Source organism: Mustela putorius, unplaced genomic scaffold (genome assembly GCF_011764305.1).
Source record: "Mustela putorius furo isolate JIRA1106 unplaced genomic scaffold, ASM1176430v1.1 tig00003869_pilon_pilon_pilon, whole genome shotgun sequence".
Taxonomy (NCBI): Eukaryota; Metazoa; Chordata; class Mammalia; order Carnivora; family Mustelidae; genus Mustela; species Mustela putorius.
In genome coordinates, this window is record NW_025422021.1 from 33,270,012 (window position 1) to 33,323,393 (window position 53,382).

The following is a 53,382-nucleotide window of genomic DNA, read 5'->3' on the forward strand; positions in this document are numbered from 1 at the left end:
CAATGACCGGTTCTCTTTAGTTTCCTGTTCCTGTGACAACGGCTTGTGAGGGGCTTGCTGTTAAGACGTGAGCATCAAGGGTCTGCTGTCCCATGAAAGGTTACTCTCCTCGGTCAAAGCCGAAAGATCTTATTAATCTGCAGCAACTGGCACCAGCAGAAGAGAGCATCCGCCTAGAAGAGGCGTGAGGCAGCGTTTCCACCAAGCGCAACCCCACAGCAGCCCCCTACTGCCCGGACCCAACAAACCCGCGTCTGACTCTCCCACGAAGCCACAGAAACCGGACTTATTCCTCCTGGAATGTCACCATGTTTGTTAGCACGCATACACACACACTGCACACACCTCCCACACACCACATACCTACACCTCACACACCACACACAACATATACCTCACACACACCACACATACCTACATCTCACACGCTACACACCATACACACTATACACACCACACACACATCACATACCCTGTATGTACCACACCACCTACCTTACAACTCACACACCTCACACACACCTACACCTCACACACATCATACACCTTACACATACCACATACGCATATACATCACACACCTTATATATACCACACCACACATGCACACACCCACACCCACCACACATATGCCCACATACACCCACCACACGTACCTCACATGCACACACTCACATCACACATTATCAGACAACCCACAGCACACACACTACACACATACCACACACCTCACACACATTACACACCTCACATATACCAACCCCCTCACTCCCCACCTACACATACCATGCACCCCTCACACCACATCCTCCCACACCACATACATCGCACACATAATCCCCACACACCTCACATACACCCACGCACTCACATCACACATACCACACACATACCTCATGCCAGCAAAGCACTTAGGAAGAAGAGGGGGTGCCTGTCCTTGAAGATGCCACAGCACTAAAGCTGATTCTGGAAGGATTCCTCACTCAGCCCCGGTGAAGCAGTGGGGCTACATGGGGCGCTAATCACCTACAGGGGCCTGAGGATGATGGGGCTGCCCTGGAAGCTGGGGGCCTGGGTCCCTGTCACCAGGAGTATGATCTTGGACAAGAGGGACTCCTTGAAAGTTGCCTCTGGATCAGCACTGATGGGAGCAGGACCTGCAGGCTCGTAAGACCAGTGCCTTTAGTGGATACACACGTAACTAATGACAGGACAAATGACTAGCGAGGTCAGGCTGGGGGCTGTCCTCTTACCTCTGGTTCCTGTCTCCTTTGCTCTCGGTGACGGTGTTTATGAAGACCTCCTCCAGCCCATGATACCCCCTCCTCGCCACCTCCTGCTCGCCCGTAGCCAAGACCCATGGACACCTGGAGCCCCAAGCTCTTCATCCACCAGCTTCCTTGCCTATAGCCTGAACCATAACCCACTCATACCACGGCTTCCTCGGGGAGGAGGCAGAGATGAAGGGACACAAAGGCCCATTTCCTTCCAGCTCGTGTGACCCCAAGTGTACAACATGTGAAGACAGAGGGAGCTGGGGCCTAACACTGCAGCCTGACCAGCCCCTCCCCGAGGTCCTCATATGTGGACATGGAGTCCCTGTTGGTTCCTGAGGTGATTATCCTGCAGTTAGGACCACTTGGGCTCCTTTCCTAGAAGGCAAGACCATGCTGGGTACCCACAGTTCAGCGCAGAAGCTTGAGAATCTCCATGAGGGGAACCATCTGCAAACCAGAGGCTTGCCCGTGCTGGGACAGCAGGTGCCCAGGAAGAGGCTAAGGGAGTCCGGTTGGGCACTAGGCTGCTGAGTGGGGTGGTGGGTGACCCCACGTGGTTGTGGGCCATTGTGCTGGACATTCTAGAGGTAAGGGCGTTGGGCCCGTGTTTGGGTGGGCTGGCCTGCAGGGCAGAGGGAGACGCTGAGGCCGAGGTGTGTGTGTGTGACATCCCATCAGTCATCCTGAGAAGGGGCAGGTCCTGGGCCAGGAGGCCCTGGAGGGCAGGGCAGGCTGGGGGCTGCAGGAGCCTCAGAGGACAGGTCAGAGCTTAGAAGACATTGGCGAGGAACAGCATGGAATCTCCCTTGGCAGATTCAGAAACTTCTGGAAGGAAGCTGTAAGCACAGGTTAGAAAGAATTGTGAATGGGAGAGCAGCAGCTGCCTGAAAACAGCCGGCAAAGCCCTCGGGGACAGAATGGAGGTGGGTACCTGGACCTGAGTGCTGGTGAGGCATCTCCGAGGAGGGGCCTCAGCTCGGCAGTGAACCCCAGTCCTCAGGGCTAGTGGTTCCAGCTCCTGTGGTGAGGGTGAGGGAGCGTGGGGGCATCAGGGTCCCTCAGATGCCTCTTTGGGGCACACAGTTCCTCAGCTGCCCATCATACCCCCACAGGGCCCTGGGATGGTCTCTTCACACAGAGGCAGATGGAATCTGAAGGGGCTGGTGTTTCTCCAACCTTCTTCCCTCAGGGATCCATCCCCAGAAATAATAATGCTGCCCACATTTGAGGACATCCTTTTAATCACAAACTGCTTATCCAGAGTCTGGCTTGAGGTTGGGATACTGGGAGACAGAACTTGGGACCCTCCCCAGGTACAGTGATGGTAACACTCCTGCTCCCTCCTAGCACTGGGGATCCCCACCATGGTCGCTTTGACCTCCAGCCTTTCTGTGTTAATGCCTGTACTGCAACCACCCTGAAATTCTTATTACTCTTTCTGGAGAGAAGTGAGGGGGATCAGGGGCCTGCACTGACATTAGGGCCCCAGAAGCTCTCCCCAGGCCAGGCTGGGCCTCCCCACCTTCCCCGCCTGGCCCCCCGAGGCTGCGCGTCTACACGATGCCCTCCGGACGCTTGCTCCTCCAAACCACCAGCGCTGTCACCAGCAGGGTCACCAGGATGGGCACCACGATGAAGGGACAGAGGATGTTTCGGGGCGGGTCCCGCACAGCCCTGCCAGACACAGGGCAGTTTTTGAAGTAGTGCTGGTGGATGGCCACGAAGAACGTGTCCACAGCCGCGTTTGGCCAGAAGCAGTTCAGCTGGGCCGCCACATTCCTGGTGCAGTCTGTGAGTTCACTGTAGCTCCTGCAGATGGGAAAGCAGCTTATCAGCCCCTGAGTGGGCTGAGGGCCATGGGAGGACCCAGTCGCCCACCATGGTGAGCACTCGCGGAAGTCCAGGCCCAGAGGCAGCAGCCCTGGCTGTAGGAGAGGGGGGCCCCAGATGGGGGCTCCCCAGATGTCCTGCACGTGGCCAGGCCCTGGAAGGTGAGCGGGGTCTTAGGGCCATCCCTCCCTGCTTCCGGGGTGCCAGGGACTAGGATGCCACATGTAAGGGCAGCCTGAAAGGTAGGCCAGTCAGGCCCACTCAGACAGCAGCCTGGGTCAAAAGCCATCCGCACACAAATCCGCAGCTTCTCCAGCCTCTCCCCATGCCTGCCCCTTGGCTTGGAAGGCAGGGGCCTCGTCTCCCAGCCCCCATCTTCCCACTCTCACTGGCATCTCCCACAGGGTCCATCACCCTTCGTTGTATGGAGGGACATATGTATCATGTGTAAGCGCCGTGCGGACAGGGCCTGCCTGCTTTGCACACCTGTAACCCCAGAGCCTGGAAGAGCAATCAGCACACGCCAATCACCAGGCAGTTGTTACTTTCTTTCTTTCTTTTTTTATTGTGGTAAAATTTAAATAACACAATTTCATTTTACTATTTTAACCATTTGTTAAGTGCACAGTAAGGGGCTGTAAGTACATGCACGCTGTCATGTAGCCATCAGCACCATTTCCAGACCTTTCTCAGCTTCCCTAACAGAAACTCTGTCCCCATGAAACACTGACTTCCCGTTCCCACTTCCCACCCACCAAGCAGCTTTTTGTCTCTGACTGTGACCACTCTAGGGACCTTAGGTAAGTGGAATCATAAGGTATTTGTCTTTTTGTGATGGGTTTATTTCCCCAAGCAAAGCGTCCCTAAGGTTCATCATGTGGTAGCAGGTGTCAGACTCCTTCCTTTTCAAGGCTAAATCACGTTCTGCTTGCACCTACTTCATTTTGTTTATCCATTATCAATGGACAACCTGGGTTGCTTCCACGTTTAGTGACTGGGAGGAACACAGCGGGTACAAACACGGGTGGGCAAACATCTCTTGAACACCGTGCTTTCAATTCTTTTGGGTATACTCCCAAGTGTGTAACTGCTGGATACGGTGGGTCTACATTTAACACTTTGGGTAAATTACTTTTTAATGAGTGAAGAGTCAATATGGGGGGAAAGGAAGATGTAGTTTCCAGAAGGGAAACCACTTCTGCTTCTGCTTATCAGGTAGAAAGCTGCAAAGTGTGTTGCTCTTACTTGAATGATAACAAAACAAACAAACAAACAAAAAAAGCCAAAGAGACTAGGAAATGGTATGTTTTCTGGAATCTGTCAGAGGTCTGAGACTGCAAAGCAGTGAAGTAACTTATTTCAAGCCAGAACTGTCCCACCTGGGGCCACGCGTGGGAAAGAGACACAGCTGCCATACCACATGCGAGAAGAAATCCACTTGTAAAAAACTGTCAAAGGCCAACTGTGGACTAGAAGGTCAGTTTGGAATTTCTGGGGCCCCAGACACACTGACTCATCACGTCTTCCCATGAGGCGCCAAAGGGCGTTCCTGAGGACTGGGGCAGGCAGGAGACTGGTTGTCACACTTGGCCAGGCACACTACGTTTCTTGAATACTTCTCATGTAAGAATTGCCAGCCTTAGACCCCTGGAGGAACAGGAGGGAACAGACCCATAGCCCTTCTGACATTCCCAGGCCTTTCTCTCCCTGGGAGCAAAAGCCTGAAGCTGCTGAGGGAAGGATGGTACAGCCCGTCAGCCCAGGACACAAGAAAGATGCACAGTGGCTGAGGGAGGGAGGGGGAAAAGACTGTCTTCCCTTGGGAGAGCAGCAGGAACCCATCCTGGGCCTAGGATCCTGGGTGATACCAAACAGAGGTCTTCTGCCGCTGGGAGGGAGGCAGGACTCTCCCTGCCAAGGCCCCACAGATACAGGGCAGGGTTTGGCCACCATGGGAGAGGCCCAAAGGCAGGGGCCTGTCTGAACTGAGGCTCTGCTCCCTCATACGGGCATAACACAGACTAATAAGCAGTAACCATCTGCCACCCAGACAAGGTGGGGAGAGACCCACTGTGTGTGGCCCGGGCATGCAGGGTGGGATGTTGCACTGAGGACATGTCACCAGGCCCGACTCTGAGCCCAAGGCTGCAGCAGCCTGTTGCTAGAGGTGTAGAGGGCTGTGGTGTTCTGAAACTCTCTGCGGCAACCACAAGCCCTAAGCCCAGCCCAGTTCCTGACAAGACTGACTCAAAACCCCACCCGAACAGCCTGGCAGGAGCAGCTCACTCATTTCCAGGTAGAAACAGTAGTTGCCTCAGTCTCGGCTTTCCTATACATGAATGTTCAGTATTCAATACAGAATCACGAACTTTCATTCCAAAGAACAGAAACCAAGCAACCCCTTGTCAAGAGATACATCAATCCACAGAATCAGACTCTGAGATATCATAACTATCATGCAGTTTTCCTCAAAAGGAAAACTATGATAAAGGGTCTAAGTGGGGAAGGTAGACAACAGACACAAACAGAGAAGTTCAGCAGAGATGCAAGGTATAGAAAACAAACAAACAAACAGCATCAGAGAGAATTCCTTTGATGGACTCATCAACAGACCTGACATCTGAGGAGTGAACTGCTGAATCTGAAGGTAGGTCAGAAATTACTAAACAGAAACACAAAGAGAAAAAATAGAGCATGTCTGTGGCGAATTAATAACACTGCCAATGTTATCAACTCCAGTTTGTAATCTGAGTCCCAGAAGGAGGAGAAGAAATGGGGCAGAGGGGCCCCTGGGTGGCTCAGTTGGTTAAGCATCTATCTGCCTTTGGCTCAGGTCAGAGATCCCAGGGTCCTGGGATCAAGACCCACATTGGGCTCCCTGCTCAACAGAGAGCCTGCTCCTGCCTCTCCCTCTGCCCCTACCCCTGCTTGTGCTCTCTCTCTCTCTCAAATAAATAATACAATCTTAAAAAAAAAAAAGAAAAGAAATAGGATGGGAAAAGTTTTTAAGAGATAATGGCTGAAAAATTTCCAAAATTAGTGACATATCAAATTGCAAATCCAAGAAGTCAGAGAGCCCCAAATAGAGCAAAAACCAAAGTGACAGCAACAGCCAATAAACAGCCATATAGACACATCAAATTCAAACTAGCAGCAGAAAACCAAAGATAAAGGGAAAAAAATCCAAAAGAAAAAAATCCTAGAGCCTGTCAAGAAAAAATACACCTACGGAGGAGCAATGACAGGATGTCAGCAGACTTCTGAGACTGTGCAGGCCAGGGGACAATGGGGTGACAAAGTGTTGGGAGTGGCAGTGGGAACACACCTCTGTCTGCCCAGAATTCCACACCCAGCAAAAATAGCTTCCACATACGAAGTTGAACTGAAGACTCAGAGAATTCACTGCCGGCAGACTGGGTTAAAGAAACGTTTGAGATTTTCAGTCAGAGGAACATAGCAAGATGAAGAGCTCTGTGAAAAGTAAAAATGAGGATCTTTAAAAGATATATTTCTGATCTTCCTGATTTTTGATGTAGAAAGTGAGTAAAGGGAGCAGAGACCACAGAGAAACTACCCAAGGAGGCTTGAAAAGGCTGCATGGAAAAGGCCAGGGTGTCTCCAGCCTTGAGCACCCCACTATGTAGCTCCTTTTAGACTTGAAATCGCTAAGTCACTGTTTTCTCTGCCCTGGCTGCTCTCTGGGTCACTGCTGCGAGCGCACAGGGACCATGGGGCCCCCTCAGTCCATGTGGGAGGGCGGGGTGTGGAGGCCCCAGGAGGGGGAGAGTGGGCTGAGGCGGCAGCAGCAGACCTGCAGGGGTCTGCAGGTCTGCAGCCACCAGGGTGTGCGGTTTTTCCAAGTGAGCAAGGACTCATGTTTCAAGTAAAAACAGAAGTGGGAAGATTGGCAGGAAATCCTGACAGGCTGGGTCTCACTGGGTGAGGGAAGAAACCAGCATGCATCCAGTGGCTGGCCCCGGGCAACGCTGAATGTGTCACATATTGTAAAAGCCCCAAGTCCAGCCTTCTGGGCTGGCTGTTGGTCAGCCACAGGGTTACGTGTTATAAGTGCTGGTTTAAATGACTGCCTTCTCCCCTGCCTCAGGCCCAGCAGACCCATCCAGTCAGCGGGACCAGTGACAATCCATCCTAAACATCGTTCCCCATTTTCTGTGCCTAAAGGAAAGGAGATGGGATATCCCTACAAAGAGGGGTTGGGGTTGCCATGTCTGGGCTGGCCAACCAGGATGGGGAAGAGCTCCCGACCTAAGAGACAAGACTCGTCAGACCCCACACTGAGGCCATGCGGAGGGTGAGCCTCTGGTGGGCTATTCTGGGATCAGGCGCTTTCTCCTTGAAATGTTATCCCTCCAGTCTGCAAAGCCACCCCTGTCTAAAAATATCTCTAACATGCAGTTGGCCATCCACATCCTGTTTATTTATACAGAAGTGACAGCTGAAACTTTCAATAAATATTTCGAGCCCTGTCAGCAAGGGTGTGATAAGAGAATTCCCCTCAGAGCGCAGACATTCTTCTCTTCAGCAGAACATAGTACTGACTGAAGGGCCCAAAATAATCATGAAAAATATTCTTGCCTTAACCCTCTATTTTCAGTTCTCACGTAACTGAACAATTACATTTTGTGTGTGTGTGTGTCTGAGTCTTTCTATTCTGGGCCCTTAAGCAAACTTTGCTTGGCATGTTTCTGAACACTATGGTGGGAGCTTCCCATATACTTGGGTCCCAAGTCAAGGGTGCCATGACTCACGGGTGTTTACTTATGGACAAGAAGGCCGATGCCCACGGATGCCCCAGACAAGTGGTGTACTCTGGGGACACTTGTGGTTGGTGTTTTCCCCAGCTAGTCCTGACCAGCCCTGATGTGTGGGGTATCTGAGTTTGAGCCCTGACACCCCACAGACCTGGATTCAAATCCCATCTCCATGACTTATCATGCGTGATCTTGGGGATCTCATGACCCCTATCAGAGTGAGCCCTGGCCTCCTTCTATTCTTTTTTTTTTTTTTTAAGATTTTATTTATATATTTGACAGAGAGAGATCACAAGTAGGCATAGAGGCAGGCACAGAGAGAGAGGAGGAAGCAGGCTCCCTGCTGAGCAGAGAGCCTGATGCGGGACTCGATCCCAGGACCCCGAGATCATGACCTGAGCCGAAGGCAGCGGCTTAACTCACTGAGCCACCCAGGTGCCCCTCCTTCTATTCTAATGAGGAGACTACCTGTCAGGGTTACAAGGCAGATCAAGTTAAATGAGGTCAAGGGCCCAACATACAGCAGGTGCCCAATAAATGCATGTTACTTCATCGCTTCCTCCCAGACAATTGGCGTGTGACTCCTGAAGTACACGCTTCTTGTTCCATCAGCTTGAGCAAACGCTGACCAGACAACACGTGTCTCAGCCTCCAAAATCGGAGGAGGAAGTGCTTTTGGACTTAGGTTTAGCTCATCTGCCTCAGTATTTGCCTCCACCTGTCCAGGATCATGTATTGTGCAGGGTTTCCAGTGGCTCTGCAACCCCCACCCCCGTGGGGAGGGGAGGTGGTGGCCTGGCAGCCCGAGTGAGGTTGGCCTGAGAGCCTGTCAGAGTGCCAGATGACACGGGACAGGGAGTGGGAGAAGCCTGTGCGTGGGTGTGAGACACAGAGCCAGATACCCGTGACGCCCCTGGTGAGACAGTTCTTCTGGAAATCCAACAACTAATACGCATCTGTGAAGAATTTTAACCTCACTGTTTAGGGGAAAAAAAAAAAAAGTGAATTCCTAGATTTAAAAATAAGACTGCACTGACGACAGTGTAGTGGAATGAGGGGGACACATACATCATCACTGATCAATAAAATGACATTTATCTGGAAGGCAATTTGGCAGTACGTGTCAATGACCTCAGAACTGGTGATACCCTCTGACCCAAGAATTCTGATTCTGGGAATTATCCTAAAAGAATACCATAAAATGTAGACACATGTCATGTAACGAGATGTTCACTGCAACTTTCTGATTGTGAAAAACAGCCAACAGTTGGACAGGGGTGAAGGAGACTGCTTCTAAAAGCTTCCCCTGTGCTCCTTCTCCTGGGGGCTCCCAGCTCCACCAACGGTCTCCACGGCCAGCTCCAGCCGCAGCCTTTCAGGAAGGCCACCAGAGGGCGCTCCTCCTAGGCACTTCCTCTTCATGGCCTCTCCTGGGGATGCTTCTCCTGACAGCCACCTCCTCCCTTGAGCCTCTCCCCTCTGTCAGCAGCCTGACCTGTCCCCACCGAGAGGCTCCCCTGTCCTTGCTACCTACCCCGTGCTGGGAGGGGTGTCCATACTCTGCAGGCTCCTTGGCTCGTGGGCCAGCTGTGACGCTCCACACCTGCATGTGAAACTCACTTCTGTCCTCATCCAGCTGTCAACACAGCTGACTTCCAGGCTATCCCTGCCTCAGCCCCATCTCCCACCACCTGGGAAACCTTGCCCAGCTCCTGAGCCGTCATGGGCTTCTCCTTACCTCCTCCAGAGGTGTCCCCCCTCTTCCTGTGTGGCTCTATCTCTAGGCCCAGGAGTAGGCAGAAGTGACTTGTCTTCATGGGTTATTACCCACCCTCAACCATGTCCTGTCCTTCTCACTGGCTACATGCTAGCTTGGCTGGCTAACATTTCTGTCTCAGGATATTTGCACATGCTGCTTGAAAGGTCTTTGCTTTCTGCATGGAAGGCTCCTAATCCCATCTTCCCAAGGCCAACCTTTTCTCATCCCTCAATGGAAGAGCGACATTCCCACTGTGACAGTGTTCGGAGAGCTTCCTGGTGTACACACAGCCTATAGGAGGTGTCAGAAGCACAAGATGGAGTTGACCACACCTTTAAGTCGGAGACTTTAACTCCCTTTCAGGGCTGAGCAGATTAAAATCTATATAATGTGAACAAACCACATTCACTGAAGTATTGTGATGTGCCTGGTCGGCAGAGAATCAATCACCTTTTCAAAGGTCACAGATTCTACTGCAGCAGGAAAGAACAATAACAGAAGCCCACAGCAGAAACCGTACATCAGTAGTCTTTGACTACAATATTCAAAAGTAGAAATTAGTAAGAAAAGGATAAGTTAAAAAAAATCAACTGTCCAGAAATTAAAGATGACTCCTATAATCTTGAGGTCTGAGGAGAACTTGACAATTCATTTCGCACTATTAAGAAGACAATGGCAATACTATTTGTAAAAGTTAAGGGGATGAAAAAAAAAGTTAGGGGATGGCCCACAAACAATCCTGAGAAAAATCCGCTCTCCTAAACTTACTTACTAAACAAAAACATATGAAAATACACAAAGAAAGTCTCCAAATCAAGACAGTTTAAAAAAGAACGGCAAAGTAAATTATTCCAAAGGATAAATCATTTAAATGCACTACTAATTGTTAGAAACAAATAATTAGGGATATTTTAAAAAATAGTAAAATGAATCAGCAAATTAAAATGCTGATTCTTTAGAAAAATAGTTGCAGTGAAACCAGCCATATTTCTAAATCCTATGATGTAGAAGAAAAGTAGGGGTGGGGCACCTGGGGGGCTTAGCTGGTGAAGCATCTGCCTTCCGCTCAGGTCATGATCTCAGGGTCCTGGGATGGAGTCCCACATGCACTGGGCTCCCTGCTCAGCAGAGAACCTGCTTCTGCCTCTCCCTCAGCCGCTTCTCCTGCTTGTGCTTTCTCTGACAAATAAAAATAAATAAAATTAAAAAGAAATAAAGTAATTCTCTATTAACATTCCCATGTATCTCTCATATTTTTAAAAAGATTTTTAAAAATTATATTTATTCATTTGAGAGAGAGAACAAACAAGAGTACAAACAGGGGGAGGGTCAGAGGCAGAGGGAGAAGCAGGCTTCCTGCTGAGCAGGGAGTCCAATGCGGGGCTTGATCCCAGGACCCCAGGATCATGACCTGAGCCAAAGGCAGACGCTTAAATGACGGAGCCATCCAGGTGCCCCTCACTGATTTCTGATTTCTGATTAAAAAGAAACAACCTTATAAAACCACAAAGAGTTTCTTTTCTTAATGTGATAAAAACTTCTCCCACAGCAAGGGCACATCCCATTCATTACTGGAACCCTGGGGGCATTTTCATCACAGGCCAGGGGGACTTCATCTTCAAGTGGTCATGTCTTCTCCCTTGTGGTTTCCGCCTCTGGGGTCAGGGCTCCGACCCACAACTGGATCGTCACGCGCAGCCTTTCCTAGGCAGGACGGGGCTGGCCACCCCTGGGGCTACTTCCTCTGGTGATGCAAAACCACACAGCGTCAGGCCTGGAGTGAGCGTGCCAGGCTGGCTCATTGCTACAAAGGGCCTCGGACCCTAGGGAGACCGGGGGCCCCCCCAGGTGGCTAACTGAGCCCACGTGGTCTCTATCTCTGTGGGCCCCCACACAAGGGGACTCAGGAGCTGGCCCTCTTGCCCGGAGGTAGCACAGGATGGGACATCTTTTGTTTTTCTTGATGCTGGGGGATGTCAAAGGAAGTCTGTGACCAGGCCCAGGGACAGGAGGCCTTGAGCATCTCTGCAGCCCAGGGCTGAGCCACAGTGCTCAGACAAGAAGGCTTTGGCGTTACTGTGACCATTGCATGCAAACACGTACTGGAAAAATGCATCTTTCCAAGGTTCCTCCCATGGTGGATCTCCTTATTTTGTAGAACGGGGACCCTGGACATCCTGGCAGACCCGTGTGCCCAGGGAGCTTGGCCCACGACTCGCAGCATTCACGGGCACAGACTCAAGGTCTCTACCAACACTTGGGCCACAAAGAACCGAAACAGCTCGACAGGCTTCATACAAAACCCTGTGAGCAGCGGAGGTAACTTCACATCTTGTCAGCTCCCTGGTCAACCGTACCTCCCTGACCCCTGGGCCCTGGCCGAGGGAGGTGGGCAAGTGCCATTGCCTCAGAAAATGAAGAACATGAACAGAACAGAGAATAAACCACCTCGGGAGGGTCCCAGGGAAGAGGGAGGCCCATGGAGACCGGCTGGCATTTTCACGCTGGCTAGGAGGCGACAGTCCCGAGAACCACTTGCCCCCCACCCGGGGTGTGCGTCAGCTGATAAACAGCAGAAGGGGGTCAGGGAAGAGCTGGAAAGACCTCACCCTGCAAGGCCACTGTGGAACACAGATGTGGGACAGCCCTCTGTGGCCTCCTCGAGCCAGTGCTCCCCCTTCCCACCCTGCTGGGCCTTTGGCCTCCCATCTCCTGGCCCGAAGCCAGCCTGGGCTCCCATCCCCAGAGACATTCCACAGGGGGAAACCGCAAGGCAGCGGTCTAGGGTCACCCCACTTCAGTCCCTGGGTGTTGGCTCAGAAAGATGCTGCCTGGGGGAGGGCAGTACCCTTTCACCCAGTGCAGATGAGGTCCTGAGGGCCCTGTCCCTGGAAGTGACCCCCACACCTCCCATCCCAACGGCATGTGGGCGGTAGACACTGGGAGCCTGAACCTGGCCCCTCTCCCACGTTCTGCTTTCTGCCTGTTTCTTAAGACGCACGTACGCACGACCTGCTCCATGACCCCATCCCGTGAAGAAAGGATTTCACGGTTCCTTTCCTGCAGAGGACTGGCTTCCCCCAACCCGGCTTCCACCGCAGGGTGGCAGAACAGGCCTGTGGCTCTCCTCCTGAAGCCCCCCGAGCCCCCTGCCCGTGTTCTTCTATTTCCTCTCAAGACAGGACTCAGGCCTGATGCTTTTGGTATGCGTGCCCTGGCTGAGTGCCCTGGCCCTGTGGCGCCCCTCTCCCGCATCCCCCATACTATCCCCTGCAACCAATTGCAGCTGCCTGTCTGCTATCTGCCTCCCCACCGGACTGGGACGCTGGGAGATGGGGTGGCTCCTCTCAGGTCCTCGTGGAATCCTGGTTCCTGGGTGGGGGCACAGTAGGGCTCAGCGCACAAGGCTGATATGCTTGTGACTCTGGCCTCCCCCAAAGGAACCACCTGGAGCCCTTGCTCCCCAAACCTAGGCCAGGAGGGAGAGGCGGTAGAGGGCACTGTCCCTTCCCACCTGGGCTGTCCTGGAGCTCCTTGCCTGGATACAGGCCCTGTAGGCAGGCCCAAGGCCCCTAGACCCATGTCTCAGAAGCACAGACCCACAGTCCCTACTCACAGAACTATGTGGTCCTTTGCCAGCCCCAGAGCCCACCCTTGGGCCTGGAACCCGGAGCACACTTCGGGGGAGCAACAGGGGACTCCCTGGGAACATTTTTCAGCTCTGCAACCAGGCTGGTTGGCACCATCTGGAAGCAGTGGGTAGGGGTCACATGGGAGCCGTGTGGTGCATGGAGCCCTGTGTGGAATGAGGAAGAGCGCCCCCTCCTCCAGGCAGGCCATGTGGCTTCAGCCTCCACCTTGGCTAGCCGCCCTGTGAAGGATCCAACCCGCCAAGCTGCAATGTGTCCTTGGACAAGAGACTTGGTGTCTCTGGGCTGTGGTTTCTCCATCTGAGAAGACCATCACAGGGCTGAGCTGGAGACCAGAAAGCCAATGTACCCAGAGGCCCTCACACCCCCCAACCCATGGGGGAAGCTCCAGTCAAGGTGACCACTGTCTGTTGAGGGGATCCCAGTGTTTTCTGTGTTTCTGGAAGGTTTAATCAGAGTTTGGTGGACAATACAGCTTTGCTGTCATACCAGACAGCTCTAGGCCCAGCCCTGGTTTCCTGAGCTTGGTCCCCATTGGGCCAGAGTATGGCTTGAGCACCCTCCTCTCAGGGTCTGCAAATAGAGCAGCAGCCTGCAAACACTGGTGGGTCGGACAGGTGGGCCTAAAGGGACTGGGGCACCACAGGGTACTGTGCTGGGAGATCAGGCTGTGGGGACCCGAGGCCATAGAGACACAGAAGGTGGTAGAGCAGCTCTCCAGCCGCCCTGCTGGGGTTGGGCTGTGGGTTCCTGCTGGGAGCACGTGCTGCCTGGCCCTGGGGTCAGGCCAAGCCCAGTCTTTGTCCCCTGGGCGAGGGACACCTTAAACTAAGGAGGTCACAGGGAGCTGTGGGCATACAGAATGGGGACCCACTTAGGTTGGGGTGTCAACCACACACCTCCCCGCAGCTGAGGGCAACAGTCCCCACCCAGGACTGCAGATGCCCTGGCTCTCTGCCCTCCACAGGCTAGGAGATCCTAGGACACATTCCCACAGAATATGGGAAGTTACTCCTTGAACCAGCGTTCTGAGCCTCTTCTTACAAAGTGGGCTGCGGGGGTGGCCTGTGTGGGTGACCCTGGGTGGCAGTGAAGGGGGCGCCCAGGGGTCTAACCCATGTCTGCTTGGCTCCTCCATGCATGTAGCTTCCTCCCCTGCTTGGCCTTAGAAGCCCCTTTTGGGGAGGAGGCGCCCAGCTGGGACCCGGCCTCATTTGTCTCCCTCTGCAACTCCTGCCCCGTGGCTCTGCACCAGACAGCTTCTGGAGCCTCTGCTCACACTGGGAGGAAGCAGAGGTTTCTAAATCCATTCTTGGCCCTGTGCACAGTCTGTGCTGGCAGCAGACACAGCGCCCAGGATGCTGCCCAACCGGGCTCCCCACGGAGAGGGCCTGCTGGGCGGGCAAGGGCACAATGCCTTTTCTGAGAACAGGCTGGGGCAGGAACCAGGCTCCTGGGGTCTGGAGCTCAGGGCGATGAAACTGCACTTGTAAAATCCAGCAGGCATCTGAGAAGCTAGGGAACTGTGGCTGATCACCAAGCTGTGCCTGCTGTCACCCAGGCGTCGGTGTGAGCCCCCTCCCACCCTTGTCCTTGCTGGGACTCCTGTGGAAATCCGGGACCCCCGTGCAGACACCAGGTCTAGGAAGGTGAAGCCACCACTCCCACCCTTGCTGGGATGTGGGTGTGCATGAGTCTGTGTCCCAGGATTAGGTGGACAGTGGGGCGCTATGTTTGGACACTGACACCCCAGGACATTATCCTTGTGAAGCTACGCAGGTCATGGGAGGGAAGGGCTTTTCCCTGGAGCTCATCCTTGTCCCACTGCTCTCTGTCCCACTGCCCGTCCCGCCCTGGAGCCCCTTTGTCTCTGTGATGCCACTTTCAGCTGGGACCCCACTCCGCCCACCCCCGCAGGGACACCTGTTCTGCCCTCCCGCCATGTCCCACCACTTGTGGCCTACTCGTCCAAGTGGCCCCTGCCACCTGTCTTACTGTGGCTAAGACTGTCCCAGTCTTACTGTGTTCAGAGTTTGGGGCAACACCAAATACAGGGGGAAGGGCAGGGCCATGGAACATTCCACACCACGGTATCCAGCCTGGCGGTGAGACTGAGCGCTGAGCTGTTGTGCTTTCAGCTGTCAGGGGGACGTAGCAGCTCCCAGCTAACAGCAAGTTGGGGAAACCCGCTCTGAGCTGGACACTCCCTGCACACATGGCACCTGGCCACTGGGGACCCCATAGCTGTTGGGGAGCCTCCATCTCTGGCCTGGAATTCCTGTGAGGCCAGGCACCAACTGTCTCCCCAGAACCGGCCTGGAGGGAGTGTGCCTGAGGGAAGGAAGGAACAATCCTCTCCCTCCTGACTCTGCTGAGACCTGCCAGCACCGAGACCCTCACCTGTGGACCCTCTATCTACTCCTGGGGCTCACCCTGAGGGAGAAAGAGGGGCTTCCCAGCAGCCACCGTGTGGCAGGTGCTGAAGCCTAAACCCGTGGGGGGTGCAGCCCCAGGAGGGGATGAAGGTCCTGCCCCTGGGTCCCCACCAACCACAGCATGGACCCACCACTTTGGGGTCCACAGCAGAAGCTAGCACTTAAATATCTGGTTCTGAACTCCTTCATGGTACCCGAGTGCCCTCACCTAACTTTTTAAGGAGGAACCACAACTGGGACTGGGTAAGAGCAGCCGCCAGCGGCCCCTGGCCTGCCAACGCTCTGTCCCACCTCCTGGTGAGTGTGTGCTCTTCCAAGCCAGGAGGCTGAGGCTGCCCACAGTGAGACAGAAGCTTCCAGCCATCTGCCATGCTTCTCTGTGATTAGGAATCAGCCTGGGACAAGTGTGCACCTGGAGCAGCCCCAGCAGCCCAGGAGGACAAGAACACAGAGACATCAAGGTCACAAGGACCTGCAGGCCCACCTAGCTTTCTGGAGGGGGTCCTGAAGCCCCCCGGTGGCACCAGGACAAGCTGGTCCTGGTCCAAGGAGGGGAGTCAGGCGTTGGTCTGAGGATCAGTCCAGGGCCCGAGGGTCTATGTTGGACGCTGCCCAAAGGCTCCCCGAAGGCAGTCCCTAAAGTCATGGGGCTCAGGGCCTGCCTCCTGCCTACCCCATGCCTTCACAGTCCCTTCCCAGTCCTTGCCTCTAGCAACTTGCAAGCAACCCCTCTCCCCCAACCTTGGAAAGCAGAGGTTGTGCTTACAAGATAAGAAACCATCTCTTTGCCTTCTCTGATGACATGATAAAAACCCAGAGACAATGGAACGCCAGCTACACCAACTTTAGAAAACGGGGCTGTTCATCACACTGTATTACCTGCCAAGCTGTCACTCCTGGAGAAAGGCAGCTTTTAAAGCGCCCTAGAAAATTTTTGCTTTTGAGAACGTATTAATCATACAGTTTATTCCTAGGATTTACTTCGAATAATTGCCAGAATCTAAAAGGCACATGTGAAAGGGAACGATGAGTTAAAAATAGTAAGACATGCTTGAGTTAACAGCCTATTTGCAAAGATGAGTAGCCACGAGCCGGATCAGACCAAGGGTTATTACTGACAAAAGTCAGAACCATGCAGGGTGAAAAATAAAAACAAAATAGAGAAGAGAAAGACAAAGAAAATACTAGAACATTAACCCAAATCAATGAGGAGAGAGAGAGAGAGACAAAGCAAAAGTCCAGGAATCCAAAAACCCAGAGACTCTGGGGAGGCGGGGGAGTCTTCCACGGTTCGGTGGCTGGGGGGAAAGGCCAGGGTATGCGGTCTGACCCTGTAAGAAAATGAACACAGGAATCAGAGCATCTGTGTTTCACATTTCACAGCTGATTGAGTGAAAAGAAGTTTTCCAACAGTCAGCCTCATCAGAAAGATAAAAGAAAAGACATCATGTTTCAACAATGGGAAGAAAAAAATAAATCAGCGTAACATAAAAAATCAAGACAAAAAAAGGAGCACCTGAAAGCTGAACAGAAAGGACAAATACAAGGTCATTTCTCAGTTATGAGGCTCACGGCTCTCCCTGCGGAAGCACAAAAATCCAGCAATATGCCATTCGCAAGACACACCAGAAGAGGAAGAGGAGGTGTGAGTAAGCTTCAAGGGGCTGCAGAGTGGGGTTTCAGGGCTAATACCAGGCCGAGATTAACACAGGCAAAAACCATCCCACGTGGCAAGAGTCATAAACTTACGTCACGGTCGATGTCAGCAGCATAATCGTGCAGCATCTACATGCTATAGTAACAGAGCAGGATCTATGCATGCACACCTGCCGGGAGAACGATGCAGAAAAACCATGCCAGTTTGGCCAGGACTGAAGAATCCACTGCTCATTATCAAACACACAGAAAGTTCAGGAACACGGGAAGGAGCTGAGTAGCACAACAGTGCGGAGTCCGTTGCTGTTTCAGTGGGAATGAAACGAGCAGAATATGGTTCATTTTCAAGGACTGCCGGTGTGTATACAGAAGGTCGTCATGTGCAGGATCTCAAGGAAAATCTCAACAAAAATATGGAAGCAGAAACTATTTGCTCTCTGTTCTCTTATTCTGTCAAGAGAAGAAGAGAGTAAGAACCAAACAGAAATACAACATTTGAGAATGAAAATGTACTTGTCTACGGAAAACACTGTCCGGTACGACGAAAACACAGACATCTCAAAACCAGCAGAAAGTGGTAAAGAAGGTCCAGAAGGAGAAACCACATGGCCTCATTAGGTTCAAAGAAGGTGAGAAAAAAAATGATGATGCAATAAGCATCAAAATTCTATCTCGTGAAAGAAGCAAAAAAAAATTTTGGGGTGGGGGGGAAGCGAAAAAGAGGGAAAAGCTAATGATGAAAGTTAAAGCCAAAAAATTTTAAAAGACACTGCTATCTAAAATCTAGCCCATTTTCTAAAGACCTTTAAGAATGGGCACAATGGGGTGCCTGGGCGGCTCAGTGGGTTAAACCGCTGCCTTCGGCTCGGGTCATGATCTCAGCATCCTGGGATCGAGTCCGCATCAGGCTCTCTGCTCAGCAGGGAGCCTGCTTCCCCCTCTCTCTCTCTCTGCCTCCCTCTCTGTCTACTTGTGATTTCTCTCTGTCAAATAAATAAATAAAATCTTAAAAAAAAAAAAAGTATGGGCACAATGAATAAAAAAATGGGCCTTGTCATCTGCCTCTGCTGACCCAGGTGGCCTCTATACAGAGAACACAAAGGGCGGGAAAAACACAAAGATTAGACAAAATTTTGAATACAGAAGATCTGAAACATTTAAGGGGATGATATGTGTCATTATGTTTCAGGGAGGAATGTGAAGAATACTGACCCAATAAACACTGATGAAATAACAAGCATGAAACAAAAAACAGCCCAAATCGAGCAACAGTGAAACTAGAAAAAGAAATCCTCCCCACCCTGCAATGCGGATCTGATGGTTTTAGTGATGAATTCATTCACATTTGCAAGGGATGAATAATTATCACGTCAGATAAATTATTTCCCCCTCTTGACCCCAATAGTCAGCTGAGCACATATATTCCATGAGGCAACTATGACCCTAATCCTAGAACTTCCGGGAAACTTGTATGGAGGGAAATGAGGAGATGGTAAAGAAGTGAATATTTTTTTTTTTTAAGATTTTATTTATTTATTTGACAGACAGAGATCACAAGTAGGCAGAGAGGCAGGCAGAGAGAGAGAGAGAGAGAGAGAGAGAGAGAGAGAGATTGAGAGGGAAGCAGGCTTCCTGCGGAGCAGAGAGCCCGATGCGGGACTCGATCCCAGGACCCTGAGATCATGACCAGAGCCGAAGGCAGCAGCCCAAACCACTGAGCCACCCAGGCGCCCCAAGAAGTGAATACTTTTATACTCATTTCCCTGGGGAGGAAACAGAGGCCTATGGAGGGTAGGCAGGGACGGAATCAGCGGGGTTCCTGAACGGCAGGTCCCATTTGAGTTCTGTGCTCAGTCCACTGTGCGAGTTCTGTACTAACTGCTGAGACAACATCTGAAGGTAACAGCCAATGAGGCCAAGTAGGCCTGCCGCCATTCTTCAGGACTCGGGGGCCAAAGACGCTCGCTGTGGGAAGATCCCTGCTAGCAGATGGCTCTTCTCTAGTGGACTGCTTGGTGATGTCCATCTCAATTAGAATCTCAGTATGACCTCTGATGGAACTTGGCAGAATGGTTTTTTTTTTTTCCCCCCAAGATTATATTTATTTATTTGACAGACAGAGATCACAAGTAGGCAGAGAGGCAGGCAGAGAGAGAGGAGGGGGGAAGCAGACTCCCCACTGAGCAGAGAGCCCGATGTGGGGCTCGATCCCAGGACCTTGGGATCATGACCTGAGCTGAAGGCAGAGGCTTTAACCCACTGAGCCACCCAGGTTCCCCTGCAGAATGGTTTTTCACTCTTTTGGAAAACAGGCAGAACATATATCAAAGAAAACAAAACGTAATGTGAAATGCAATGAGAACGCACACACTAAAAGCAAATGAGATCGTCTAAACTGTAGAAAATATTACAGAGCACGGTGATGAGAAGTGAGGGTATGGCCCCAAGCCATAAATAAAAATCAACTGATGTGATCTTAATCCACACACAAATGTCTTATGTTTTAAGCTAAGCATTACCAAACAGAAGTAAGAAATACTATTTAACAAATGATGTTAGCATCATCGAAGTAGGAAGGAAATAAATTTTAATTCAGGTCTTAATGTAAACTACTCACTGTGTTAGGAAGGAGAAATGTTATTTCAAAACACGTGACAACTAAATAGAAATAGAACATAACATTGTGGCCATAGGACTCCCTCCAAATTTCGACAACTGGATTTCCAGAACAGATAGGACAGTGGCCAAGTCACAGACCTCTGAGGAGTGAGTCAGGGCACACGCGTAAGAGGAATAATTAATATATCACACACGGGACACAAACAGCACCGCAGTAAACACAAGGGACATGTGAAGAGAAAACGTTTAGAACAAAACAACAACTAGCTAACTTCTACCAGGTTCAGGAGTCTGTAAAATAAGGTTAATAAAAGTCCCAGGGACTCGGAAGATAAAGTAGCTAAAGTCATGCTCAAATACTTTGAGCTTGAGAAGAAACAAACTGCAGAGAACTTCAGAAGAACAGTTCTCCTTCCCGGCAGCCGAAGGCAGGCACAGCAGACGAGAGGCGGCTCATTTGAAACCTGCAAAACCAGGATCTCTACAAACTCAATTCTCAGGGACATGTGAGGAAATAAATAGTTTCGTGTGTTGCTGGTAATAAAAATTCGTAGAATTCTTTAAAAGGGCAGCTGGGAAGGCAGCTCTTTCTGTTCACGAGTCCCATGCTTTAATAAAACCACCTCTTTGCACCAAAAGAAATGAAATGAAATGAAATAAATAAAATAAAATGGCAACTGGGCCAAACTTATCAAGAACCACAGAATGGGGGCTCCTGGGTGGCTCAGTCCACTAAGCATCTGCCTCCGGCTCAGGTCATGATCCCAGGGTCCTGGGATTGAGTCCCACATCAGGTTCCTTGCTTAGTGGGGAGCCTGCTTCTCCCTCTGCCTCTGCTGCTCCCCCTGCTTGTGCTCCCTCTCTCTCAAATAAATAAATAAAATCTTTTTAAAAACCTACAGAATGTTCATGGCACAGGCTGTAGTAAGTCCATTTGCAAGGATTCTTAAAGAAATTAGTCAAAAAAAGAAGTAAGGCTGTATGTAGAGAAGCTCTCAGAGCTGCATCATTTACAACGCAAAAACCTGGAAATGGCCCAGCATAACAGGATTGCGAAAATCCGGATGTTAACTCGGCCTTCCTGCTACGGAGTTAGGCTGCGTCCAGCTGGCCCCGGGCAGCGAAGGTAAACCCCCCTCTTACTACTCGGAAGGAGTGTATTTTTAAGAAAATGGGTTCTCTGGTTTTTGTTTTTGTTTTTTTGGCTGAGAGAAATGGGAATGCAGACCTAAAAGGCACCTGAATGTGTCCCACAGGGCACCCTGTAAGACAGCGTCCAGGGCTGAAGTCCTGTGAGCCACTGGGGGAGAAAGCTGTCTTCATAATAAGCGCGGGGAAGGTGGTCGCCACCCTATGCCACAACTCCCCGGGGCCCTGACAGTCGATGGAATGTCGCTGGGTCCAACCGTGCTCAAAAGACGGCCACCAACAGAATGATGGATGGACAGAGGGGTCCTGGGAGACCCTGGGGGCAGGACCAGGGCTGGGCTGAAGGTTATCAGTGGTGGGAGGGGGCAGCTGCTGCAAACCGCCCCCCCCCCGCCACACCTACTAGTCCTCCCCACTTTGTGCTCCCTGCTCCTCCCAGGTGCGCACAGCCCTGGGGGGGGCTGCCCTAGAGCAGGCTCAGGGGAGATCTTTGTGAGCCAGCCTGCACCCCTCCCTGACAGCAAACTCCTGTGCTCACAACCTGGAAGTCTCTGAGGCCTTCCTGAGTGGGGGGGCGCGGAGTGCGGGGAGTCACAGCAGCATCTCCAAGGCGGGAGCAGAAGGCACATTGCCACAAGTCCCCATCACTAGGATCTGCCCCACCTGCCTGCTCCTGTGACCCCAGCCAGGATCTGCTCAGTGTTGCTCCATGGCTGACCTCCCACACTGTGACTTCATCCCCAGACCAAGGAGGTGGGGAAGAGGGCAGTGCATCCCGTAATGGAAACAGATGTCGAAGCAGGCTTGGTGCTACGGTGCTACGTGGTCACCGCCGTGTCTGGGGAAGCATCCGTGCCCGCTGTTGCCGCCAGTGGACAGGAAGGGGGGTCAAGGATGAGGTGGTGGCCCAGGGACATGGAGGAACGAGGGCCGGTGGTCCTCCTCCATGGCTCCCAGCGTCCCCCCGCCACATGGGACTGCTCGGCTTCTGGCCTCTGTAGACACACGTTTTGGGAGCTTTCTCAAGGAGGGAGTGGGGTTCTTCCTCCCCACTCCCTGAAAGCTTCCAGTCCAGCAGGTAGCCATCCATAGACCCTCTGTGATCACCTGAGAACCACCCCCCCAACCCCCCGCCGGAGCAGGCACACAGATGAGGCAACCGCAGCCCGACATGCTACTGCTGCCCCTGAGGGCTTCCCACCCCCAACATGCAGACAGCAGCTCTGCCTGCTGGGGCACAGCCAGAGGGCTACCTTGTGGGGGAGCAAAGACGCAGTGGGGGCAGGGTGGGGCCAGGAGCCACCGTCGGAGGCTCTCCCCAAGGGGGTCCTTAGACTCTTTCCCACATCTGTCTGCCCAGGGCTGACGCTAGGTGCACGCTGGGGGAAAGTGGATTTCCGGAACCTTCTGCCCCTCCCCCCGCCCCCCGCTTGCCTGTGAACACAGATCTGGGTGCACAAAGCCTGAGAAGACAGCCTTCCTCAGCCTGCCCTGCTCCCCCATGGTTGGTCCCATTGCCCCAGCCTCCATCTGCTACCACAGGTCGGCTGTGGCGGAGCTCCTGACACAGGGTGGATGGGCCTAACCGGCCGTGACCTTGCCGCCTGCATGGATACCCCACTCACGACAGCGCCCCCCCCTTGCTGCTGTGGGGTCCTGGTGGTGCGTGTGGTACACTTCTCCTCAAGATGCCACCTCGGTGCTGACTTTCTAGAAGCTGGATTCGAGAGGGTGGAGGAAAAGGGCCCCCCTTTTCTCTGCCTGCCCACCAAACTCTGATTCCCACAATGCCTCTCTGTCACAGCTTCGGCCTAACAAACTCCAAAGGTGGCTGCTGGGAGCTCCGGGTCCAGCTCAGGGGTCCTTCCTCTCTGCGGACCCCAGCAATGGAAGAACACCCACCCTCCATGGCTGCACACCTGGAGCACTGGAGGGGGAGCCTAGACGCGTGGAGAGCTGTGGAGGACCACCGCAGACACCCTCACCCAAGGGCACCCACCCTGGCGCTGGTAGGCGGTGTCCACACCTTTTCCCACAGGGCTGGAGCCCCGCAATGAGGCCCTGGGGCTGGGGCGCAGGAGGAAATGGCCTCAGCAGAAGGAGTCTGGCTCCAAAGGCAGGCTGGGTCACTTTCCTGGGACAGCCCCTCTCCTCCCTGAAGGCCTCCAGAGGTCAGGATCCCTGTGCGCCTGGGCTCTGCAGACACTAGAAGGACTCCCCCCAAGCCAGGTGGGCAGAGGGGCAGGGGGTGGACACCTGTGCTAGGGCCTGCCAACGAGCAGGGGGGCTGAGCCTTCGTGAGCATGGCTCAGGTTCCGGAGGCGGAGGCCTTACAGACTCACCATGGCGCTGAAGCCAGCCCTGGAGTCAGCCACGCTCGCAGCCTGCTGGGACGTCCCCATGGGGACAGGCGTCCCATTCCAGGTGGCCCACAGGCTCCAGAGAATGGCGTGGAGCACCCTGGATGTGTTCCAACCCGAGGTCTCGGCCACATAGCCGGGTGCAGCCAGAGTCCCTGGAGGACACAGCCACTGCCCTGGGGAAACCTCTGCACCTGGAGAAAGATGCCTCCCTTTCAGTTCCTGTTGGGATTCTTAAGAAGAGCAGCTGCTCCGGCCTGCTGCCCCGCCAGAACTCCCTGACTTGACTCTGAAGGGAGACACAGAAGAAGGAAGGCTCCTTGTGCAGCAAAGAGTAGATCCCGAGGGGGGCCAAGGTGCCCTGTTCTGGTCTGCAGTCCCTGGGGAACGGGAGCTTGGGGTCTATGCTCCTGGATGAGGACACAGCACGGCAGCCTGTCCCCTAGAGCCCCGCTCTCTGTCCTTCCCTTGACACACCAGGCTGCCCCCCACTCCCCAGGGTGGGAGAGCCCTCCTCGGAATGGTGCTCTTTGGTCCGGGCTGGAGGGCTCTCCACACCCTGCACAGGGTCCGCACACGGTAAGGGACTGCAGGGAGGCAGACCAGGCCGCCTGCTCTGGGATACCGTGTTAGGGAGCTGCCGGGCACTGAGCCGGACCCGGTCAGCAGTGACAAACCTAGAAGTTTCCAGACAGAGACAGGAGGGGTGCCTTGACTGGTGTGAAGGTGAAGTTGGGTTCTCTGGCGGCTGGTCATGGAAGGTGGTGACCCACTCCCTGGGGACCCCTCTGACATCTTCCCCTGTCCAAGGTGACACCTGGGAGCCAGTGACGGGACGGGAAGGCAGCAGCAGCAGCAGCACCTCCTGAAGCCCCCCAGCACTTTCCATGTTGGGGAGGAGATCCATATGCAGGTAAATCAAACTGCTTGAGTTCCTCACATTCGAGATTCTCCTCCTTATCTGTTCTGCTCTTTCTCTCCCTCCCCAAAACCCGCAGGAACATCTCTGGAGATGAGAATTTCTGATGACACATTTTCCCATGTTCTCTGTAGCTCCCTCAATTAGATTATACTCCCAGTTAATACATTAAATGACCTTTCATTTCCACTAGCATGCCAGGCCTGCTGTTTAACAAGCTAACCCCTGGGGAATCATGGGCTGGGCTTGGATCCTGGGGGGTGGGGTGGGGGAGGGGGCAGGGCAGTCTGTCCTGCTGAGCACATTTGCCCTGAGGAGACCTGGGACCAGGACAGGTCAGAAACCTGGGGAATCTGAGAAATCCAAGGCATCCCTAGACAAGAAAGGACTCAGGAGCAGCCCCCAAGTCACCCTCAGATGAAGAGAAGGGTCAGGGTCCAAGGCCATGGACTGATTGAAATGCAGAACCATGCTGGACAGCTAAGGTCCCAGGATAAGCTCCCTTACAACTCTTGAAATGCAAAAACAAAAAGACCCACAGTCCCAGGGCAGGTCATTGTCCTCTTGCTGGAACACGGCCCAAATGCTCTTGTTAGCCCTCTGCTTTCTCTCCAGATCTCTCTCTCTGAGCAGTGATGCACGCTGCTGCTGAGAAGTACTTTGGAAAGAACCCAATGTTTCCATCCAGTGTCCTAAGGGAAGCAGGGCAAATGAGCCCCCTCTCAGTCTGCCGTGACGCAGGCGGTGGCACTGCGAGCCTGGGAGCCAGAGGGCCAGAGGGCATGAGCAGGCCCCCATGTGCCCCACAGAGGATTTTGTCCCCATCTCCTCCAGAGCATGCATCCTAAGGAAGGCTGGCGGGCTCCCATTTGTCACTTGGAAGGAGGGGAAGTTCCCTCTGCCATGCGGCTGTTTTAAATCCTCTGACTTCAGAGTATGATCCAGAACGTCCCTCGGCCATGTTGAAGCCACCTGCAGGCCCAGCCCAGTTGCTAGGACAGCCATCACCCCGAGCAGCAGGCATCGGGGGTCCTCTGGCCTTGAACTCCCTTTGGATTTCTCCACCCGCAGCATTAGCCTGGGGGCTCGATCCCAGGCTCCAGTGAGTTCCCAGGTCTGCTCTCAAGGCACTGCCTGCACCCCAGCAACAGGCCCTGGCTGCACTTGGTTCAGGGAGGGGGTCTGTCCCAGTACCTGCACCCTTTGTCAGACCCCTGCCCTGTCTGCTATCCGCTGGCTCCACTGCCCCTACTGCTCCAGGAGACTCTGGAAAGTCTGCTTTTGGCCCGAGTACCAGGCTTGGTAGCCCACTGCAAGCGGGCCCCACCAGGCCCCCTGGACATTGGCAGAAGCCGAGATGGCCACTGAAGGCCATCAGCCACCTCCCTGGGGCGTCTCCACACTCCCCAGAGAATCAGGAGGGGGCCATCTTGTACCCCTGGGGAATGTCATGAGTTGAAACTCTGGACCCAAAGAGACCTTGTGAGCTGTGCCCCTGGGCAGATAAGGCAGGGATTATGACTGTCCTACCACCTTCTGAGGTTGCCGCTTACTTACTTGAGATGACAGAGTCTGAGGGATTGGCACAATGCTGAGCTCACAGTAGGTGCTTAATAAGTGCTAGCTATAATAACGAACTCTTTTCTTGAAATGGTGTGAGTGATAAGTAAGCCTTCAGTAGGCAGTGAAGACTGACTGTCCTGGAGGAGAATTCAGGCTGTAGATGGAGGTAATAGGAGAAGGCTTGAAACACGGAGTGTTGATGAAGGTGTGGGCAAAGCGTGGAGGGAGATGACAGGACAAAGGGCCAACACAACCCGCGGTGGGCAGAGATGGGTTCAGGAATGAACAGGACAACCGGGCAGCTCGTGGGGAAGAAGACAGAGCGTGCTTCCTGGCGTGCCTTCCATCAGAATGAAGCGCAGAGGCACCAGTGTCAGAGATGTGTCCCCCAAACCACACGGACTTGAGAGGAAAGCAGGGGTGGATCCTCTGGAACCCTGGCGTGGGGAGAGGCCATGCAGCTGTGACTCGGATCCGGGGGGATGACACGCTGATGTGCATGGTTACGTGAAAACGTAACCCTTTCTGCCATTCCTGTGGTAGCAGGAATGGCAAAAAGGGAGTCAAAAGACAGTGCTTGAGTTGGGAGAGCACTTCTCAGGCGCGGCAGACAAGGGTCTGAATTCACCTCTATGGGGGCACCCAGCTGGTGTGTTCAGTGGACAGGGCCGTGACTCTTGGTCTCGGGATTGTGAGTTCTAGCCCCATGTAGAGGGTAGAGATTACTTAAAAATAAAATCTTAGGGGGGAAAAAAAACCTCTTTAAAAAGGATCAGAAACCTGACAGAAAAGGGGGAAAGACACAAACATTCACAGAAAAGAGAACAGAAGAGGAACCTGTCACTGGAGAAACCCAAAACATACCAGGGAGACACTGTTTCTGACTGAGCAGGCAGCAAGGACTCAAGCCTGACAGTGGGGTGTGTGGGCGGGTGGTGGGAAATGGCTCCCTCATGCTGCGGGTGGGGCTGCCCACTCCTGGTCCTCCTGGAGGGCAAGAAGGTGTGCTCAGCATGGCATGCTCCCACCTCACACCTGGGAGCCCTGCACCCAGGGCATCACAGCAGGGACACAGATCCCACAACATGAGCATGACTATGCACATACACAGGTCATTCCCTTCAACATTCCCTGAAATTCGGAAATACTGGGAAAACCAAATCCGTCCTGCTGGGAAAGTGCTTGGAAAATTATGCACAGAGCAACGTTATTCAGCTGCAAAACTGCATGCTGCAGCTCTCTATGCACTGATTAGAATGGGTTTCCAGCATAGACCGGTAGGTGAAAACAAAATGCCAAAGAATATCTGTATAAAGGGATAGTATCCAAAACATACAAAGAACTTATGAAGCTCAATACCCAGAAAACAAATAGCCCAATCAAGAAATGGACAACAGACATGAAAAGACATTTCTCCAAAGACATACACATGGCCAACAGACCCATGAAAAAATGCTCAATATCACTGGGCATCAGGGAAATATAAATTAAAAGTACACTGAGATACCACCTCACACCCATCAGAATAGCTAAAATTAGCAACTTGGGAAGCCACAGATGTTGGTGAGGATGCGGAGAAAGGGAACCGTTACTGGGAATGCAAGGTGGTGCAGCCACTCTGGAAAAGAGTATGGAGTTTCCTCAAAAAGTTGAAAATAGAGCTACCCTATTACCTGGCAATTTATAAAAAAAAAAAAAATTATTTATTTATTTGACAGACAGAGATCACAAGTAGGCAGAGAGGCAGGCAGGGAGAGAGGAAGAAGCAGGCTCTCTGCTCAGCAGGGAGCCTGATGCGGGGCTTGATCCCAGGACCCTGGGATCATGACCTGAGCCGAAGGCAGAGGCTTAACCCACTGACCCACCCTTGCACCACTGACCCAGCAATTGTAATACTAGGTATTTAACCAAAGGGTACAAAAATGCTGATCTGAAGGGGTCCCTGCACCCCAATGTTTATAGCAGAATGTCCACAATAGCCAAATTACGGAAAGAGCCCAGACATCAATCGACAGATGAATGGATAAAGAAGAGGTAGTGTGCATATGCATGCACACACACACACTGGAATATTACTCAGCCTTCAAGAAGAATGAAATCTTGCCATTTACAATGACATGGATGGAGCTAGAGAGTATTATGCTGAGTGAAATAAATCAACTGGTGAAAGACAAATACTATATGGTCTCATTCATATGTGGAATTTAAGAAACAAAACAGAATGAATGTAGAGGAAGGGAAGGAAAAATAAGATAAGAGGAAAACAGAGAGGGAGGGAAACCACAAGAGCCTCTTAACTATAGGAAACAAACTGAGGGTAGCTGGAGGGGAGAGACGCTAGGGTGATGGGGTCACTGGGGGACGGGCATTCAGGAGGGCACGGGATGTGATGAGCACTGGCTGTTATATGCAACTGATGAGTCCCTGACCTCTACCTCTGAAGCTATTAATATGGAATATGTTAACTTAATTGAATTTAAAGATTTAAAAATTTAAAAAGGCTTAAAAATATCTATTGTATAGATTTAAAGATATCTATTGTATAGCACCAGAAATAATCTGTAGTATAAGATAAGGACATAGCATAACAAAGTTAAAGAATATCTTTATTTATTTATGATGGCCAGGTCTCTGTGTCAGCCTGCCGGCCAGCAATACCACCTATACATGCCTACCCTACAGATTTTGGACTTTCTAGAACCCCAAGCTGTATAAACCAATTCCTTGAAAGAAATACTGATGTGATACCAACAGCCTTCCCCTACACTGACCACAGGGACCAAGGGAACCAGCAGAGACACCCCTCTAAGTGGGGGCATCTGTCACGGAGACTCAGCCCTGTGGGCACTAGACCATCCCCCACCTACCTGCACTGGGATGGGCCACACGCGTCTCACAGGAACATGGCCCACACGGAACCTTCCAGCCACAGAGGCGTGGCTGGACACGGCCCGGCATCCCCCCTGCCCCCAGGCCATCATGGACATAGCCTCCTCTATCCACACTCACTTGCTCCTGGCATCCTCCTTCACCCTAAGACTCTCCCCGCCCGTGGCCATGTTCTGTCACCCCAGACCATGGAGTAGAACCCCTCACGGTGGCCTTGAGTGGACTCCTCACACCAGGCCTAGGGCCCCCACCCCAGCCATGCCCACCCCCAAACAGGGGACACACGAGACTCACCTGATGGTCTTGCCCCAGTCACACCACAGCGTCTTCCCGATGGCGTCCATGCTCACCTGGAACTGGCTGAGGCAGAGCTCCTGGAGGAGAGGGCCGTAGCTGGTGTCCTGGCAGGCTGTGGCCATAAGTAGGGGGTACACTGCAACGAGAGTGTCCAGGGACCATCAGCCGACCCCCACCCACCCTCCCTCCTCTACCTCCCCTGTGCACCCACGAGAGGCCTGGCCCAGAGCCCACTTCCCCCTGATCTGTGGAGAGGAAGCCTGGGGCTCACTGATCCAGCACAACTCAGCCAAAGCCCTGCTTGCTGCCTGTGGGCCAGACGGCGCCTCCCAGAGCTCCGAGTGCACAGGGCCAGGGGATCGCAACTCCCCTCGCAACCACTGACCGCCAGGCACAGGAAGCCCAGCAGCCCAGTAGGGTCTGACCCTCAGGCACCACTCCATCCTCACTCCAACCCCTGACACAGCCCCCAGCACCCCCTCCTTCACACGTGGGGAAACTAAGGACCCCTGGGATTGCAGTCTCCTCCCCCTGGATGCCACCAGGCCTCTGGCTGATTTGGGCCAGAACATGGGGTCCAGGCTCTGGCTCTCAGTCCCAGGGACAGCCCACCTGCCTTGAGGAGCCCCAGCTCATGATGCTGAGGTCTGGATACTTACTGGCTACAAAGCACACCCACAAACAGATGTGAAACCTGCTCTATCTCCCAAATTGATATATATGAGCTCAAAAAGGTAAGGAAGGCACTGCACAAACCAAAATTCACTCCCTTCCCCCCTAAGCCCACAACTGGCTCAGGTGGCTGCTGGCAGGTGAGGAAGGTTTCCCCCTGGGTCCCCACCCCTAGGCCTCCCTGCTCTTCCTTTTCAGGCTGGACATCAGCCTCCTCTGCCTGTCTATAGGACCAGGTAGGGCCAGGGGCAGTGGGGGTCCTTCACAATCCCTCCTCAAGGCCTGGCCCACCTACTGCCCCTCAGGCTATCTTGGCTCTCTGCCCACAGGACCCCTACCCTCATGGCCTTTCCAGATTCCTGGATGAGGCCTGGAGCTGGGAAGCCAGGGATACCCCAGGAATTCTTGGACTCCACGTCGGGCCTCATGGGCATGTGTGGACACCCAGCTGCTCCTTGCAGCTCTTGGGTCTGGGAAGCCCACAAGGCAGTAGGTGGGATGGCCCACCCAAGGGGAGGGTGGTGGCCCTCCAGGCACTCAGACTATGCTGGGAGCTCTGGGGTCTGACTCTGAAACACGGCCTAGAAGGTGGTGTGTATGTGAGTGGGCTTGTCCCACGACCCCTCAGACTCTTGCCCACCCCCCATGTGACTCCATCTTCCAGGAGCAAAATGCGGAGGAACTGGTACTCCAGCCCCTACAATACATGAGCCTACTCAAAGCTCTCTACATGTACTCAGATTGTGCAGGCAGGTCCTACTGTGATCATGAACTTACTAGATGGGGAAACAGAGGCTTTGGGGTGCAGAAGCGGGCCTAAGTTCCCAGCCCAGAAAAGGTATAGGCTTGACTGAATTTGTCTCACCGGCCTTAGGCCCCTCACTCAACCAATTCCCGGTCCCAAGAGGCTGAGGGCTAGACAAGGAGCTGGGCAGTGCAGTGGAGGGCCTGACCTATCTTTTGCTGCAGACCTGGGGAGAGGGCAGACGATGAAGGGGCAGGCTGTGAAGTGCCATTCTAGAATGCAACTCCTGGGGGCTCGATGGCTAGTTACTGGAGGGCAAGTGGGTAGGTGGATGGGTAGATAAGTAGGTGCACAGAAGGGAGGGTGCATGGGTGGGTGGGTGGATGAAAGAATGGAGGGATGGATGACTAGAGGGATGGATGACTGGATGGATGGATGGATGGATGGATGGATGGATGACTGGAGGGATGGATGGATGACTGGATGATGGATGGATGGATGACTGGAGGGATGGATGGATGGATGGATGATGGATGACTGGATGGATGGATGGATGGATGACTGGAGAGATGGATGGATGACTAGAGGGATGGATGACTGGATGGATGGATGGATGGATGGATGGATGGATGACTGGATGGATGACTAGATGGATGGATGGATGGATATATGGATGGATGGATGACTAGAGGAATGGATTACTGGATGGATGGATGGGTGGATGACTGGAGGGATGGATGGGTAGATGACTAGAGGGATGGATAAATGGATGACTGGATGGATGGGTAGATGGATGGATGGGTGGAAGGATGTATAGATGACCGGATGGATGGATGACTGGATGGAAGATCTGTTGGATGATTAGATGGATGGATGGAGGGAAGGAGAGAAGGAGGGGCGGATGGATAGATGGATAGATGGATGATTAGATGGATGGATGGATGACTAGATTAGATGGATGGATGGATGGGTGGATGGAAAGATAGGTAGGTAAATGGATGGGTGAGTGGGAGGATGAATGAATTCCACACATGGCAGACCAGGGCTCTGACCCAGCCCATAACCATGCCAGAATGGAGTGTTGAATGGGAAGCCAAAGCCCTTGATGGGGTGGAGGTGACGACTGGCTCACAAGGTAAGGTGCCAAATCAGGAGAGGAAGAGATAAAGTACAGTCTCGGTTACAGGTAACAGAACCGACTGGCAGGCTTCAACATAAGGGCAGCCTGACACTGAGGACCTGGAGGGCAGGCCAGCCAGAGGCCACCTGCGGGGGAGCACTGACCGCAAAGCTCTGAAGTTGCCCTCAGGTGTATCCTCCCTGTGCCCTCCCAGAGCCCCCAGAGAGGGAGGTGGTGCGGGACTGATGGAGGCTAGGCAGCAGGCCCATGTCTGACCCTGTGTTTCTGGAAGACAGGCCAAGATGTCACAAATGGGCAAGAGCTGTCCCCTCAGGAAAATGGCAGCTCTCAGGAAGGGGACAGGTGACCATCCCCAAGCATGCAACCACACGCTGTGCCTCACAGTCAGAGAAGGACTGCAGTCCGAGGGAACTGATAGCCTGGGGCTTCCAGAAAGAGATAGAGTGAGGGAAACCCAGCAGTGGCTGGGGGTTCTGTGGGCTTTCAGAGGATTTACATGAAGGCCCCGAGGCCCACCGATCCCACCCGGACATGAGATGAACTTGGGAGGGAAAACGAATTCCTTGAACTAAGGAAGGGACACAGTCCCAGCGGCACACACCTGCACAGGGCAGCTGAAGCCACCACAGTGAAATCTCATAGCAACGAAAGAAAAAGAGAAACCCAGACAAAACACACAGCAAACCCCATGACACACGGAGGTGTCAGCCTTCCCTGTGCCCACCGCACTGCAGGGTGTCCCTGGGGGATGGGTCCCACTGAGGCTGGCAGGGCACCTGGAAGGCTCCTGGGCTTTTGGCCTGAGAAGCTAGGGAGAAGGCGCAGGTGGGGAGGGCGGAGAAGAAAGGCTGGCATGTGGGGAAAGCTTCTTGGAGGGTCTCCTGAGGTGAGGACCCACAGGTGGGCGAGGTGACCCATCCCTCGACATCGTGGAGGGAGCACCCTCCTCCTCCATCCCAGAGAGTGCAGCAGAGGAGGCTGGCAGGGCAGAGCACATCCCTGGGGCCCTTCAGGATCTCTTGGGGGCCTGGGAGCCAGAAGGCTCCCCTGGCCTCAGGGGCCACATACCCACCCTCATTCTTACTACTTCCCGACAGCCCAGGTGTGTGTCCCATGGAGCCCACATGGGCACAGGGCGGGGGGGGGGTGCGCCCCAAGGACCAGCTGTGGCTGACCCCTAGTGTTGTCCGGGCAGGCTCAGGGAAGGAGTGACTCGAAAGCCTGTCTGCTGTGGACAGGCGCAGTGCTGGGGCTCACAGGGAGCTCGGGGGTGGGGGAGGGCTCAGACACCTACTCATGGGAGGAGTCCCAAGTTGCCCATCCCAACTTCCTTCTAAGGGTCACCCCTCTGTTTGTCCCCACTGCCTCTCTGCCCCAAGCACGTGCCTGTCTCCCTGCTAAGAACAGCCTTCCCCAGACAACCCCAGGCCTGAATGTGGCTTTTCTGTGGCCATCACCTCCTCCTCCTCCGAGGGGTCCCAGCCGCTTACCCCAGAGCCCCCCCCCCCCCCATCCACGTCCTCAGCCTCACTCAGGGGCTAGAGCGGTTTCCTCTTCTCAGAACAACGTTGGCCGCCTCTCCTCCACCAGCCTTTCCAACATGCGTGCGCACCCTCCCTGGCACGCAGCTGCTCTGCACGTTCCTATCATCCCATGTTGCATCACTGACCCCAGCAGAATGTCACAGACGTTCTGCGTGGGAGTGGAGCAAGGGCGCTTCCCACTGTTGGCTCCTCTCCTGCTCTGGAATGGTCAGACTCAGGGTGGATGAGGACGATCATGCCTATCAGTCAGGATGCTCTGGCAACAGAAAACCACGTGGGCTCATGTGAGCACCAAAAGACTCTAGGGGCTCACAGCAGGAGAAACAGAGACCATCCCAGGGGGTACAGGGTGCCACCTCCCCCGCGGGGCGTCCGCAGCAGAGAGTACAGTGCAGGGACGCGTCCTCAGCCTACAGACCCTCTTGTTGTGGTGTCCCCGCCTGGGTACATTCAGGCCCATCTCCTATTGTCCCCTGGGCTACAGAGAACAGCCCTCCAGCCCCACCTCCCCTGGCCGGCCCGGTCTGGTTGGTCCGGCAGTGATGCCAGACTCCAGTGGGCACTACCCCCACTGCACAAGCCTCCCCATGGCCTTGACCCTGGCTGGCCTCTGAGCTAGTCCCCTGGATGCTGCTGCTCCCCACCTCTCTGTGAGACACCTGCTGCCTCCCCAGGTTAGGATCCGGCTCTCTGGGCTCAAAGACCCCTCCCCACACACACCCTGCCCTTTGCTCCTGTCCTGGGGGAGCCCTGAGCCTTGGGTCATTCCACAGCGGGGACCAGCTGGGGTGCGCTGTCTGGGAGAATCTGGAAACTAGGTTCATTTTTTAGGTACTGGAGAACAGCGCTTAATGTTTTTCTTAAACCAGCCCGGTAGGATTTCTTTCATTGGAATGACAGTACCTAATGGTTTTAAAACTGACTAGAACTACCAAAAGTTTTAAAACCAGCTGTGGGGCCAGATGGGTCCCATTCCTGCCCGGCTGGCAGCGTCATCCCTCGAACGTAAGTTGGGTCTTTAAAAGGCCGCATGTGGGGGCCGTGAGCAGCCTGTGTTCCATCCTCGGCATGTTGGCGCAGGAACTTTCCTTGGCATGGGCGTTATTTAGGAATTAGGTGTCCTTTTAGGGAGAGTTCAAAGCAACAGCTCCCTCTCTCCACAGCAGAAAAACACCGGACAGGAGGCCGCACAGAAGCTGCAGACCTCTCAGGGCAAAGGGACCAGGGGCCACAAAGACGGGGCGGGCGGGTTCCTGGCAGGGAGCAGGACCATCCCGTGGAGTCCCTTGGTTTGGGTTTTCAAATGAGCAATGAGCGACCCAGAAGTGTGAACCCGATGGGTCCTGTTTTATGGGTCCTTGGTCTGTGCCTGCTCGCCTGGCAGGAAGGGTCTATCTGCAGACAGAGAAGCCTAGACCCTACACTGTCCTGAACCCTGGGGTCCGGGACAGTGGGGGTGATGGGGGGTTGCTGGGCTGTGGGAAGGGGAACAGCTGGGGGCCAAGTTGAGCTCCCCATGTCAAGTTGAGGTACCCATGAGCTGGGGGAGGGGTCTCCAGAGATCTCAGATAGAGACGGCCTGGCCTGGGGCGTGGACAGGCTCCCTCACCCCTCGGACTGTGAAGTGGGAACCTCCTGTTCCAGGTGGGCCACCGGGACTGTGTTCCATAGGATGTGCTGTTCCCAGAAGCCCTCCTGCCTCAGAACAAGCAGCCCACCTCTGCGGGCTACTTTCAACACGAGCCACACTTAGCAACTCATGGGACACTCGAGGCTGGACCCTGGTGGCCAGCATGGGTAATGGGGAGGGACATGGGGAGGGGCAGGAGGGGGAGATGACAAAGGCCAGGACACTTTCAGGGGTGAGGGGGATATATGCTCAGTCTTGGGTCCACGAAGGTGTTAACAAATGCCAGAACGGTCCAAACTGTGAATGTTAAATACAATCCGTTTATTCTGCGTCCGTCAGACTTCAGTGATGCTGCTTTAGGAAATGCCAGGATCTCTGAGCCGTGTGGTTCTAGAAGATCTTGGTTTTTTTCCCTCATGCTCCTTTATATTTTCCACAGGTTAAACAAGCATATAACTGATGAAATGTGATCTCTTTGCTCTCTGCAGATCTGCCAAGAGCTGTCAGAAAAGCTCTCGCTCAGCCGGTTCTCGGGGTGGCTATGAATCATTTCTTGCTCACAGGCCCAGTGGGGAGAGAGCCGCCCGCTTCCAGGACTCCCCTGATTCTATCCCCCAGGGAGCCACATCCCCAGGAAGAGACATGCCTGGGCTGTCACCGAGTGCCCCAGGACACGACGTACCCAGAATTTGGTTTGAACATGTTGCCCTCAACTGTCCTCAGCCTTTTTGGGAAAATAAAAACAAAACAACAACAAACTGAAAAGATTAGAATTCTTGTGTGCCTGGTAAAAAGTCCTACTCAGCCCTCAAGGCCCCAGGAGCTATCACATCCTTGGGCCTGCCCAGCACACAGCCCTGCTCTGACCCCATCATAACTGCCAGCAAGAGCCTGTCCTGAGCCGCCGACCGCAGGACCCTGGGGCCTGCATCTCACCCGGACGTAGCGCCTGCCCCCCAGGCTCCTGGCAGTATGGGGCCTGACGGCACCAGAAGTGAAGGAGTGTGGGGAGGCGTCTCGATCCTGCCCTGTAACAACCCCCTTCACTTCTCAGGACTCTTCTGCCTTCTGGAAAGCCCCACGTGGGTCGGGCCTCACCCTTTCCTCAGCCAGGGTCTCCTGAGATGGTTTTCCCTTCTCTCCTCTGAGATACTCTTCCTCCTGTCTCTCCCAGTGCTCCGTGATACCATGTCATGGGCAGGCATCTTGGGACACCTATGTCTCTGTCTGGAGGCCCCATCTGTGTTCTTTTTGGAAGCAAGCTGGGTGTCAACAGATAAAATGTAGATCTGGCTCTAGGTTGGTCCCCCCCAGCTCTGGAGGACTCCCTGCTTCCCCTCCCACCACTGCCTGCCGGGGATGTCCGCCCTAGGGTGACAACCCACCTCACGTGGCCTGAGTCTGTCCTAAGCCCTCCACAGGCATTTGCTGACTCAGTCCTCGCAAGCATCTGGTCAGGACCACATTATTATTCTCTTATTTTACAGAGTGGGTCAGAGGGGCCCAGAGAGGTTCAGTGACCTGCCCAGACACACACAGCCCAGGAGTGGAGGAGCCAGTACGCAGCTCTTGGCACGCTCATCTCAGAACACACGGGAGAGACAGTGAGGGTGACTCCCTCAGAGCCAGAGACTGCAGCCCCGAGGCCTGTGGATGACTGACATCCACTGAGACCCCCGACGGGAGGCACCTTGGGGCCATTTTCCCCACGGGGGGTCGAGAGGGGTTTTGCTTCAGAGGTGGGAGGCCCATGCGACGGATGGCCATGTGGCCAGGCGACACCAAAGCCTGGCAGTATACAGCTTCCCCAGGAATGCGGGTGAAGAACACCCCCCACCCTCACAGGGAGGACCCCTCCTGCAGAGGAGCAGTAGAGCAAGGTCAAGTGGAGACCAGCCCAGGGCCCTCCGAGTCCTGTGGGTGTGGCCATGCAAACGCAAGCCCATCGTCCTCACCAAGACCACAGGCGTCCTGCAGGGGCGTGTGAAGCTGCCACAGGAGGGCAAAAGGTTTCTGTGATTTTATGAACTTGTTTTCACAGCTCACCAGTTGAAGAAGCTGATCTGGACTAGGTCTGATAATATGCTGGGCAGCGGCACAGGCCAAGATCCCTATGCGGGGGCTCACTGACGGGTCAGGACCAGGAGGCCCTGGACACGACTCTTTCAGAGGATTGGGTGCCCAGGCCCCCCGGCGCGGGGATGGGGGGGTTCCCGCTGGTCAGAGCAGCTGCTCCTGCCTCCCTCATGCCAGCTCTGGTTCTCCTGTGCCTGGCCCCGCGTGGCTGCTGTGCTCCCCTCTGAAGCACACCGACCCCCCTCCAGCAGTCTTTCTGCCCCTGAGACGCTCCCTATCCCCCGCAGGAGGAATTCCCGCTCCCGACCCCACTCAGAGCAGCCAATCAAGGGAAAGAGGAAGTTCCCTTGCAGGTCCATGGACCCTTTCATTTCCTGTTCAAACAGCAGCTCACGCCGGTGGAGCCTTCATCAGGCAGATTTGCCTGGGACCCTCCTGACACACCCCTGCCATGGCCTAAAGAACCTGTTCCCTCATTGGGGAGGGTATGTGCTTTGGTGAGTGCTGTGAAGTGTGTAAACCCGGTGATTCACAGACCTGTACCCCTGGGGATAAAAATATATGTTTATAAAATATAAAAAATTAAAAAAAAAAAAAAGAACCTGTTCCCCTCTGCCCCTCCCCTCCTTGAAGTGCCGCTCTGTTCTGTGCTGCACATGGGGCACCGTTCCCATGTCCCCCGAATCCATGAGAAAACGGGATGCTCGATCAAGCTAAAACGCTAAGTGACGCAGAACAATGTTCGGAGGGAGTGAGACACCACACTGGCATCCCCCACAAAGTCAGGTTCCACCTGCGAAGCACCGATGGGCACCTCAAACGTGTTGGGATGGCCACCGTCAGGACCCGGACAAGAACGAGCATCAAGGGAGGGTGCCGAGAGCCCCCGTGCGTTGCTGGTGGGAATGCAGTTGTGGCCAGAAACCGTGAACAGAGTGACCCTGTGACCCAGTCTGCAACAGGGACGTGCGCACCTGGGCCCTGCATGGCATTAGTCACAGCGGCCGGGAGTGCGAGCAACCTGACGGCCAGCAACACCTGAACGGAAGAATGAAATGGTCCAGCCTCGGATGGGAAGGACCACCATCACATGCTACATGGGGACGAATCTTGCAGTCACAAAGACACAGATCCTGCCGGGTTCTACTCACCTCAAGTACCTTTCGCAGCCACTTCACAGACAGAGAGTGGAAGGGTGGGAGTCGGGGCTGGAGGCACCAAGGTTCACCAGGGTGGGAGTCTGGTGGGAGTTACAGGCCGGGGAGATGGGAAAGTTCTGGAGATGATGGCCGTGGTGCATTTACAGCGATGTGAATGGCCTCCAGGCCCCAGACAGCAGGGAGGATACGTTTTATGTTATATCTATTTTAGCACAATTAAAAATACAACAGTGAAATGGAAGGAGAAAGGAGGGGGCTGTGGAGGACGTGGCCTGCCGGGCTGGGTGCAGGAGTACCCCATGGTCTTCACCGGCCCAGAGAGCACAGCCTCTCCACCAGGGAGCCCTCCCGGGTCCCCAGAGATTCCCCACAGCTCTTGGCCCCAGACAGCGCAGGGAGACTGCAGTCAACAGGGACACCTCGGTAACAGAGTTCACTGTGAAGACTGGAGGGGACACCCAAGACCTCCTGCTCTTCTTCTGGGCTTCTGGGCCATTTACAGAAGGAAAATCTTGTAAGGTCAAGAAGGAACCCTGATGCACACAGGGGTGGTCTGTGACCCACTCCCCAAGCTCAACACAATAGAAGCAGCGATCCCCGGGGAAAATCCAAAGAGCCTGAGCTGCTGGGATTTTAAAAAACTTGCTTCCGAATAATTCATATGGTAGAGAGGAAATTAAAACCACAAACACAGAAACTCTAGAAAATATTACTGATGGCCAAAGGACAGAAAATCCCAGGAGACAGCCCAGAGGCCAAGCAGAGGAGTGACAGGACTAATTTCATGGCTAAGCAGGAAGAACGAAAGCGAACACATCTGGCACCGAAGGAAAAAGATCTGGTTCTTTGGGGTGGGGCTTGAGGATGCCTAACAGAGCTACGCAGCCATCCTCTTGGACCAACGAACACAAAGTCACCTATCCATAGCGCTGGGCTGAAAAGGGTGAATGTCCATGAAGGACAGTTAGGACAATAAGATAATTATCTCTATAATTATGTTAGATAAAATGGACAAGTTCACAGAAAATGTGAAACAACCTTACCACTCTAAGAAATAGGAAACCCATGAAAGATGCCCGCCCCCCATTATCTTCACAGCCAGAAAGTGTCCCACCCAGACGCCTCTGCAGGTGGACACGAAGACCCCTCGGCTCCTGGGGGACCTCTCACTGGCACCGAGCGAACCGCCCCAACCCAGAACGGAGGTTCACGCGTGTCTTTGGGGACGAGAACCCAGGCCCTATCCTGGAATGCGCCGAAGGCTCCTGACTCCATGATCACAAGCACAACTCAAAATGAGCAGCGGTTCTCAGACTCCCAGGCCCCAGGAGACTCCATTTGTCCCAGAAACGCAGGGAGACTCCTGACTCAGACCTCTCCACCTATGTCCCTAGCCCACCTGTGTCCCCATGCCGCCAGTCGCCAAGGGGCTGCACATAGGCCACTGTTCAAGGATTCTTCCTTCCCATCATAAAAACAGACCTCGTGCATGGGAAGAAGGCTCATCCTCACTCCCTCCTCCCCTCCCACCTGGCAGAGACAGAATTAAGTAAGAAGCATCTGGTCCAAAGCAGAGAGAACGAAGGTTGGAGGCATGGCTGCCGTCAGCAGGGGGCAAAGGGAGGCAGCTGCTGTCACCCACCCCACCCACCCCAGCAGCAGGGTCTCCGGCCCAGTGGGAGCAGAAAACAAAATGAATGGTCCCAACTGGGAGGAGGTGACCAGAACAGCCTTCCTGAGATGAGCTATGGATCTGCTGCAGAAGTCAAGGTTGGGGGGCGGTGAGGGGTGGAGGGAGAATGAAAACAAAGCCAGAAGGCAGTATTGCTGGGACACAGAGTGGAGGAACACGTTCACGGACACAGCCAGCCACACCTCAAATGCACAAAACAGATCTTCTTCATACCCCAGCAGCGGCTGGGTAGAAATAAATTGTGGCAAGTAACCCATCTGTTGGTGTTTTTTTTCCAAGTGGGCTCCATGCCTGATGTGGAGCCCAACACAGGGCCTGAACTCACAACCCTGAGATCAACAGCTGAGCTGTGATCAAGAATTGGACGCTCGACCGACTGAGCCACTCAGGGTCCCCAAAGTCTTCCCTCTGTAGTGACTGCTAGGCCTCTGCAGGAGAAACGAGTTCCTGCCAGAGGGTAGAGGCACTGACTGCTGCTTGGTAACCAGGCGGTCCTGGTGTTAATCCCATCTGGCGGTAAATCAGGGCAACTGCTCTTCAAATGGCGACAGGTACTTTGCGGGTGCAGACGCATCGTCAGATGAACCAGAAGTCTGCATATTTAACACCAGGGCACACAGGGAAGCCTGAGGAGGATAGGTGCTCCGGCTGACCTTTGCACCCCTTCCAGGGAGAGCTAGCTGGTCACACCCACACAGCACCCCACCTCGGCCACCCTCCCCACCAGCCCATGGACATGGGCCCTGTCAAAGTGCCCTGTGGCACCCAGCAGCCCTGTCTCTATCCACCCATCGCCTTGGCTTCTGATCCCCAGCCTGCACCCCTTCTGCATCCCTTCTGTCTGTGGCTCTCACACCTTCCCGACTCTGAGGCTACCCCAGATGTGTCTCCTGGCCAGAGCTTTCGGCTGTGCCCTGGGCTCGCGTGGACACCTGCCTGCCCTTGTCCCCTGAGTGTCCAAGGGGACACCTAACCCAATGCGACTGCTGGGGTGCGGGCTGCCGGGTTTAGCAAACACAGGACGTCCAGTCCCGCGTGAGCGTCAGATAAACAAGTATGTAAGTACTGCCCACGACATATTTACACCAAAGCAATTTGTTGTTTATCCAACATTTGAATTCAACTGGGGACCACGTGCTTTCCTGGGGAGCCGGCTGTGGAGCTCCAGTTCCCTACCCTCCAACGCCTTCCTGCATCCCCGTGGCTCACCCCCACCCCCACAGTGCATCCCTCACCTTGGGGACTCTCTGGGGCCCCTCACTCCTGCTGTCTCAAGCCTCGCCCTCACCTCTATCCTACCAGCACTCCCTGGTCCCCTGCCTCCAACTGGAGGCAGTGCATGGCCCAGGGTTGCCCACTGCCCTGGGGTAAAATCTGAACATCTTACCTTAGCCCACAGGACTGACTGGGTCCTCCTTCAACACCAGCCTTGCTCTAAGCCCTCTTCTCTGCAAGCTTCAGCCATAAAGGCTTCCAGAAAATTCCAAGATTTGGGGCCTTTCCATAACCATCCTGGGGAACTGGAGTGCTCTTCCTAAACTGCTCGGGGGTCCATGGACATTCGTGCTGGGCGTTCTTGTGGGGCCGAGGGGTCGTCCCAGGCTGAAGAGGGCAGCCTCCAGCAGTGGGCTATTGACCAATGTCCCTGGTGTCCACCTACTAGAAACCCCTCCCAGTCATGACCTTACATGTCCCACTTGTGTGTAGGACAGATAGAAGTTTCCAGGAGAAATAGTTTAGTGCTTTCCCCCAAAGCTCCCTGATCTTTCCATCTACCCAGCCAGCAGCCATCTTTCCTCTCACAAACAGACCCACAGAGTCTTCTAGAAGAAATAAACACGCAAAGAGAAAGCCAGCCTTGGGTATTGGTGTTACCAGGTTTCTGCCTGAGCGATTCTGCTTCCTGGACCTCTTACCCCCTGACATAGGGTTTTGCTTTTATTTGTGTTGATAACTGGCCAGAGTATGTGACCCTATGGCAGAGTCATCAGTACCCAACTGCTTGGGTCAGCTGCTGCCTTTTGCCCTCCCGGGCATGTGTGGCTCAGGAGACTCCTTGCTGGTGACCCTCGTGGGCCTGGGGTGCAAAGCCCGGGAAAGCACGGGTGGGCGCTGGCCAGGTTCACTGTACCCCAGCTCCAGCTCCTGTGAGTGACCCAGTGGGAGGAGGGTCACCCATCCCAGGGATGGGGGGCAGGGATGGCCAGGGAAGGCTTCCTGAGGCTGGCAGTCCCCTTTGAGGAACAAAGGAAGCCAGACCTGGCTGTGGGGTTCAGACCAGGGGCGCCTGATACCCCGGACCCCGGCGGAGTCTGACCGGCATGCCTCTGGGGACCCCCTGCTCACAGCCCGGGCTTCCAGGGATGATGAGAGTCAGGTCCTTCCACGTCAAAGAAAATACTAAGATAAACCAATCTCAGGGGAAAAAAAAAATCTTCCATGGACAACAGTAACTTCATTATGTGAACGTGAACGAGGCCTTGTTTAGGTTGGGAGCCCTCCTGTTGCTGCCCTGTTGACATAACCCTCCTCGCTAAGAACAAGAGAGCTCTCCAGAAACAGGACTTGCCCGAGAGGTCACCCTGTCAGGGAGGGCGGGAAGACTGGTGAAGAGGCCACAGCAGCTTTGTCTCCCCCCGGTCCCGGGGGACGCCGTGGGCAGAGGCCGGCCAACACAGGGACTGGCGCAGGTGAAGCCACCACGGCCGCCTCTGCCTGCTGCCCCTCTCCCCTTCTCCCCACCCCTGCTCGCTCCTCTCAGCTCAGCACTGCCTCTCCGGACAGCTTCCCTGCATCCCACTGGACAAGAGGTCCTGGGGCAGGTTTCCAGGCCCCCAGGACTGCCTGCCACCCGCTGTCCTGTAAAGGTGGTGGGGGTCACAGGGTGGAGCTCCATCTGGCTCAAAGGTGTCTGGAGACCTCTGTCTCTGTCTTGTCCTGGTCGCCCCAACCCCGCCCGTGGCTCCCACGAGGGATGTGATGAGACAGGTTTTCCCTTGGCTCCAGCAAACAGACGGTTTAACCCCAGGGTTCCCTGCCCTCCCTCAGGCAAGCCTGTGCACAGGCCTGAGTTGGGGCCCACAGGGAGGACAGCTCACCTTGCCAGGGGGCACCCCCAGGAAGGGCAGGCTCCGCCCCCACTGGCAGGGGACACTGGCAGCCAAGCCTGGGGGTTCCATGCTTGGGGGTGCCGCGTTTTCAGTAGAATTCATACTACGACCTGGAATCTCTTCACACACTCTGCCAGACCCAAATTTCAACTAATGAGAAGCCATGAAACTGATTGATTCTGGGAGAAAAAAATCAGGAGGAACAGAGCAGCTCTTTGCTGGAAGGGTCCCACCTAACACATTTCCTTGGAGAATTGCTCACGACCACTTCCAATGTGGACATAAGTGCCACTCAACAGCTCTGGCCTGGGACTGGCTGGACCTGTACTGATGGGCAAGCGCCTATGGAAGGGACACAAAAATTCAGAAACTTCTCCCTGCGGTTAAATGCACAGGGAACAGTAAACAAACACACAGGACGTAATTGACAAATAAGAATCCTTCAGCTTTAGATTCCAGGGTGAGAACTGCCTCCAGATTCAAACCAGCACGACGATCTGATCACATATGCTGCATTTCCTGCGACACCCCAGCCCATCCCAGTTATACTTGTGCCGATACGGAGTCCCTTATTTCAACAAATACAACCGCCTTGCAAGAATGTCCTCATTCTTGCACGTGCCTGTGCAGCCGGCACACCCGGCTCCCAGGACAGCGTCAGCCAGCGCTCCTGAGCAGAGGTGTGCGCCAGACAGAATTGACAACGGACCCGGCCATCACAGAATAACCCTGGGTGTTCTGCAAACGTCCTTCTTTGCTGATGGATGAAAACATTTCAGTGGCCATATATGAAATTTGTAAGATGTACGTGGTACTGTCAGGGTCTTCTGTAAACATAAGAGTATGCACAAAGCACAGGTTTACAATAGCTTGATTGTAAGACTGTTACAGAGAAGTTCTTGAGCCAATGGACCAGCACATAAAAAAAAAAAAAAGAAGAAAGAAAGAAAGAAAGAAATTCCACATTGCTATTTTGGGAAGCTAAGTCTGCATCGCCAAGGAGATCTGGCTTCTGCTACAACTCGGGAAGAAAACAGTGTGTGCTCCATGATTCTACTAATTACCGCTGGGCTCTGATGACATGAATTTACTGATAACCTCACAGAGTTGTGTTTATTTGGAAAAATAAAGCTATAACATTAGCCAGAGCGCTCAGACTAATGTTAAGATTATGGGACTCTGGACTTCCACCATTACGTGTGTTATTTTCACAGTAAACAAGGGAGGTCTTTATAGGCACTCCTGCCTGAGTTTTTATTTACACAGTCTTTAGAAGGTGCAGTTTCTGGAATCCAGTAACAAGCATTTCTTTAGTCAGTTATGTTAAAAAAAAAAAAAAAAAGTGACACAACCCAGCTTCCTGCTCTGTTAGCAGAAAAATGTTCATTTCTTAGGAGATTAAAACAGTAAATTCCATGTCAAGCCAAAGGGATCTTAACACAAAAGGAGAGAATACTACTGCAAGATTTTGCTTTACAGGTAACTTCAGCCAAAAGAGTTTAAGGGGCAAGATCAGTCTTCTGATCACACTTCAGGCTGGTGGGGGCTAAGGGTTTTATGCAGAGGGACTCCTTGGCTCCTGGCCACCAAAGGGTTGCTTGGTGGTCCTAAGCCCCGCTCCTCCAGGTGCCCTGGGCCATCTCTCCTGAGGAGCCACACGCCCCCAGCTGCCACCCCGCTAGGAAGCCAGCACAGCCCTCAGCCCTCCACCAGTACCAGCACTTGGGGCACCTGTGCAGGTGTTCCTGACCCACATCACCTGTTCCAGGGAAAGCCCACAAGTACCAGTGGCAGTTGGATTCTGCCATTTAAGTGCCCTATTTTTTTTTTTTTTTTTAAAGTAACTGCATACAGGAGATGAATCAGTGGCTAAAAGAGTTTAGAAAGTCTTCTTAGCTTTGCCTCAGGAAAGCCGTGAGGATAATTTCAGGGTAAATTATGCTAAGTCTGGTGCACGGTCCTGTTGCCCCTGGGTTTCAGTTATAAACTCTCTGAAAACAGAAAGCAGAGTATATTCTGTCTCCTCACCAAGAGTCCCTCTTTGAACTTCTTTTAGCCAGAAGGCCAAGTTCACAAACAAACAACAACAAAAAAAAACTGTGGAAACGAGGGCGAAGGCTAGTCTCACGTTTGCAAAGGGCATCCTAGGGAGGTTTGTTTGCAAGTCAGCCACTGCGGCACATGGCAGTCGTCTTCTCAGCTTTGATTTCTGGACCCGTGGGCCGAAAATCCGAGTCCCGGTGGTACGGCTGCGGGGTGACTCCAACGCCACGCGAGAGCCCCAGGACGCCTGCACCCGCGGCGGCCGCGGCGCGGGGCCGGGAGCACAGGTGCGGGGCAGCGCGTTCCCGGACGTGCGCGGGAAAGATGCCCGTGTCTCCGCGCACTCCCGCGCCCCCCCGGGTCCCCCTTCCGAGACCCTTCTCCCCCGAGGGACCCGAGCCCTACTCACCTAGGAGCAGCCAGAGGCCGCGCCGTGGGAGGCCAAGCAGGCTTCGGGCCATGGCGCGCCTCCGAGCCGGGTCGCCCGCAAGCACTGAGCCCGCCGCGGCGCCGGGGGCGGGAGCGGGCGCGGAGGGAAGCGGCGGCGCGCGCCTGGCCCTGCCCACAGCGGCTCCGCGGTGGGGTGGGGGCGGCGGGCAGGTCGCCGGGACCGGGCGGGGCGGCACCTGCAGGCCGGACGCGCGAGACGAGGCGACCCCACAACGAGCAGCGCGCGCGGCGAGGAGCGATCTCGGGGTCGCCGGTACCCTTCCTGGGGGACGCGCGCTCGGGCTTCGAGTGGTGGGGCTAGGGAGAGTCTGCGCCGCGACCGCTGCCGGGGTTGCTTCCGAAATGTTTGCCTAAAGGCGAGTGTTTAAGTTAGGTAGGATCTCCTAGACCGGGCATGGCAGTCTCAACAGGGGCACCAAGCTCTTCCTCTCGCTTCTGCCCCCGGGGGGTCTGCTTTGCGGAAAGGCCAAGACTACATCTCTCTTCCCCAAGGTGCCGGCACTGGGGCACCCGCGGGGACAAAACCAGCCCCGGGAACCTGGGGAGACTCCTACTAATCAGAAGAGGGCACACAATGAGGAACTAGAATAAATTCAGGATAAGCAATGGCGTGGGCGCAGGGGAGGAGGGTAATGTCAGGGATACCCAAAGGCCCTGGAAGTCCTGGTAGGACTGAAAGGTGCCCCCGTGGATTGCTGCCTAGGATGGCTGACGAGAGACAGAGGAGGCTGGAGAACCTGCCCCCGGAGCTCACCAGACTCCCAACTCCAGCAGAAAGAGGACAGCATTAGTCTTGCCTTGGAAGGCGGTCACTCTGGGCTTTTGCGGGCCTGGAGAACTCACAGGGGGAGGGGACGAGAAGCCTGGGCATACTTCTTATAGAATGATCAGAGAAGGGCTCCTAGGGATGCATAGGAGAGCCCAGGGGAAGGAGGTTTCCCGGTGCAGAGGCATGAGTGAGAGACATAAGAAAGCTCTCCTGGTGGCTGGATCTCACCAGAGGTTCCTTCCTGTAACATCCTATTCCAAGGAAAACTCTGAGAAATTAACTTATGCTCACCCAAGGCGGGAGCGGGGGAATCCCTACTTGGAGGGCAATGGCCACACTGGCTCCATGCACTTAGCACAGTGGCTGGCCCAGGTCCGCAGTGAAGGACTGGCTCCTAGCTAAATGAAAGGGAGCAGAGCCACCTGCTGTTTGCTCAGAGAACAGGAGGCAGCTGATGGTGGATGGTGGTCATTTTCTTCTGAATACAGGCTGGGAGGCGCTCAGGGCCAGCATGCCTACAACCGGGGACCGCAAATGGTCCTAGGAGTGAGGGGTCCGCATCAGATGGCGGGGCAGGGCACACGCTCTCTTGACTTAATTAGCCCCTCTTCCTGAACCTTAAGAAAGTACACCTTACTGGGCGGCCTGTCTTCCCCCACTTTACTCATTTAGTAGACAATAGAGCCCCTACTGTGAGCAAGACTGTGCTAGGTAAACATTGCAGGTCCTGCCCTCGGGTTTGTAATCTAATGGGCAAATTAAAACTCTCGATAACAACCCAAAAGCCAAGATACAGGAACTGAACATACGGGATGCAGGACACCAGGCCCCAGTGTAGTGCAGGGAATTTTGAGGGCTGGCCGGCGGGAGTGCAGGAGAGGGACTGCAGGCCAGCGGGAAGGGAACGGTGAGGACCGGAGCCCTGGGCCAGCTCCACTGTGAGCCCTGAGCTAGGGTACATCAGCCACCAGGAGGGCCAAGGGCATGCATCACTGGGCTATCAGACTTGCCCTACGCTCATAGACGGCACAGCACTTCCCACTCTTGGCTTGTGAACCTCTCTGTGACCTCTCCTCATCAGGCCCTTTGGGACTCCTGTACTCTCATCAGGAGGCTGAGCAGGAAACATTTTTTGGCAATATTTTCTCTGAAACTCAACAGCAACCGGACGCAAGGTCAGGGTAAGGGGGGCCATTTGTCACTTCCTCTCTCCATGTGCCTACACATACCCCCTAACAGACACATACACCTAAAAAAACAAGCTGTACTTCTCAAGCTCATGAGCTGTGTAGGTTCACAATTCTCTTGAGAGTACTAGTGTGTGTGTGTGTTGTGTGTATGTGGGTGTGCCGCAGACACCCTGGGGTCTCCATGTCTGCATTAGGGAGTCTGGGCAAGAGATGTCCAGTAATTACAACAGGTTCCCTCTTCTGCATGGGTGGGAACACAAGCAATCTCCACGCTTGCCCCACAGCCATGGCACACAAGAGGCGGTGACTCTGCCATGGCTAGATTCTGTCAGAAGCATGTGGACTTCTAGTAGGGAGCACGGAAAACCATCCTACTCCCAGGCACCTCCAGCTAGATGGACATGAAAGTGCACAATGGAAGAGTTGAGAAAATGGCCAGATGCTTGGCTGTGTGTGCAGCTAGGTTAGAAACACAACCTTGAGGGGTCAAGAACTGCTGAACATTACTAAAAATTCAAATTTAACATAAGAAGACCTCTGCTTCCAGCCACGCTGAAGTAACAGGAACCGGATTTACCATCCCCACTTATATGAAAACACTGGACAAGACCGATGAAGCCACAGCTGTCACACTGGACCACAGGCAGGGCAGGACCGCAACCCCGGGTGGCAGGGACGTTAGTGAGGTAGCCTGACTGCTTGCTGCCTGTAACTTCTAGATCACAGGGAGCTGGGAACCCAAACAGTGCCCAGAGTCTCGTGGAGTCGAGGAGAATGCTGGGAGTCCAGGGAAGGCCTGGCCAAGGCAGCTAGAGAGGCAGGGCTTGGGAGTACAGGGGAGGAATGTTGCACAGGGAAGGTCTGCAGCACCCCCCCCCCAACCCCCAACAGGAGCCTGGGACTCTAATACTGACTGGTGTTCACATGGAAGGACATTGCCTAAGGCAGAGAAAAGGACCACCAGAAAGGAACAGATTGGCACAATCCCCAAGAACTCACACAGGGCCTGGAATGGCTCCACTTTCCTCCAATCCTAGGGGAAAAACCTAGAGACAGGCAGAACATCTGATGAAATAATTAGCAGGGTATTGCCTTTGTAGTCAGAAAAATGACACAGGCTGCCCTGGGGCCACCTAACAGAGATTAAAAGCAAGAACTGACCAAGCCAAATGATTTCCCAGTAACTACTACATCCCAGAACAAAGACCTGAGAAGAAAAATAAAAGAACAAAGCCCTAGGGAACTGTAAGACAACCTCACATGGCCTAACCCACATGTGACTGGGAGTCCGGTCAGACAGCAATATGGAAACTACTGTGTAGATGTTGCTCTACAAACCTACGAATTCAAGAATACAGATAAACCTTAAGCACTAGAATCATGAAGAAGAAAATACAGCAAGGCCCATCACAATCCAGTTGCTCAAAACCAGTCATAAAGAATCTTATAAGCAGCCAGACAAAAGTGCCTTCGATACAGAGGAAAGGATTCAAACAACAGAAGCGTTCTTCTGGGAGACAGCACCGACTAGACACAGATGCAGCAACAGCATTAAGGACTGGGAGAGGAAAACTTGAAGGATTCTGTACAATTTTTCAATAATTTTCTGACACAAAGGGGAAGATTTTGCTGGCATCCTCACCACTAGGCCCATGAGTTAGAGGTAAAGATTTAGTCAGCATCGATGAATGGGGGGTTCCAGAGACGTGTATGAGCAGTAATGACTCCGTTCTGTTCCGTGAACAGCATCACAGGAGCACTTGGCTTCATCAAACTTCAGTTTTTCAAACCCCTCAAGGGTGTCTTGCTGGTAAAACCCAAATACTTGGGACTTGCAAGTGGCTGAGAAGGGCTTGCATAGTTTGATTTCCCCAAATGCCCTCTCCAAAAGCAAACAAAAACAAGGGAAAATTAAATCCTACACAAAACTGTATTGTCGGCGTCACTGGGAGAATCTGGGAGCTGCACAGAAACTAAGAGCAAAGTCACCAAATGCCTGAGTGTGATGTCCCTCACCCCCCTGCAGCCAGCCCACCTCAGTGAGCACAGGGGGCTTGAGAAGAACTGGGGGGGGGGGCAGGAGACAGGGGTTGGCACAGGCCCTCAGATTAAATCTTAACATCCAAGATATAAAAATCCAAGAAATAATAATTTTTAAAGTATCTCAACACTATATAAAATAGTAAGAGAAGTCAACCTATCCAGAGCTACTGCAGAAAAGCAAGAGATAAGATTGCACACACATGACCCTAGAAGCCCTCTCCCCTCTTGTGAGGCTGTTACATATGTGTAACACAACCATACTGCGCGGGGGGCGCAGTATGCGGGGGGCGGGGGTGGTCAGGAATAGGAAACACCTGAGCACATTCAGAAAGCTGTTGCTATCCTGACTGCACGCTGTGAGGCTAAAGACACCAAGAACTGTGGTCACTTCAGGTTTCTACCAGACTGAGGAAGTCAAGGGGAGTCTGTGTGCAGAGAGGGCCCAAAACCAACTCCAACAGCAGGGAGCACCCCTGCTGACTGGAGCTTGGCTCCTAGACAGCATTCTCTGATAAAGGAAAATGGAGTTTGGGGCACCTGGGTGGCTCAGTGGGTTAGGCCTCTGCCTTCGGCTCGGGTCATGATCTTGGGGTCCTGGGATTAAGCCCTGAGTCGGGCTCTCTGCTCAGCAGGGCGCCTGCTTCCCCTCTCTCTCTGCCTGTCTCTCTGCCTACTTGTGATCTCTGTCAAATAAATAAATAAAACATTAAAAAAAAAAAAAGGAAAATGAAGTTTGTTGAAGTAGTTGATTCCAGGACAGGGCCAGTAAGATGAGCCTAAAATAGTCAAATAGTGGTGGCAGAAAGTGAGCACTTGAGAAAGGATGATGATTTTCACAGAGACACAGAACCCAACCTAAAGCAGCTCCTAATCTCTAAAGGCTGATGACTTCTAATCCCTTAAGAAACAATCTGAGTAACAAAATAAGAAATGATAGTACTGTATTATAACTCATAGGCCAAATACACATCAGCAAGTCCACACTGACCTCCACAATTGAATAAATAAATGGGGGCGGGGGAAGGACAGCTTTTCCTCACAGGCAAATACTAAGTAATAAATGTGGGAGAAAGGAAAGACACAAAATCATCATCAAACAAATACCACAAGAATAATTCCTTCAGGCAAGATCTGCTAATGGATGCCAAAAGCAGTGAGCAAAACATTTTAAGAGAAACAGGTGTTTTCATACTGACAAAGAGCTCTCTCAATTGTAAAGGAAAAATTGTAACTCTATGCTGAAACCCAGTAGAGGCCACCATAACCAACTGAAGGGCATGACCTGTAAGAGACCTATCACGTACCCCCAGCTGGGAGGTACTGATGATACAGCACTCCTGTGGCACTCTTCAAAAAATGCATAGCCTCAGTCTAGTCAGGAGAAAACAGCTGATCAACTATAATTAAGAGGCATTCTACCAAGTAGTCAAGCAATGCTCATCAAAAGCATGAAAGTATGAAAGACAAGAAAATACTTAGGAACTGACCTAGGCTAGAAGGGGTACAGAAAACAGTAACTAAATGCATGACATACTGGATTGATTGGGTCTTGAACAAAAAAAGAACATCAGGGGCGCAACTGGTGCAATCCGAGTAAGGTTTGCGGCAGCAGTACTGTGCCAATGTTAATGTCCTGGTTTTGATTACTTTGCTATGGTTCTATAAATTGTGAACTCTGTGCTATTTCTGCAACTGCTTTGTAAGTCTAAGTGTTGATAAATAGAAGTTAAACAGCTCTATACCAAGTATCCAATTCCCAGAAGTTCTTGGTGAACACTGTAACCATTCCTAATTATTTCAGGATTGTGTGTGTGATAGACATAGAGAGATGAAGACAGAAGCCTCTTGATCCAGCCACACCTGAATTCATTTCTGGAGTTGTCAACTATAAGCTGATTTTCCTTTTTTTTCTTCAGCTTTTGTTAGGGTTGTGTTTTTATAATTTGTCCTCAATTAGCCTCTAACTAATATACTATTATGGTCTGCTTTGTTCTAAGGAATATTGAGTCAGGTTACAGACAGTCATAGAAGAGAAAAAAATAAAGTAAAATCAAAATAGAACAGCAGGAAGATACAACAAAGTTACTACACAAAGAGAGGCATTATTGAACTCCACTAGCTGACAGTACCACCATCAGCAGCACACTCTGACTGAAGGCTGTTTTATTAGAACAAATACTGTGTTCTACTTTATGCCATAATGATAAGGGAAGATACTTGCCTCCATTTTACACACCAGACAACTGAGGCACAGGGAAGTTATCTAACTTGTCCAAGGCTAAACAGCTAAGGAAGTTGGAATGGGAATCTGAACCCAGGGAACCTAGCTTCAGAGCCTACATTCTTAAACAGTGTGCTACCAGGCTTTCTACTTCCTGGCAATAAAAGCAGTGATTTATAGCAATCATGCCCATAATACATATCATGATATTCTCTGATCAGGAGACTATCAGCCCTAATTATCATGCAGTTATTAAGATATAAGTTCTATATAAATAGTAGCAATTGAGGGGTTCCACAGCACTCATAGCTCACACAGAACTGTTTCCCCCGAGAGTCAAAATTCAGGTAAAGATACACAGAACCTGTAAACTTCCATCGTCTGCATTCATTTCCTAACGCTCATGTAACACATTACTGCAGACTTGGTGATTTAAACAATACAAATTCATTATCTTACACTTCTGGAGATCAGAAGTCAGACACAGGTCTCACTAGGCTAAAATCAAGATGTCAGCAGGGCCATGTTCCTTCTAGTGACTCTAGGGAACAATCAGTTTCCTTGCCTTTTCCAACTTTCAGAGGCAACCCTCACTCCTTGGCTCCTGGCTCCCTTCTTCCATCTTCACAGCCAGCAACAACAGGTAGAGATGTTTCTAGAAATGCTATTTCTCTGGCTTTCTCTTTTGCCCACCCAGCTAAGCCAGGGTCATCTTTCAGGTCAGCTGTTTAGCAATCTTATTTACTTCTGCAACTTAACTGCCTTTGCCAAGTGACACATCCACATGCTTGGATTGGGGAGATGAGGACAGGATGGGCTGGCGGTCATTACTCCGCTGACCAGAAGAGCTAATATTTACTGAACATTTTATGTGGAGGTAAATACGTGATAATTAACAATGATAATAGTGAAAAAGCAGTGAAGTTAATACACACAGAACACTGGCTGGAGAACTTTTCCTTTGAAAAGAGACTACTGATTATACTGGGTTGCTCAGTTACACACATTATCTCCTTGGACCAGAATTGACATTGGTATCAGGCAGAACCAACTGAGAACTTTGGTCCCACTTTTTAGTGATAGTCTTAAGGGTATCAACAACATTCCAGATCTCTGGTGTTCTCTAAACATAATTACTTGTATATTTGAGTTGATATAGCTAAAATGTTGTTCATTGTCCCAATAATACAGTATGAAAAAAAAAGTGATTCTGAGCAATAACATGTTCTGCTAAAATTATCTAAAACTTTGCTAATTTAAGATATTTGGAAACTTGGATAATTTGATCAGACTTTAGAATTCTACCAGAGTTTTATATAATTAACTAATGTCAAATTAAAGATTTTAGAGTAAGCTAAGTATTGATTTTTTACTTGAATTCCAAGAGATTCACCAATTACTCCAGTTGTTATATTTAACTTGGGAAGCTTCATATCAGTACTCAATTTACTGGTATTAACTTTTTGATCTACTAAAGTTATCTGAGCTTTACCTTTAGTTTTTGACTAAGACATCTTTAAGAAACCCGAGACTATAATGTCAAATGATCCTTTGTATATTTTCCCCAAATTGAATGCAGTAACTTGGTCTGTTTGTATTCTAAAAGGGGATTTCACTTCATCAAAGCCTTTTGGAACCCAATGACTAGCAGTATGCTTCTTATTGTTGCTAGCATGCTGAAAATAATGTTTAGGGACGCCTGGGTGGCTCAGTTGGTTAA

General features: G+C 52.9%; 1 protein-coding gene across 2 annotated transcripts; it reads right to left on the minus strand.

Moving 5' to 3' along the window:
* Positions 1–2,500: 2,500 nt before the first annotated feature.
* On the minus strand, positions 2,501–45,548 carry RAMP1 (receptor activity modifying protein 1). 2 transcript variants are annotated; one of them, XM_004743708.3, is made up of 3 exons: positions 45,399–45,548; positions 29,173–29,311; positions 2,501–3,086 (listed from the first exon to the last, which is right to left on the minus strand). In XM_004743708.3, the coding sequence occupies exons 1-3, from the start codon at positions 45,448–45,450 to the stop codon at positions 2,831–2,833; spliced, it is 447 nt and encodes a 148-aa protein (XP_004743765.1). In that variant the 5' UTR covers positions 45,451–45,548; the 3' UTR covers positions 2,501–2,830. The 2 variants fall into 2 exon arrangements, with proteins under 2 accessions (XP_004743765.1, XP_012907296.1); XM_013051842.2 differs by lacking the exon at positions 45,399–45,548 and adding an exon at positions 33,265–33,287.
* Positions 45,549–53,382: the final 7,834 nt, after the last annotated feature.

Bases quoted from the DNA above. Each gene is read 5' to 3' on its own strand.
- RAMP1 (XM_004743708.3), bottom strand. From the start codon at position 45,450: ATGGCCCGAAGCCTGCTTGGCCTCCCACGGCGCGGCCTCTGGCTGCTC. The intron at 29,312-45,398 runs GTGAGTAGGGCT...CTCTCGTTGCAG, and splicing joins CGGCCTCTGGCTGCTCCTAG to TGTACCCCCTACTTATGGCC. The intron at 3,087-29,172 runs GTGAGTCTCGTG...TCCCATCTGCAG, and splicing joins GACTGGGGCAAGACCATCAG to GAGCTACAGTGAACTCACAG.